A 71,577-nucleotide genomic window follows, 5' to 3' on the forward strand; every position below is an offset into this window, starting at 1 on the left:
GTAAAAACAGTTGTCCATTGTACCTGTCTGCACTGATCTCCACAGTGACTGCTCAAAGGGTTCCTGAACAGTGCATGTCTCTCGCACTTCCTCCCACTCTTCTTGGCTCAGAGCATCAACAGGTGCATTGATAATGGCCAAGGTAGAGATGATTGCATCCTTGGACTCCAGAACCCGTTTCAGCATATGAAATGTTGAATTCCACCTTCTTGTTTGGACCTCAGCTCAGGCATACCCATCTGGCGTTGAGAAGACTTCAGCTTCTCTGTGGCTCGTGTGCTCTTATGGAAGAATTCCCGCATCGCCTTCACTTTGTTCACAGTGGGCTTCATCACCTTCAGGGCATCTCTTACAACCAGGTTGATTGTGTGCACGAGACATGGGTGGTGGGTCCATTTCAAGATGTTAAAAAGCTTTGGTGATGTTAGCTGCGTTGTCAGTAACACAGCAATCCACTTTGTTTTCTACTTGCCACCCTTTTTTTGCACTCTTAGCAGTCCCTCTGCCAAGTTATCTGAAGTGTGTCTGCCACTAAACTCAAAACAGTCCAGAAGATTGGACACCATTTTTTATAATTTTCAATGAAGTGACATGTAGCAGACATGAAGGAAGTGGTGGCTCTGGATGTCCAGCAGTCAGTTGTCAGGCAAACTGCTGTAGCCTTTTTAACCCTTTCTTGCAGTGAAGCACATTGTCTGTCATACAGTCTTGGAATAGTTGTTTGGGAGAGTGTTTTCCTGCTTGGAAGAACATACATTGGATTGAGAGCATGGGTGTAGCTTCTAAATCCCTTGTCCTCCACGACTGAGAATGGTTGGAATTCCCTTGCAATAATTTTAGCCAATACCTCATCAATTGTGTTTGGTCTTGCTGGGGTCATGGCCTTTGGCATAAATTGGCTTATAGAACTATGGGTTGCAATAGGTCGCAGTACCTGATGCCTGAGGGGTGGCTGTGAGCACTGCAGCAGCAATGGTTCCAGTAATCGCACAGGTATTTTCATTTTCAGTAGCAGGCATGCTAGCTTGCCTGTTTTCTTCCAACTGCATTGATGGATTTATAATTCTAATGTGTCTGTGAAGGTTGTTAGTAGACCCTGCTTGATATGATACTTTACAATTTTTACATTCTGCCTTTGTTGTTTATATTATCAAAATGCATCCAAATGCTACTTCGTTTGTGCCTGTCACTCATCTTGTTTTCTGACCCGTAATTAAAGATGAACTTTTCGCCACACTGCTCGGCCGCACCACTCGCACTGACTGAATGTTGTGTTGAGGTGTGTGTGCTGCACCAAACGGGAGCACCGGGACAATGTCATCATACGCAGCACATCAACACAACATTCATACTTTTATTCTGTCTTGTATTCATTTATAAGAAATAAAAACATAAGAACAGACATCCTTTCTCAGACGGGACCCGGCACATTCGCGAACGACATCACTATTCTGTCCCTGTGCGCCGTGTTGATCTGGGTCCTGCTCCCAGGTCTGCCACCTCCCCTCCTGTCTGCTGAAGTCCACTTTCCAATGTGGGAGGTCTCTGCGGCTCGTATCAGACGCTCCCTCCTCTCCTCTCCCAGGGCAGGGTGATTAAGTGGGGACGCGTGTGAAGAGTGCAGGTGGACCCAGGTGAGTTGTGCGGTGGTGATTGGCTCAAAGAAACACAAATAATAAGGCACGCGTGCAAACAATCAAAATAATACTAAGTGAATAACAAATTAAACAATAAAGTGAAAGATAATCAACACACAAAATAATGGCAATATAGAACCAAACAAAATACACAAGCCATATTGCATAAAGTGAAGTGAAATATAAATATAATAAGTAATGGTGATTAAGGAGCTAATTAACACCGTCCGTGACATTTACATTGGTTGGGTGTGTGGATACCAGTAATTATTTTTGTTTTATTGAAATACAAAATAATTCTATTTTTCCGAAGTGCTGAACTTTAATACAGTCTAGAAAGATTAATATTTTTTGTCTTGGGCTATATTATTATTACCATAGTTTTTCTATTGTATAAGTATCTTGGAGTAGGGGCATCTCACCTGTCCTGTAAGATTTGGGAGGGTAGGAATAGTGTAGTTATTTTCTCTGTTTACTTGTTGTGTGCCCCATTACTGTTAGTTCAGGTAGCCACTGTGAATTTAAATCCTGAACCCTACTTTGCCAAATAAGGTCACAGCTTTACTTTGGTATGTAAAAAAAAAAAGAAATAAGAAAGAAAAGAAAACGCAGGATAGGCACATACCTCAAATTTGGCACATACCCCCTGTGGCCCCCCTAACTGGCACCGTGGACAAAACACTGTCAGCACCCCCCCCACCACTAACATCATGGACAATACACCCCCCCGATGATGGCCCCGCTACGATTACAACTGGCCCCAGCCATGCCCCCCGAGATGAAAGGGGCTAGAACCACCGCTGAATGGCTTGTTAGTGAGTTTGACTTAGGATCATGTTTTTAGTTGTTTAATATCTGCAATATGAATAGCCTACAATCATTACACATAAGTTTGATTTAAAATAACTAATTAAAGGTTAGATATACTGTATAACTTTGAATACTATTCTATACGGAGACATTATGTATTCTTACCATGGCAACTTCGATATTCTTGTTTCTATTAACTTTTGCATGTAAAGATTACATATTGTGGTTATGGGATACTTCGTTGCATTTTTTGGCATGTTGTTGTTTTCTTTTATGTGTGACTTTTAACTTTATACCCTATAGGATCCAATAACTTTAAACAGTATAACAATAATAATATTATAAGAGAAGACCAGCTAATGTATTGTTTACATGCAAAACCTTGGAAAAACATACTATAGTAAGCAAATGTAAACTATGAGGAAATATAATATTTGCACCCACAGTATAATGGACTGGGGGATAATCAGTATTTAAAAACTTTAAACTTTCAATATTTCCTTAAGTGACATTACGTGTACATCTAGATTGGTGATTGTTTCGTTACTCTGTAGTATTTCCTTCTTTGCGTCATCCTGCCGAGCTCATGAATTCTTGCCAAGGATGTTTTTCCTTGACTCCTTTGTCTCCGCAGTGAGGCTGACAGGGACGAAGTATGGCTGTGGAGATGGGGGTGTGGGGCCTGCACGGTCATGGTCTCGCAATACCAGCCCCAGTCCAAGAGGATACTGTATATTTTCTGTGACATCTTCCGAGGAACAGTGCCTTCATTGAAACTGTGGCGACATAGAAACTAAAGCAATCTTCTGTCCTGTCTCGAAGCAGTACAAGGAGAAGCTGACATGGGAGACGTCAAACAGCAGTTAGATTATTTATTATTATTTGTAAACCTAATAAACTGCCTGGCTTGAAATGTCTCTATGGTGACATAGTGAAAAAAGGTGTTACGAGTTGGACGCCATGGCGTAACAAACTGAAAAAAACAGTTTTCGGCTAGAGAACATTTGACAGTACCTGATATTATGGCAACTGCCCTGTTTTGGAAATTACAACATTTAATATCTTTGGTTTATATTTACAATAGGGCTATTTTGAAACATTAAGTCAGATTGCATGCTTCTCCTGAAACCTCCGAAGTTTTCCTGTCCTGTCTTCCTGTCATGCGATATGTTTATATTGTATATTGTTCAGCTCGGCTACTCTTTCTGATTAGCCAGCTATGTATTATATTGTATTTTTCTCATTGGGTCTGTGACCCGCTCCTATTGGATCAGGGGTCCACTGCCATGATATTGCGCGGAGGCCGCACAAGTGCTTGATTGCCTACACCAGACATTGTGCAAGTAGATTACGGCCTCGCTCCTAGCTGCACTAGTAGAGCAGCCGGCCTTGTTCTTGTAAGTGGAGGGCATAAGAGTTAACCTCTGTAGCCCTGCTTTGTATATGCAGATAGCAGACAGCTCCCGGTAGAGCGTGACTATGGTCCTCGCTCCTGGACGGCTCAGGTGCGGCCCTACGGGATCCCTGAGGTAACTGTCTGGAGTTGTGTTGCCTAGGCACCCTTGCGGTGCACCTCGTGGCAGGCTCCCTTATCAGCTCGCTGCCTCCGCCCCTGCGACGGCTTTGTTATACAGCAACCCCTCCCCCTTGGGCAGTGCTTCCGACTTGAAAGATAACGATAGGTTGCGTATGCAATACAGTACACACAAACCATTATTTGAATAGGCACACAAAGCGCCAACTAAGCATGAATGATAGTATAAATGAAAAACACTTGTGGCTTTTGCTTTTTCATGTACAGGGCATAGCAGTTTGCAATAAAGTTTATTCATACATGTAGTAAACACACATACACACAGGCATCCAAATGTGTAAAGTATGCTTCCAACAAGGCCGACTTCATCTCCGCCTTCGCCTCCCACCACTCTCTGGATTTCCTCGCTCTCACTGAGACATGGATCTCCCCGGAGAACTCATCCACCCCTGCTGCCTTATCCTCTGTGTTTGTCCTGTCCCACTCCCCCTGTCTTACTGGGTGGGGGGGGAATAGGGCTCCTGCTCTCCCCTTCTCTGCTATTCTCTGTGCCACCCCCCTCTCTCTCCTCTATCGCCTCCAACAGCTTTGAATTCCCTCTCACCTCTTTCTTCTAGTTCTCTACTGTCCTCCTGGTCCACTCACCACCTTCCTGGATGAACTCGACTTTCTTCTCTCCTCCCTCCCCTCGCTGTCCTCACCTACCATCCTCTCCAAACCCTCCCACTCTGCCGGATTTCTTCCTCTCTTTTACTCCTTTAACTTCTCTCTCTCCGTCTCCACCCACTCACAGTGCAGGCTGCCAGTTAGACCTCATCTTGTCTAGAGGCTGTTCCCCTTCGCAACTCTTCGTGACACCCCTGGACATCTCAGACTCAGAATCACCACCGAGACGGCTCTCCTGGCAGTCACTGACTCCCCCCGGTGTGCTCGGGCGGCCTCCCTCTCCTCAGTCCTCATCCTCCTTGATCTCTCTGCAGCATTTGACACTGTCGATCACTCCATCCTCCTCTCCTACCTCGCTGACCTCGGTATCTCTGGAACTGCTCTCACCTGGATCTCCTCCTACCTCAACGACTGGACCTACCAAGTGACATGGCAAGGTTCCTCATCCACCCCCCAACCTCTCCTCATAGACGTACCCCAAGGCTCCATCCTGGGCCCGCTCCTGTTCTCTCTCTACACTCGCTCCCTGGGCCCCCTCATCGCATCCCATGGTTTCTCCTACCACTTCTATGCAGATGATGCCCAGATCTTCCTGTCTTTTCCCTCTTCTGACCCTCTCATCCCTTCTCGCATCTCTTCCTGTTTGTCTGCTATCTCCGCCTGGATGCAGTCACACCACCTCAAGCTCAACCTCTCTAAATCGGATCTCCTTTTTTTCCCCCACTCTTCCTCACCTTCTGCTGATCTCCCCATCTCAATCCCCTTGGAATCCACCACACTTTCTCCTGCTTCTTCCGCTAAAAATCTAGGAGTCATTCTTGATCCTGCGCTCTCCTACACCCAGCACATCACCACACTGAAAGGCACCTGCAGATTCTTCCTGAGCAACATACGCCGAATCCGTCCCTTCCGCACCAACTTCTTGACTCAGCTGCTCATCCAGTCACTGGTCCTCTCCCGCCTGGACTACTGCAACTCCCTCCTGGCCGGCCTGCCTGCAACTACTACCCGCCACTCCAGCTCATCCAGAACTCTGCGGCTCGCCTGGTAATCTCTTTCCCTCGCACACACTACTCCACTGCTCCGCTCCCGCCACTGGCTCCCGATACCGACACAATATTATTATTTTTTTTTATTTCTTGGCAGACGCCCTTATCCAGGGCGACTTATAAAATAAGTGCAATACAAAGTGCAAGAATACAGTTAAATACAAGGCATCAAACATTACAGATTCAAATTTACATTAAACAAAGCAATTCAAGATATAATACATTTTACAACTTCCAATTTATACAGTTAAGTGCAGTAAGTGCGGACATACATCCTGGAAAGTAAAGCTAAGTGCTGTCAAGATGTAAGGTACAGTCAAGGGTTACAGGAAAGGGAGCAAGGAGGAAAATCAATCAATAATCCAAGAAGCATGACAAAATGCTATGAAGTGCTATCTAACGGGGATTAAAGGGACTAATATTACAAGTACTGTCTGAAAAGATGTCTTGAGTTAGCGCCGGAAGGATATATTAGTTGTAATATTAGTCCCTTTACTCTCCTGTAAGGTAGCACTTCACAACATTTTACCATGCTTCTTGCCTTGTATTACTAATACTTGTATTATTGATTTCCCCCTTGCTCCCTTTCCCGTAGCCCTTGACTGGGACCTAACATCTTGACAGCACTTAGCTTTCACTTTCCAGGATGTATGACTTTACTTATTGTATTTACTTGTGTAAATTGGAAGTTGTAAAATGTATTATGTTTTGAATTGCCTTGTATAATGTAAATTTGAATTTGTAATGTTTGATGCCTTGTACTGAATTGTATTCTTGCACTTTGTATTGCGCTTCTATTTTGTAAGTCGCCCTGGATAAGAGCGTCTGCCAAGAAATAAAAATAATACTAATAATGTGTATTCCCGAACATACAGTGAGGGGAAAAAAGTATTTGATCCCCTGCTGATTTTGTACGTTTGCCCACTGACAAAAAAATGATCAGTCTATAATTTTAATGGTAGGTGTATTTTAACAGTGAGAGACAGAATAACAACAAAAAAATCCAGAAAAACGCATTTCAAAAAAGTTATAAATTGATTTGCATGTTAATGAGGGAAATAAGTATTTGATCCCCTATCAATCAGCAAGATTTCTGGCTCCCAGGTGTCTTTAATACAGGTAATGAGCTGAGGTTAGGAGCACTCTCTTAAAGGGAGCACTCTCTTAAACGTACAAAATCAGCAGGGAATCAAATACTTTTTTCCCTCACTGTAACCCATTATCAATACAAATAAGGGGAATGTTTTTTTTTCTTTCTCTCAATGTTCTAACACTCCTCAAACAACAAAAATGCAGTAGAAGAAAAGACATTTGTGCTAGGAAAAAGAACAGAAAAAATTAGGCTACATCTCACCTTCTTTGTGGGTCTGGCCATAAGACTTCATCCACATCACATGCGATGTTGTCTTGAGCCAGGCAGCATGGAAAGTATCGCTTGGAGTGCCATATCCAGGCCTGGCATGACCCCTGATCGATGTCTCCACAAGCCTCCTCCATTGCCTGTAGAAGGGGTATGCGTTGGTGGGGCTGGCGATCATACACCTTCCAACGTCATACAGAGAAGAATTCTTCAATAGGATTCAAGAACGCAGATTATGGGGGCGATTGAGTTTGATGAAAAGTGGGTGACCTGTGAACCAATTGCGGACCACAGCAGCCCGGTGGAAACTAACATTGTCCCAGATGATAACGTACCTGGGCTTTTCTGGCACCCAGTCATTAGGGATTAGTCTGTTTGTGGAGGGTGTCCAGAAATGTGATGATGTGTGCAGTGTTGTATGGGCCAAGGATTGCATGATGGTGAAGGACCGCACACATTGTTACGTTGCCACCACGTTGTCCTGGGATGTTGATGATTGCACGGTGTCCGATGATATTTCTGCCGTGGCCGCTTGTTTTTGCAAGATTGAAACCTGCCTCGTCCACATATATTAGCTCACGATGCACTGAATCTGCTTCTAGCTCCATGACAAAACAATGTAGCACAGTATGAAAAGACAGGGATCAGTCAATATGATGTAGCACCGTGCACTTCCAGATCCAGTACCAATGATAGGATAGTATAGCTTACGTGCAGATATTCATATCTCAGTTGTTTTACACGGTCTGAGTTTTGTTCGAAAGGAACTCTGTATAGCTGCTTCATCCCAATTCTATTAAGTTTCAGTAGACGAGAGAGTGCCGAGAGACTCACTCTGTTGATGTTGTGGAATGTGTGTTATCTGCCATTATGTGGTCCTGCAGTTCTCTGAGTGTGATGCAGTTATTTTATATTTACAATGTGCGTTTCCTGCTCTGGGGTGAACATTCGACCAGATACTGGTTTTCTTGCAGTTCTCTAAAAACATTTCAATGGTTTTATAGTTTTTCCCAATTGCATACACACTATTATACCACAATACTCCTAAACTGTTAACACAATGCCCATAATAAAAAGTCACATCTGCTAAACACACACAGGGGAAAATTCTGGCCTAAAAACTATATACACAGCCCTCAAAATCAAAGAATTGGGTCAGAATCACACACACATACATCATATCTGTTTCTCACACTGAGCATTAAGAATACACTGTGTTTAGAAAAATAAAACTCTCTCCTCAAAATGGAAGATTCATGTAGGAAAACAAAAAGAATCCATCAACACAGACAGTAAAGAACTTTATATTATACAATGTTTGATCCTGGCCAGTCGTGGCACAGTGGTGTGTTGCCTTACAGCTCTAGGGGTCCCAGGTTCAAGACCCAGCTTGGGTTGCCTGTCTGTATGGAGTTTGCATGTTTTCCCCGGGTACATGTGGGTTTCCTCCCACCGTCCAACGACATGTGGGTTAGCTTAATTGGCCATACTAAATTGCCCTGTATGTGTGTGTGTGTGTTGCCCAGTGCTGGCCTGGCATCCTGCCCTGGGTGTGTTCCTGCCTTGCACCCTATGCGTGCTAGGATCAGCTCCAGCTTCCCTGCGACCCTAAGTGGTTTTGAAAATGGATGGATGCATGGATGATCCTGCCTACCCAAAAATTATCAATGTATTTATATATAACAAGCAACAAAATGCAATGACTGATAGCAGCCCACATGGTTATGTTTCCACCCCTTTGGCCAGGGACTTGCTTGCTGGCCAATGATGTTCCTTCCCCAGCACCGCCTCTTGAATCCTACCTCGTCCACATAGATGAACTCAATGTGGTCATCGCTGGCATCAAGCTTGAGTATTCTCTGACCATGTAGGAACAGTGATTAGAACATGGTGCATTACTGCACTTCCTGGACCTCTGTCTCTTCTAAGTGCACAATAGTACTGGAAACAGTTTCATACTCACTTGCATGTAAAAGTAGCACATCTCTTTCACACGATCAGAGTTCCTCTCAAATGGTACACGATATATTTGCTTCATGCTCATCCTGTGCCTTCTCAGCAAACGATCAATAGTGGATATTGAAACATGGTCTATGTTCTGAAACATCCCATTATCCTCTATTATACACGTTTGGATTTCTCTGAGTCTAATCGCATTATTTGCCATGTGCCGTGTGGGTTTTCTCCAGGCTCTGCAGTTTCCTCCCACTGTCCAAAGACATGCAGTTTAGGTTATGTTAAATTGCTGTGTATATGTTGCCCAGCGATGGCCTGGCATCCTGTCCTGGTTGTATTCCTGCCTTGTGCCCTATCACTGCCGGGATCGGCTCTGGCTGCCCTGCGACCCTCACAGGAATTGTGTGTTTTGAAAATGGATGGATGGGTTTGCAGACGTGAAGTGTGTTGTAGTACATTAGCACTTTGAGTTTTGTCTGATGACTCATGTATTGCACAAAAGGTACAGGTGTTTTCTCAATGACAATTGTGCCAACACATTGAGAGTTGCGAGTAATGTTTTGCAACATGAGTGAACTGGACTCACCAATTGAGTTGAAGCAAGGTGAAGGTGTGCATAGTCCTGCAGAAGTGGTTCTGGGATGTTAGCTTGAACCTCGGATCACTCTGTGCATGCTTTCGGTCACAGTGTATAAACGACTGAGAAACTGTAGTGAGAGATCCTTCTCATTATGAAAGTACAGTACATATTACTGTACCAGTAAGACTACAGCACTTACCGGTTTCCATCTCAAAATATCCCAATTATACCTGCAACAGTATAACAGCTCATATTTGATTGAACCCATTGCTCACTTGTTAAATACATTGCCTAAAAGTGTTAATTATTTCAGAGATAGTACTTCAAGAATCACTGTTAGTGTTTAAGCATTCAGAAAAACCTGAAAATTGTCACGCGTGGCAGTGAACAGTGGGTCCAGGGGTGTCGAAAATGGGAAACCCCACCATGCTCTCCCTGGCTTCACCATCAGGATTTATTTTGCCTGGGGCCCCCACATACCCTAGAATCACCTCTGACTGGGTCGCATGAAGTCTCGCTACGCCATCCCAACTGAGTTACGCGAGGTGGGGACTCGCTCCCACTCACTTATTTCCCCCTGCAGGTAAGGTCCCAGGACAGACGTCACCAGTAAATAAGAAAGGTCTTATTCTAGTCCATTAAATAAAATTCACCATGTACAATACAACAGGGGCAACTAGCAGGGCACGAAATCTGACCGTTCTCTCAATGTTTTTTTTACAATTAAAATTGCCTTTAATCACCTGGGCAAAAATAAAAATACAGAAACCTATACAAAAGCTGAAAATATAATAAACTATACTAAATTCCCAAATAAAACTAAGCCCAGACAATACCCCCTATATTCACAATCAAAAAACGTATGTATGAAACGATGGAGAATGGCGAGAGAATGGTCTCAATTACACAGTCCCAACCCGGCTCGGCCTCCGGTTCCGTCCCAGGCTAGAGATCCTCACAAACGAGCAGCTCGTCCGCACAAGCAGCCCCAATCCAGGACAAAGAGCAGTCTCAGGAGGAGGACATGCTCGCTCACTGGCAAGTGCTGCGATCACAAGCTCACAGGGATATTGAGCGCGTCCCTCTCACCCGTCCGCTATGTGCTTCTCCCTCCGGCTGCTGGTCCGGAGCCCCAAAGTGCCATCTAACGCCGAGAAGCTGGAAACCGCAGAGCCAAGAAGGCAAGTCCAGGAATACAGTCTTGTAGAAGCCAAGTCAATGTCTCTGGCCAGTAATAGTCCCTTAGATCCTCTTGTCGCTGTCGAGTCACTGCGTCCAGCGGCTAATGTTTCTCCAGGCAGCTCCCGATCTGCAGGGACCCGCTCCGACCCTGCGAGGAGTTAGTGCCTACCGGCTGGCACCCTCACAGCCGATATCCTCTCCTCTGTAACCCGTCCCGCAGTCACTGTCCCTGCTGGTGCTCCGCCGTGCCCCTTTGTTCTGGCAGGGCAGCCTTTATCTCCAGCTGAGTGTCCACAGGTGTAGTGGCCATGAGGGAAGGCGGCCGCTGCTCAGTGATGCAGGTGCGCCGCATCGGGGATCAAAGCTTCTGCCTGTTCAATAATAGTGAATATCAATTAAAGTCAATCAATCAGTGAATACAATCAATGAAAACAAACAATTTGAGAACACGACTCAATCAGTGAATAATTAAAATTAAATCAAATAAACAATAATAACAGTATAAGTGCAATAAAGAATCACATGGAGCCTTGGTACAGTCTGTGATTAATGCAACACTGTGGAGTAGTGCTTAGGGCTCTGGACTCATATTGTGGGTTTTGGGTTCAAATCCCAGGTGGGGCAGTGCTGTTGTACCCTTGAGCAAGGTACTTCACTTAGATTGCTCCAGTAAAATACCCAGTTGTATAGACCAACTCTGCCTCCTCCAGAACCGCTCCTTCTCATCCCTGGCACCTAAATGGTGGAACGACCTGCCCACCGAAGTCAAAACAGCAGAGTCCTTGACCTCATTCCGGCACTTACTCAAGACGCATCTCTTCCGACAGCACTTGTAATATTAGTCCTCTATCCCTGCTAGATAGCACTTCACAGTTGTATTATGCTTCTCGCGTTCTTGATTATTTTCCTCCTTGCTCCCTTTCCCGTAGCCCTTGACTGTGACCCTACATCTTGACAGCACTTAGCTTTCACTGTCAAGGATGTAGGATGTCACTTACTGTACTTGTGTAAATTGTAAATTGAAAATTGTAAAATGTATTATTTTGAATTGCTGTTTTAGCTAAATTTAATTTGTAATGATTGATTGCCTTGTAGGAGGAGTAGAATTAGACACACGGAAAGGAACATAGAAACTCGCTGCCTAAATCCCACTGCTATTCATAAATTCACTACCCTGTTGCCAAATGCTAGCTTTATCAAAAGAAGGATCTGCAGATGAATTATTAAATAATTTCAACAATACACTAAGCACTGCTTTAGTAGCCCCATTAAGGACACGACAAATAAAAACCAACAAAACACTCACCGTGGTTTGACGAACACACTCGCTCACTTAAAACAGAATGCCGTAGATGTGAGCGTAAATGGAGAGAATCAAAACTAGAGGTCTTCACATGGCATGGAATGACAGTATAATAAGATACAAGCAGGCCCTGTCCTCTGCTAGGTCTGCCTACTACTCCAATTTAATAGAGACGCATAAGAATAACCCGCGTTTTCTTTCTAATACAATAGCGACACTTACTAACCAGAAGGTAAAGCCTTCAGAGGTCATCCCCCCCAATTTCACCTGTAGTGACTTCATGGATCATTTCAATAGCAAAGTTAACAGCATTAGAAAACAGATAGAACAGGAAACATACACAGATACTATAGCTGACACATGCAGTCCTTCACAGCCCCTGCCTACCTTGGACTCGTTTAACGTAGTAAATCACCAGGAATTGGTCTCCTTAATTACTAAAATGAAAACAACAACCTGCGCACTAGACCCTATACGCACTAAACTGCTAAAACAATCTCTGCCATGAATTATTCACAGAATACACAATATTATCAATGTCTCTTTATTCTCAGGATCTGTTCCTGAATCATTTAAAATAGCTGTAATTAAACCACTTCTTAAGAAACCCAGTGTCGACCCTAACCAACTTAAACACTATCGACCTATCTCAAACCTTCCCTTCCTTTCTAAGGTTCTAGAGAAAGTAGTTGAAAACCAACTGCAAGCTTTTTTAACCGATAATCATCTTTATGAAGAATTTCAATCAGGCTTCCGTTCCGGCCTTAGTACAGAAACGGCCCTGTTAAAAGTATTGAATGACGTGTTTCAGTCCTCCAATGTAGGGCACACCAGTGTTATTATTTTATTAGACTTAAGTGCGGCTTTTGACACAATCGACCACAAAATCTTGATACACCGCTTAGAAAACCGTATTGGCCTATCTCGCAATGTGCTTTCATGGTTTAAATCATATCTGTCAAACAGACTCCAATATGCACAGATTAACGAGAACCACTCAAATTTAACTGAGGTTAAGTACGGAGTCCCACAGGGCTCAGTCCTCGGACCTATACTTTTTTCATTGTACATGCTCCCTTTAGGTGATATCATTCGACGACATAATATTAACTTTCACAGTTACGCAGACGACACACAATTATATCTGTCAGTAAATCCTAACAACACCATAGACCTAGAAAAACGAATCTGCTGTCTGTCTGAGATTAAAACATGGATGAGAAAAAAAATTCTTATGCTTAATTCTGACAAAACAGAAGTCATAATTTTAGGAGACAAAAATCGAACTGTTCATCATTCACTAACAAAACTGAGTAATGATAACTTTAATTTCTCCCCTAAGGGGATGGCATGAAACCTGGGTGTCATCTGTGATCATAATCTATCTTTTGAATCACACATTCAGAATGTGTCGAGATCTTCCTTCCTCCAGCTTAGAAACATTGCTAGACTAAGACAATTCCTCTCGTTACAGGACACTGAGAAATTGATACACACATTTGTTACATCTAGATTGGACTACTGTAATGCCATTCTGTCAGGCAGCACAAACAGAGCTATTTGTGCACTTCAGTCCAAAATGCTGCTGCAAGAATCCTAACAAAAACATAAAAACATGAACACATCACTCCAGTATTGGCTTCTCTTCACTGGCTGCCCGTGCACTACAGGATAGACTTTAAAGTGCTCTTATTAACATTTAAAGCACTAAAGGGACTGGCACCTCCCTACCCGTCTGATGAGGCACAACCCATCCCAGAAGCACCTCACAAAGGAGGGTCAACGGGGCATCCACACCCAAGGTTTGATGAGCCATCACAACCCAAAGCCTATTGATGGTCCAAACCCTCCACCCCCGATGGCCAGCGAGAGGCCTCCTCCACAGGGAAGACCACAGCCAGCAGCACCGATAAAGAACTTTCTGATCTCCTTGCTGCTGTAATAAGTATACTGCCTGGAGGGGAGGCAACCATTAGGCCTAGGCCCTAGGCCGTGGACCCCCAGAGATTCATTTTCTCCTACATGCCATCCTTAGGAGTTTTCTTGTTTTTCTCTCCTCCGTTCCTAAATGCTTTATTTACTTAAATGTTCACTCACTTTATTCTAGATCATGTAAAATGTTTACAGGTCTATATTTGATTTTATTGTATTTATGTTTTTTATTTTGCTGTATGTTTGTTGTATGTTTACCAGTCTGTATAGCACTCTGTGGCTACCCTGCGAAGGGCGCTATACAAATAAAAATGGATTGATTGATTGATTGTACTTCACTGTATTTTTGCAGTTATGTTGTAAGTCGCCCTGGATAAGGGCGTCTGCCAAGAAATAAAAATATTAATAATAATAATAATAATAATAATAATAATAATAATAATAATAAATGGGTACAAATGTAAGTCGCCCTGGATAAGAGCGTCTGCTAAATGACAAATAATGTAATGTAAACTCTGCCACCTACTGTTTGACATGTTAAATAGATAAATTCTGTGATCAAATTGCATTTCAACGATACAAACCAAGACCAGTTAGGGGAATTAAGAATTAAATATTTGAGACCCAAAGAAAGTAGAGATTAACTTTAAAGCTTTCCTTTTATACAAGTTAAAATGGTATTTCCACAACTCAGTCCTAAATTCCTGTCATTTCTTTGGGGATTGTGTGCTGGAAATATATCACATTGACCATTTATAATGTGCTCTTTTTAGGGGTTTTAACAACTGGTACAGAAAACATTGTCAATAATGTATAATATCCTTACAAAAATGAATTATCTATAGCTGTACTTTAAGATTTACTTGCTTATTTATTTGGTGATCCTATTTTTTAACCCAGAAACATTGTGGAAATATCTCAGGTTCATGTTTAACTTACAGTTTCTCTGCTGTTCCTATGGATGTTTTACACCATCCCCCTTAAAGTATTCTTTATTTATTAATATGCTGTAAATGCATTGTTTGCTAGGGCTGTTAAGAGGGACATGAAGTCTTTGAAAATTGATATGTTTCACTGACTATTCAAAATGTATCAACACTATTTTCCTGGAAATTACACACAATTAAAGGTGAAAAATGCACATTACTGAGACTAATGTGTTAATATATTTCTATATTGGATAATAATAATCATAGTAATGCAGTAAACTAGGTATTTTGAATAGATGAGTAATGCATTGCATGCATTTGCTGGCAGTTTGTAATAGCAGGACTTTCTTTATGTTTGTACACTTATGTCCTCATTACTGGCATATTCCACTGAGGAGCTGTTTCCAATTGTCAACGGTGACTCTTGGGGTAAAATTGCCTCCTATGTATTGTATATACCCACTGTATAACTGTTAGAAAATATAGGAAACTTTCCAGTAAGTTACTAGTTAGGAACTGTGAGTTATTCATAACTTTACTTATTATCTATGTCTTATGCACACTGCTGAAATAGCTTGCAGAACTGCTTGTAATCCAAGCAGCTGTGGCAGACACAAAACATGTTGTTCGTACAGTATGTGCTACATTTTCCCCTTCCCGAAACACAAATATATTATGGGTTACACACATCCTCGGACAATAACATTCCCACGAGGCATGACATGTGTACCTGCTTGTGGGAACACTGCAAAATCAGTACTATTATGGTGTGTAACTACATATCGGGACTGCCCCGTAACTATCACTGAAGATGTTTGTTAGACTGTATAAAGGCTGTGTGAAACTTTAAATAAACTGAAGATAAACGAACGGACTACTTCTGTGTCTGTGCATTTTTCTTCCCGAGCGCTCGTCTCCTGCTGAAAAGTCTCCCCTGTAGCTGAAACGCTGACTGGCCTGACTGCCCGATTCACTGGGATCCGAAGGGCTGCTTCAACTGAAGCGTTGTACCTTAACAGTGACCTTGACAGATTTCCCTTCAAATAACCGAGATGTTAGATAGAGTCAGAGGGACATTAGTTATAGAATCAATAGCAAACTGTGATCACAATATGGTCATCTTTGAGGCATTCTTTCTAGAAACAAGGCCCAAGTCTAAAGCAATGGTCTACAATTTTAGAAAAGCAAACCTTGAAGGTATGAGGCGACACTTGGAAGAGGTAGACTGGAGCACACTGGATCAGATTCAGTTGAAAATGGATGGGTATATTTAAGAATATACTACTTGAGGCTCAGGAGAAATTTATACCAAAACTTAGCAAATTGAGGACCAAAAAACATTGGCCAAAATGGTTTAATGGAAGTATGCAAAAAAATTTGAAGAGAGAGAAAATGTGGTATAGCGCATACAAAAGGGATAGAGACTAAACAAAATACAAAGAATATGGTGAACTGCAAATAGATCTTAAGAAAGGGATCAGGAAAGCAAAGAGGGAAATAGAAAGAAACATAGCTCTATAACGAATGCAAAGAGCTTTTTTCAATACTACAACAGCAAGAGGTCAATAAAGGATGAAGTGAAACAGATAGAGGGCAAAAATTGAAGTATTTTGGAAAATGAACAAGATATGGGGTGGGGGTGTGTGGGGTTTCGGCCCAGGGTTGTGTCCTTGAGGACCTTTGCGAAGATCCTCACACCCGTCTTGTTGAGGTGGACGTGGTCATACAGGTGATGTGGCTGGATGTCTCAGTGGTGTGCCAGGTGTACGTTGGGGAGGAGGGCACATCTTCGGGACACTTCTGCGTTGATGGCCTGGATGATGTGCAGGGGCACGTCTGTGCGGGGCAGCAGTGTGGAGATGGTGATTTTGGCAGTTGGGAATTCCTCTGTGGCTTTCGTTGCCACCTGTCTCAGGGCTGAGGCCACATCGCCCCTGCGGGCACTCAGGTCGTTAGTGCCGGTGTGGATGAGGATGTGTTTGACCTGGCACAGCCTCCTCTTGGAGAGCAGCTCCAGGGCTCTCTGTGCTGTCGGGCACCAAAGCTTTTCCACTTTTCGCCCAGGGAAGAGGCACCTCTCATCCAGGAACTTCCCATTGGAGTCGCTCAGAATGACCACCTCTGTGTTGACCTGCCACTCCGGGTTTGCGTCGGGAGTGGTGGGGGCAGCGGGTGTGTTTTGAGGGAGTGGCGTTTCAGGGGTTTGTGTATTAGTGGCAGGTCTGGTGATAGTGGGGGTGTCAGGAGTGGTGGGGAGTGTGGGTGGATCAGTGGGTGCGTCAGGGGTTGGAGGTGTTGTGGGGTCAGTGCAGTGCAGTCTCTGTGCTCCAGTGATGTGTAGCTCCTCTCTTAGCTCCTCCAGCTGGCTCTGCAGGCTCCTCAGCTAGCTGTGCTGGGGTGTCCAGGTCAGCTCCTCCCTCGCTCTGCGCAGCTCCGTCCTCAGGGTTTGGCTCTGCTCCTCCAGGTCTCTCACTGCTGCTCTCAGCTCATGGATCTCAGCCTTGTGCTGCATCTTTAGTCTGTGCATCTCATCCCGGAGCTGATCACACAAGGAGGTCTGGGCCAGGGTGCTCAAGGTCTGCTCCCTGAACTCCGCAAACTCCAGCTCCAGCACTGATAGGCATTCCTTTAGTGTTTTAATGTTGCTGGAGAGTTTTGGGGAGACAGGGGGGCAGTCTGTGGGAGATGGGGCACTGTCTGGCTCCGTGTGGCTGGGGGCAGACTGCAGGGTGGCCGGCTCTGGCTCTTGTTTCTCTACCTCAGTCTGCTGCTTTGAGGTGTGGAAGCCGAGAGCTAATTGGTCCAGGCTGCTCTCGCTGCCCTGCACCATGATGGTCCCGTTGTGGTATACATTAAAAGTGAGCATCACACTGTCTGTGTCTTTCTCTACCAGCACTGAGATCTGCCTGCCTCTGCTAATGCCCCTCTTGTTGTTATTGGGGTATGTCTGGCACAGGGTTTTGTGAAAGGCGGTGTAGAACAGTAGATTGTTCTTGACCCTGTTTTCTCCTTTACCGGTGTAGTCTAGGATGAGGGTCTCAGGAGATGCTCTCATCACAGCTTGTTTGTAGTCCTTCTTAGCCTGTGCAGAGCGAATGTCTTCAGGGTATCGGATTTCAAAAGGCAGCTCTGCAGTCAGACTGCTGTTCGATAGATTTCTATCAGTCTCAGTGGCAGTTGGGCTCTCTCCTACTGTCACTCTATTCAAATCGGAGCTCTGCATTTTCATTGGCTGAGTCAACTACTGAGAATGCTTATTTATTTTATTAATACATATTTTTTTGTTTAATTATTTGTCTCTTACCTCCAATTCTTGTCTTCAGCTTTTCTTTTCTGACTTTTCTTCCTGAACTGTCTCTCTGCTTTCTTCTTTTTGTGTTTCTCTTAAAATTATTATTTTTTGAATACTTTTTCTTCTGAATTTCTATTCCATGTCTTCTGTGTATGTTTATAGTGCTATATATTCATTTGTAAATCACAAATTAAATCCGCTTATGTATAAAAACAAATGTTTTTAAGGAGCTCATATTCCTCTCTCTCTCTCTCTCTCTCTCTCTCTCTCAATTCATTTCATTTGTATTGTCAAAGCAATTGGACATACATACACATACATACATATACACTCACCTAAAGGATTATTAGGAACACCTGTTCAATTTCTCATTAATGCAATTATCTAATCAACCAATCACATGGCAGTTGCTTCAATGCATTTAGGGGTGTGGTCCTGGTCAAGACAATCTCCTGAACTCCAAACTGAATGTCTGAATGGCAATGAAAGGTGATTTAAGCAATTTTGAGCGTGGCATGGTTGTTGGTGCCAGACGGGCCGGTCTGAGTATTTCACAATCTGCTCAGTTACTGGGATTTTCACGCACAACCATTTCTAGGGTTTACAAAGAATGGTGTGAAAAGGGAAAAACATCCAGTATGCGGCAGTCCTGTGGGCGAAAATGCCTTGTTGATGCTAGAGGTCAGAGGAGAATGGGCCGACTGATTCAAGCTGATAGAAGAGCAACTTTGACTGAAATAACCACTCGTTACAAACAAGGTATGCAGCAAAGCATTTGTGAAGCCACAACACGTACAACCTTGAGGCAGATGGGCTACAACAGCAGAAGACCCCACCGGGTACCACTCATCTCCACTACAAATAGGAAAAAGAGGTGAGACATTCAGATGGTAGAGTCAGAATTTGGCGTAAACAGAATGAGAACATGGATCCATCATGTCTTGTTACCACTGTGCAGGCTGGTGGTGGTGGTGTAATGGTGTGGGGGATGTCTTCTTGGCACACTTTAGGCCCCTTAGTGCCAATTGGGCATCGTTTAAATGCTACGGCCTACCTGAGCATTGTTTCTGACCATGTCCATCCCTTTTTGACCACCATGTACCCATCCTCTGATGGCTACTTCCAGCAGGATAATGCACCATGTCACAAAGGTCGAATAATTTCAAATTGGTTTCTTGAACATGACAATGAGTTCACTGTACTAAACTGGCCCCCACAGTCACCAGATCTCAACCCAATAGAGCATCTTTGGGATGTGGTGGAACGGGAGCTTCGTGCCCTGGATGTGCATCCCACAAATCTCCATCAACTGCAAGATGCTATCCTATCAATATGGGCCAACATTTCTAAAGAATGCTTTCAGCACCTTGTTGAAGCAATGCCACGTAGAATTAAAGCAGTTCTGAAGGGGAAAGGGGGTCAAACACAGTATTAGAATGGTGTTCCTAATAATCCTTTAGGTGAGTTCATCGTAGCTCTTAATACTCTCTTTCTGTCTGGAGGAGATATAATTGAAGTATTGTACACATACCCGGCTACTTTCAACACCCATTGCTGCACTGATATTTTTCCCTCCATTTTTCTTTATCCATTTTTTTTTTGCTGGAAGTTCCGTCAATACCCGCCAGCCTTTAAGAGACATCATGCAGCCCGGCCTCTTGGCTTGCGGCCACACCGTCCTGAACACGCCCGATCTCGTTAGATCTCGGAAGCTAAACGGGGCAGGGCCTCATCAGTACTTGGATGGGAGACCTCCTGGAAATACCTGGTGCTGCAAGCTTTTTACGTCTCCTGGGAAACTTCATCGTAGCTCTTAATACTCTCTATCTGTCTGGAGGAGATATAATTGAAGAATTGTACACGTACCCGGCTACTTTCATCAGCCTTTGCTGCACTGGTATATTTCCCTCTATTTTTCTTTTTTTTTTTTGCTGGCAGTTCCGTCAATACCCGCCAGCCTTTAAGAGACATCATGCAGCCAGACATCTCGGCTTGCGGCCACACCGTCCTGAACGCGCCCGATCTCGTCAGATCTCGGAAGCTAAACGGGGCAGGACCTGGTCAGTACATGAATGTGAGACCTCCTGGAAATACCTGGTGCTGCAAGCTTTTACGTCTCCTGGGTAACTTTATCGTAGCTCTTAATACTCTCTATCTGTCTGGAGGAGATATAATTGAAGAATTGTACACGTACCCGGCTACCTTCAACACGCTATGCTGCACTGATATTTTTCCCTCCATTTTTCTTTTTTCTTTTGTTTTTTGCTGGAAGTTCCATCAATACCCTCCAGCCTTTAAGAGACATCATGCAGCCAGGCCTCTTGGCTTGAGGCCACACCGTCCTGAAGACGCAAGATCTCGTCAGATCTCGGAAGAAAAACTGGGCAGGGCCTGGTCAGTAATTGGATGGGTGACCTCCTGGAAATACCAGGTGCTGAAGGCTTTTTACATCTCCTGGGTAACTTCAGCGTAGCTCTTAATACTCTCATTCAGTCTGGAGGAGATATAATTGAAGAATTGTACATGTACACGGCTACTTTCAACACCCTGTCCTACACTGATATTTTTCCCTCCATTTTTCTATTTATTTATTTTTTATTTTTTGCTGGAAGTTCCGTCAATACCCGCCAGCCTTTAAGAGACATCATGCAGCCCGGCCTCTTGGCTTGCGGCCACACCGTCCTGAACACGCCCGATCTCGTTAGATCTCGGAAGCTAAACGGGGCAGGGCCTCATCAGTACTTGGATGGGAGACCTCCTGGAAATACCTGGTGCTGCAAGCTTTTTACGTCTCCTGGGAAACTTCATCGTAGCTCTTAATACTCTCTATCTGTCTGGAGGAGATATAATTGAAGAATTGTACACGTACCCGGCTACTTTCAACAGCCTTTGCTGCACTGATATTTTTCCTTCCATTTTTCTTTTTTTTTTTTTTTTTTTTTGCTGGAAGTTCCGTCAATACCCGCCAGCCTTTAAGAGACATCATGCTGCCAGGCCTCTTGGCTTGCGGCCACACCGTCCTGAACGCGCCCGATCTCATCAGATCTCGGAAGCTAACGGGGCAGGGCCTGGTCAGTACTTGGATGGGTGACCTCCTGGAAATACCAGGTGCTGCAAGCTTTTTACGTCTCCTGGGTAACTTCATCATAGCTCTTAATACTCTCTTTCAGTCTGTAGGAGATATTATTGAAGAATTGTACACGTACCCGGCTACTTTCAAAACCCTTTGCTGCACTGATATTTTTCCCTCCATTTTTCTTTTTTCTTTTTTTTTTTGCTGGAAGTTCCATCAATACCCGCCAGCCTTAAAGAGACATCATGCAGCCGGGCCTCTCGGCTTTCGGGCACACCGTCCTGAACGCGCATGATATCGTCAGATCTCGGAAACTAAACGGGGCAGGACCTGGTCAGTACTTGAATGTGAGACCTCCTGGAAATACCAGGTGCTGCAAGCTTTTACGTCTCCTGGGTAACTTTATCGTAGCTCTTAATACTCTCTCTCTGTCTGGAGGAGATATAATTGAAGTATTGTACACGTATCCAGCTACTGTCAACACCCTTTGCTGCACTGATATTTTTCCATCCATTTTTCTTTTTTTTTTTCGCTGGCATTTCCGTCAATACCCGCCAGCCTTTAAGAGACATCATGCAGCCAGGCATCTTGGCTTGCGGCCACACCATCCTGAACGCGCCCGATCTCGTCAGATCTCGGAAGCTAAACGGGGCAGGGCCTGGTCAGTACTTGGATGGGAGAACTCCTAGAAATACCAGGTGCTGCAAGCTTTTTACGTCTCCTGGTAACTTCATCGTAGCTCTTAATACTCTCTTTCTGTCTCCAGGAGATATAATTGAAGAATTGTACACGTACCCGGCTACTTTCAACACCCTTTCCTGCACTGATATTTTTCCCTCCATTTTTCTTTTTTTTTTTTTTTTTTTTTTGCTAAAAATTCCGTCAATACCCGCCAGCCTTTAAGAGACATCATGCAGCCAGGACTCATGGCTTGTGGCCACACCGTACTGAATGCGCCCGATCTCGTCAGATCTCGGAAACTAAACGGGGCAGGGCCTAGTCAGTACTTGTATGGGAGACCTCCTGGAAATACCTGGTGCTGCAAGCTTTTTACGTCTCCTGGGTAACTTCATCGTAGCTCTTAATACTCTCTATCTGTCTGGAGGTGTTATAATTGAGGAATTGTACACGTACCCGGCTATTTTCAACACCCTTTGCTGCACTGATATTTTTCCCTCCATTTTTCTTTTTTCTTTTGTTCTTTGCTGAAAGTTCCGTCAATACCCTCCAGCCTTTAAGAGACATCATGCAGCCAGGACTCTCGGCTTGCGGCCACACCGTTCTGAACGCGCCCGATCTCATCAGATCTCGGAAGCTAAACGGGGCAGGGCCTGGTCAGTACTTGGATGGGAGACCTCCAGGAAATACCTGGTGCTGCAAGCTTTTTACGTCTCCTGGGTAACTTCATCGTAGCTCTTAATACTCTCTTTCTGTCTGGAGGAGATATAATTGAAGTATTGTACACGTACTCAGCTACTGTCAACACCCTTTGCTACACTGATATTTTTCCATCCACTTTTCTTTTTTTTTTTTTTTTTTGCTGGCAGTTCCGTCAATACCCGCCAACCTTTAAGAGACATCATGCAGCCAGGCCTCTCGGCTTGCGGCCTCACCGTCCTGAACGCGCCCGATCTCGTCAGATCTCGGAAGCTAAACGGGGCAGGACCTGGTCAGTACTTGAATGTGAGACCTCCTGGAAATACCTGGTGCTGCCAGCTTTTACGTCACCTGGGTAATTTTATCGTAGCTCTTAATACTCTCTTTCTGTCTGGAGGAGATATAATTGAAGTATTGTACACGTACCCAGTTACTTTCAACACCCTTTGCTGCACTGATATTTTTCCCTCCATTTTTCTATTTTTTTTTTTTTTTTTTTCTTGCTGGAAGTTCCATCAATTCCCTCCAGCGTTTAAGAGACATCATGGAGCCAGGCCTCTTGGCTTTGCAACCACACCGTCCTGAACGCGCCCCATCTCGTCAGATCTCGGAAGCTAAATGGGGCAGGGCCTGGTCATTACTTGAATGTGGGACCTCCTGGAAATACCTGGTGCTGCAAGCTTTTTACGTCTCCTGGGTAACTTTATCGTAGCTCTTAACACTCTCTTTCTGTCTGGAGGAGATATAATTGAAGAATTGTACACGTACCCAGCTACTTTCAACACCATTTGCTGCACTGATATTTTTCCTTCCATTTTTCTTTTTTCTATTGATTTTTGCAGGAAGTTCCATTAATACCCTCCAGCCTTTAAGAGACATCATGCAGCCAGGCCTCTTGGCTTGCGGCCACACCGTCCTGAACGCGTCCGATCTCGTCAGCTCTCGGAAGCTAAACTGGGCAGGGCCTGGTCAGTACTTGGATGGGAGACCTCCTGGAAATACCAGATGCTGCAAGCTTTTTACTTCTCCTGGGTAACTTCATCGCCGCTCTTAATATTCTCTTTCTGTCTGGAGGAGATATAATTGAAATATTGTACACGTATCCGGCTACTTTCAAAACCCTTTGCTGCACTGATTTGTTTCTCTCCATTTTTCTTTTTTCTTATTTTTTTTGCTGGAAGTTCCATCAATACCCGCCAGCCTTTAAGAGACATCATGCAGCCAGGCCTCTTTGTTTGCGGCCACACCGTCCTGAACGTGCCCGATTTCGTCAGATCTCGGAACCTAAACGGGGCAGGGCCTGGTCTGTACTTGGATGGGAGACCTCCTGGAAATACCAGGTGTTGCAAGCTTTTTACGTCTCCTGGGGAACTTCATCGTAGCTCTTAATACTCTCTTTCTGTCTGGAGGAGATATAATTGAAGAATTGTACACGTACCCGGCTACTTTCAACACCCTTTCCTGCACTGATATTTTTCCCTCCATTTTTCTATTTTTTTTATTATTTTTTTTTGCTTGAAGTTCCGTCAATACCCGCCAGCCTTTAAGAGACATCATGCAGCCAGGCCTCTTGGCTTGAGGCCACACCGTCCTGAATACGAAAGATCTCGTCAGATCTCGGAAGAAAAACTGGGCAGGGCCTGGTCAGTAATTGGATGGGTGACCTCCTGGAAATACCAGGTGCTGCAAGCTTTTTACGTCTCCTGGGTAACTTCATCGTAGCTCTTAATACTCTCTTTCAGTCTGGAGGAGATATAATTGAAGAATTGTACACGTACCCGGCTACTTTCAACACCCTTTGCTGCACTGATATTTTTCCCTCAATTTTTCTATTTTGTTTTTATTTTTTTTTTGCTGGAAGTTCCGTCAATACCCTCAAGCCTTTAAGAGACATCATGCAGTCAGGCCTCTTGCTTGCGACCACACCGTCCTAAACGCCCCCAATCTCGTCAGATCTCGGAAGCTAAACGGGGCAGGGCCTGGTCAGTACTTGGATTGTTGACATCCTGGAAATACCAGGTGCTGCAAGCTTTTTACGTCTCCTGGGTAACTTCATCGTAGCTCTTAATACTCTCTTTCAGTCTGGAGGAGATTTAATTGAAGAATTGTACACGTACCCGGCTACTTTCAACACCCTTTGCTGCACTGATATTTTTGCCTCCGTTTTTCTTTTTTTTTTTTTTTTTTTTTTTTTTGCTAGAAGTTCCGTCAATACCCGCCAGCCTTTAAGAGACATCATGCAGCCAGGCCTCTCGGCTTGCGGCCACACCGTCCTAAACGCCCCCAATCTCGTCAGATCTCGGAAACTAAACGGGGCAGGACCTGGTCAGTACTTGGATGGGAGACCTCCTGGAAGTACCAGGTGCTGCAAGCTGTTTACGTCACCTGGGGAACTTCGTCGTTGCTTTTAATACTCTCTTTCTGTCTGGAGGAGATTTAATTGAAGAATTGTACACGTACCCGGCTACTTTCAACACCCTTTGCCGCACTGATATTTTTCCCTCAATTTTTCTATTTTGTTTTTATTTATTTTTTGCTGGAAGTTCCGTCAATACCCTCAAGCCTTTAAGAGACATCATGCAGTCAGGCCTCTTGCTTGCGACCACACCGTCCTAAACGCCCCCAATCTCGTCAGATCTCGGAAGCTAAACGGGGCAGGGCCTGGTCAGTACTTGGATTGTTGACATCCTGGAAATACCAGGTGCTGCAAGCTTTTTACGTCTCCTGGGTAACTTCATCGTAGCTCTTAATACTCTCTTTCAGTCTGGAGGAGATTTAATTGAAGAATTGTACACGTACCCGGCTACTTTCAACACCCTTTGCTGCACTGATATTTTTGCCTCCGTTTTTCTTTTTTTTTTTTTTTTTTTTTTTTTTGCTAGAAGTTCCGTCAATACCCGCCAGCCTTTAAGAGACATCATGCAGCCAGGCCTCTCGGCTTGCGGCCACACCGTCCTAAACGCCCCCAATCTCGTCAGATCTCGGAAACTAAACGGGGCAGGACCTGGTCAGTACTTGGATGGGAGACCTCCTGGAAGTACCAGGTGCTGCAAGCTGTTTACGTCACCTGGGGAACTTCGTCGTTGCTTTTAATACTCTCTTTCTGTCTGGAGGAGATTTAATTGAAGAATTGTACACGTACCCGGCTACTTTCAACACCCTTTACTGCACAGATATTTTTCCCTCCATTTTTCTTTTTTCATTTTTTTTTGCTGGAAGTTCTGTCAATACCCTCCAGCCATTTAGAGACATCATGCAGCCAGGCCTCTTGGCTTGCGGCCACACCGTCCTGAACGCGCCCGATCTCGTCAGACCTTGGAAACTAAACGGGCCAGGGCCTGGTTAGTACTTGGATGGGTGACCTCCTGGAAATACCAGGTGATGCAAGCTTTTTACGTCTCCTGGGGAACTTCATCGTAGCTCTTAATACTCTCTTTCTGTCTGGAGGAGATATAATTGAAGAATTGTACACGTACCCGGCTACTTTCAACACCCTTTGCTGCACTGGTATTTTTCCCTCCATTTTTAATTTTTTTGTTTGCTGGCAGTTCCGTCAATACCCGCCAGCCTTTAAGAGACATTATGCAGCCAGGCCTCTTGGCTTGCGGCCACACCGTCCTTAACGCGCCCGATCTCGTCAGATCTCGGAAGCTAAACGGGGCAGGGCCTGGTCAGTACTTGGATGGGAGACCTCCTAGAAATACCAGGTGCTGCAAGCTCTTTACGTCTCCTGGGTAACTTCATCGTAGCTCTTAATACTCTCTTTCAGTCTGCAGGAGATATAATTGAAGAATTGTACACGTACCCGGCTACTTTCAACACCCTTTCCTACACTGATATTTTTCCCTCCATTTTTCTTTTTTTTTTTTTTTTTTGCTGGAAATTCCGTCAATACCCGCCAGCCTTTAAGAGACATCATGCAGCCAGACATCTCGGCTTGCGGCCACACCATCCTGAACACGCCCGATCTCGTCAGATCTCGGAAGCTAAACGGGGCAAGGCCTGGTCAGTACTTGGATAGGTGACCTCCTGGAAATACCAGGTGCTGCAAGCTTTTTACGTCTCCTGGGTAACTTCATTGTAGCTCTTAATACTCTCATTCAGTCTGGAGGAAATATAATTGAAGAATTGTACACGTACCCGGCTACTTTCAACATCCTTTGCTGCACTGATATTTTTCCCTCCATTTTTCTTTTTTCTTTTTTATTTTGCTGGAAGTTCCGTCAATACCCTCCAGCCTTTAAGAGACATCATGCAGCCAGGCCTCTTGCTTGCGACCACACCGTCCTGAGCGCGACCGATCTCATCAGATCCCGGAAGCTAAACGGGGCAGGACCTGGTCAGTACTTGAATGTGAGACCTCCTGGAAATACCTAGTGCTGCAAGCTTTTACGTCTCCTGGATAACTTTATCGTAGGTCTTAATACTCTCTATCTGTCTGGAGGAGATATAATTGAAGTATTGTACACGTACCCAGCTACTGTCAACATCCTTTGCTGCACTGATATTTTTCCCTCCGTTTTTATTTTTTTTTTATTTTGCTGGAAGTTCCGTCAATACCCGCCAACCATTAAGAGACATCATGCAGCCAGGCCTCTCGGCTTGTGTCCACACCGTCCTGAACGCGCTCGATCTCGTCAGATCGCGTAAGCTGAACGGGGCAGGTCCTGGTCAGTACTTGGATGGGTGACCTCCTGGAAATACCAGGTGCTGCAAGCTTTATACGTCTCCTGGGTAACGTCATCGTAGCTCGTAATACTCTCTTTCAGTCTGGAGGAGATATAATTGAAGAATTGTACACGTACCCGGCTACTTTCAACACCCTTTGCTGCACTGATATTTTTCCCTCCATTTTTCTTTTTTCTTTTTTTTTTTGCCGGAAGTTCCGTCAATACCCTCCAGCCTTTAAGAGACATCATGCAGCCAGCTCTCTAGGCTTGCAGCCACACTGACCTGAACGTGCCTGATCTTGTCAGATCTCGGAAGCTAAACGGGGCAGGGCCTGGTCAGTACTTGGATGGGAGACCTCCTGGAAATACCTGGTGCTGCAAGCTTTTTAGTCTCCTGGGTAACTTCATCGTAGCTCGTAATACTCTCTTTCTGTCTGGAGGTGTTATAATTGAGGATTTGTACACGTACCCGGCTACTTTCAACACCATTTGCTGCACTGGTATTTTTCCCTCCATTTTTCTTTTTTTTGCTGGAAGTTCCGTCAATACCCGCCAGCCTTTAAGAGACATCATGCAGCCAGGCTTTTTGGCTTGCGGCCACACCGTCCTGAACGCGCCCGATCTTGTCAGATCTAGGAAGCAAAACGCGGCAGGACCTGGTCAGTATTTGGATTGGTGACCTCCTGGAAAAACTAGGTACTGCAAGCTTTTTACGTCTCCTGGGTAACTTCATCGTAGCTCTTAATACTCTCTTTCTGTCAGGAGAAGATACAATTGAAGAAATGTACACGTACCCGGCAACTTTCAACACCCTTTGCTGCACTGATATTTTTCCCTCCAGTTTTCTTTTTTCTTTTTTTTTTTGCTGGAAGGTCCGTCAAAACCCGCCCGCCTTTAAGAGACATCATGCTGCCAGGCGTCTCGGCTTGCGGCCACGCCGTCCTGAACGCGACCGATCTCATCAGATCTCGGAAGCTAAACAGGGCAGGGCCTGGTCAGTACTTGGATGGGTGACCTCCTGGAAATACCAGGTGCTGCAAGCTTTATACGTCTCCTGGGTAACATCATCGTAGATGTTAATACTCTCTTTCTGTCTGGAGGAGATATAATTGAAGAATTGTACACGTTCCCGGCTACTTTCAACACCCTTTCCTGCACTGTTATTTTTCCCTCCATTTTTTTATTTTTTTATTTTTTATTTTTTGCTGGAAATTCCGTCAATACCCGCCAGCCTTTAAGAGACATCATGCAGCCTGGCATCTCGGCTTGCGGCCACACCGTCCTGAACGTGCCCGATCTCGTCAGACCTTGGAAACTAAACGGGCCAGGGCCTGGTTAGTACTTGGATGGGTGACCTCCAGGAAATACCAGGTGATGCAAGCTTTTTACGTCTCCTGGGTAACTTCATCGTAGCTCTTAATACTCTTTATCTGTCTGGAGGAGATATAATTGAAGTATTGTACACTTTGTCTTAGGGACAGTCTGGCTAGCAGTGACTGAGTGGTTGACAGACGACAAGCAACGGAATGTACGTGCTCTGTGATGTCATAGCAGTCAGCTGAGAGAGGCTCGTGATGTCATCGCTGAGCTGTCTGTCTGTCTGTCTGTCTCTCTCTCTCTCTTTCTCTCTCTCTCTCTCTCTCTCTCTCTCTCTTCCTCTCAATTCAATTCATTTGTATTGTCAAAGCAATTGGACATACATACATACATATATATATATATATATATATATACATACATACATACATCCATACATGCTAGAAAGTCATTACTATGTTATCTTAAAGGCTAACTTAGCAGAACATATATCATTATAGAACAGAGTTCATAGGTCAACACATGGTTTTAGGGAACAGGCACGTAGGTCATACCGTTTGACAATGTCTCCAAGGTTCTCATCGTAAATAACAAACAGAAATCAAACTATCTTCTGGGCTGACCTTCTAGCTTGACCGTATCTTTCTTAAGTATACAAGAGAGAAAAACATGTGTAAGAAAATAATTTCTAATTTTCCTTCTACACATATATACATACATACATACATATGTAGCGTTATGTTGGGTGTATTTGGATAAGAGCATTTGGGCTCTGAGCTGAAGCACTGATCTAAAGAAGACCTCTCCCCCCCCAAAGTTATCAGATTTCCTTAGCTCATCAGCTTGGAACTGGTTTGCATCAAAGTGACAGTTTTGGGGAGGATGGCACCGAGAAGAGGCCAAATAGTTTGGAATTCTGCTATGAGATGTCTGGAGAAAGGGGCCTGTAGGTGATAAAAACTCTTTGAAGTGGATGAGAGCCGAAATCCCGACATAGAGCTACGAACCCAGGCCAACCGTCATTTCCAAAAGATGGCATGGATTGACATCAGTCATAAATAAAGCCTCCCTCCAATAGGACACTGGGGGCTGAAACTGAAATCCAATCTCAAGAACTCAGGGACCAATCACCTACTGATCTGACAGACTATAAGGAACAGCGGACAGTCTTTCTCTCTCTCTCTCTCTCACCTGAACCAGAAACTCGCTGCCACAGCTCAACCTGTAGCTCTGTTGCCAGAACCGGAATCAGAAACCAACCAAGTCTTTGCCGGCAACAGAAGAGTTAAACTGGGAGAAGGAGATTGAGCCGTACGAAGAATTCTTTTAAAGGACTTTATTAAATAAATAACTTCACAGACCCACCTGATCAGTGGAGTTTTACAGCTGGACAATTGACTAAGTCGACTGAATACGAAAGTGTCAGTCACTTAAATAGCTATTTGAGTCTTAAGAAACTTGACCCTTGGAACAAACAGGGCCCTGCTTTCCTCAAAGACTTCGTCTTCAAGTAACTACGGTGGAACCATGCTTACAAAGAAGATTTTGTGCACAACCTTGGAGCCTTCAAACCAATGGAAAATCTGTTTGGAAAAGACTCTACATTCGCGAAACCCCAACTTCCAGGTGCATCGACTGAGTGGAAGTTCTTGGACAAAGCCGAACCGGACTGCCTTTGTTCCAAACCACACGGACCTCGTGCCGTGTGCTGTTATCTGAGCCCGAAGCCAGACAGGCCTCTCTGCGACGAAGTTCACATAAGTTTAACAGTTTGGAGTTTGTGATTCATGACATTTGAGAAATCAATTAGAAATGTTAATCTGTGATTCATAACTCTAGAATGTGTAATATCATTTAGTTTTCTTAAATATAAATGTGAGTTGCATTAAACTGTTTTGTTGATAATTTTAGAAATAAAATCTGTCAACGCCGAGAAATATCTTCTCATTCCTGTTTAACTGTTTAGTCTGAAATTGACACAATTTAATAGACATTAGATTATTGGTGGCCCTGCCTATCCTTAATCATTAAATAATAATCAGTTAAGGGAAATTGTGGTAACAAATAGGATCTTTCTCGGCACCTAAACGTAAATGAGACTGATATATATATAACGAGAAGTTACCTGACATAAATACTAACCTGCGTAGTTATTTAATGTCTGACTAATAATACTAACGAGAGACTCACCTTCGTCTTACTAACCGGTATTGTAGTCAATGTGTTTATAACCTTTTTTGTTTAACGATTTGTTAAACGGAATGTACGTGCTCTGTGTTGTCATAGCAGTAAGCTGAGAGAGGCTCGTCATGTCATCGCTGAGCTGGCTGGCTGGCTCTCTGTGTGTGTGTGTGTGTGTGTGTGTGTGTGTGTGTGTCTCTGTCTGTCTGTCTGTCTGTCTCTCTCTCTCTCTCTTACTCTCTCTCTCTCCCTCTCAATTCAATTCATTTGTATTGTCAAAGCAATTGGACATGCATACATACATACATACATATATATGGAAAATAAACAATATGTGTACATCTCTTTCTGCATTAGTGGTGCCCTCACAGATGTGCAAGTTACATGACAGACAGACAGACAGACACACACACACTTTCACACACAGACAGACAGACACAGACACACACAGACACACACACACATACTTTGACAGACAGACAGACAGACACACGCATATTATGGGTCTTTGTTGGGTAGTGAAATGGGTAGCATCAGTTGCAGTGTGGGTAATGTCAGGGAGCCAATCATAGTCCCCGTTATTTGCATATCGCAAAGCATTCTGGGAAAAGCAACTAAACACGTTTAGTCATGTATTTGTCCATAGTTTACACATGAGATGAAAGAGACAGTATGACGTATTGAGCACCTGGGATTCCTCATGTGTATGTGAGGGGCAGAGGAACCGGATCCCAAGTGTGCGTCCCAGGTGCTATAGGTTTCAAAGCATGCAGGGGAATAGGCACCCCACCCTGACACCTATAGAAGACTGGATAGGGAGATATAAATAGCAATGGGGAGACTCTTGTACTTGGTGTGGCTCTATCCATATAGTGGGGCCAGCAGCCACTTAGCAGGTGTAGCAATAGAAGCTCAGCCTGGGGAGACTGGATTTAGCATTTCCTCTCCATTTTGATAACTATCCATAATCATTTCTGCAAAATACTTCTATGATACCTATGTATGTTTTTTACTTGTACTATATTATACTATCAAGTATCAGTGTACACATACAATGTGACCTGTTACATTAATACAGAGGCCACGGAAGGCCAGATCACTAATAGCCACTGTCCCCTGATATTACACTTTTTTACAATCACTTTGGCACTCATTTCAGAACCTTGATGTCATTTTTCAAAACTCTAGACACTAAACTCACACCCGATGATCAAAATGCACATTTTTCAAAACTCTAACACTTTTTTACAATTGCTTGGATACAATACACATCAACCTCAGATCATTTGTTCATTGAACTAAAATGACACAACTTAACATCAAAGTATTACCATTTCAAAATGCAATTCACACATTACATCTGAGATCACTGTCTATTCATTTCATTACAAAGATCTAACTATCAATTGATACAGCTGCTCAAAATGATAAGTGACTGTTGCATTACTCTTAATGCATAATTTTATGGAAACTGACAAACAATATTCCATGTTTCGATCATGAAAGTTTCAGGATAATGAGATCCATTGACATCAATAAACGAGGAGCATGAACCAGTTGGACTACATTATCTATGGATGTAATATTTCATCATCATTCATCATCATGTAGCACTTTTCCACACCATGTTTGCAGTGTGGAAGGAAAGTTAGAAATTTTTTCTCTAATACCTGTTTTTCTCTCTTGTATACTTAAGAAAGATAAGGTCAAGCTAGAAGGTCAGGCCAGAAGGTAGTTTGATTTCTGTTTGTTATTTACGATGAGAATCTAGGAGACAATGTCAAACAGTATGATTGAAATGCCTGCTCCCTAATCCATGTGTTGATCTATGAACTCTGTCCTATAATGATATAAATTCTGCTTAGCTAACTTTTAAGATAACATAGTAATGACTTTCTGATTATAACCAGCTCTTTGATTTTTGTGTATAAAAGCTCTGACTGTTAAAATGAAGGCAGAGCGACTTTGGGATCTACTTGAGTCACTGTTCCTCTCCACGCTGCGTGTATTAAAGGCATTGCAACTAACGCTCCAACGTGGTTGAAGATGATTGTTCTTCCACATCAGATTTGACATTACTGTATGTATGCAGGCCCTTGTAATTGCTTTTCCAATACTGCCAACTGGTTATTGATGATTGATTTCACATTGTGGTACGAGTATCGAGTGAAATGAGTGCTATCCACCCCAGCAACACAGTGATAACATGGAGCCGGCAAGTCATCCAGGTCACAATAGAGGTCAAGCAGTGGGAGGAGGAAGACGTGGTGGTCAAAGGAATGGAAGGGGACATGCACCCCTTCTGAGAGGTGGTCGTGGGCCTCGTCATAGAGGAGGGCTTAGGCCTCACCAGAGAGGCAGCCATGGGCCTCATTTGAGAGGTGTTGGGGGAACGTGGTAGAGGACAAGGCCACGGACCAGACAGCGGCAGCAACAGCAAATAGTGTCCAGTGAAATCCGAGAAATAGTTGTAGAGCATGTTGTAAATCATGGCATGACCATGACTGAGGCAGCTACAATGATTCAATCAAACCTCAGAATCAACTCAGGATCAACTGTGGCCTCAATCATCAGAAATTTCCGTACTGAGAAGCGGCAAGTCTTCAGCATGCACTAAACATTAGGCTACTCTCAATTGTCAAATGACTGTATACTGCATACCAATGTGTAGCACAGAGTATAGTGTGCCTTTTGAAAGAAATGCAGACAGAGTGAAGCAGCTGATGACTGAGTATGTTCAGGTATGTTCAGTTTCAAGATGCCTCTTGTGAAAAATGGTTGTGAGAACCTGAACCTGAACACAGGGCTGATGGAAATTCAGAAGTACAGTAATCAATCCTTTGTTTTACACTAAGCCAGGTGAGGAACACTGCAGTTGACATTTTACTGTAGTTTTGTTCTTTTTTGTAGCTAATTATTGTTGCATGGCTTCAAAGAAACCTATGGTGTGATTTGATTGTATTGCATCAATACATTTCAGATTTTGTTCAATGATTCCACTGTGTCTGTAGTATTCTCTCTACTAGTCCTTTTACAGTGATGTATTTATGTGTAGTACCATAATGAAACATGTATCACATATTTTGTACTACAATATTTAATGATTGTACGAACAACTACACAGTGAAACTATCGGTATCTTCTGTGTGGGTGATCTAAATAAATGTTACTATGGTATTTCATGATAAATGAATTATTTGAACCAACAAGTCTGCAAGTGCAAGGTTTCTTTAAAGATATGAATGCACAATGCAATGTTTTGAACATTGGACAGCCTGTGTTACAAGTGATGACCGTTTTGAGTTTTGTGTCTAGAGTTTTGAAAAATGACATCAAGGTTCTGAAATTAGTGACAAAGTGATTGTAAAAAACTGTATATTCATCCTATTTAATGTGCTCTTTTAAAATGTACTTTTCTTTTTTATGTTGCCATTTCTGTTCTACCAATGTTTCAGTTGTTAGCCAAAGATTGACAGAGTACATCTCATACACACAGGCCAGACAGCAAGGATTTCTTTTTGAAATTCAATTACAAATGCTGCATGAACTCATCAATACGATTAGAGCTCCTGAAAGCAATATAACTAACTCACTCTACAGCATCTCATTAGCAGTGAAAAGAAACCAAGAAAGTTGGGACAGTCGACTGTTTACCACTATGTAACATCACCTTTTCTTTTAATAACACTTATTAAGCACTTGGGCACTGAAGACACCACTTGGTTAAGTTTAGCAAGTGGGATTTCCCCCCATTCATCCATTATGCATTTCCTCAGCTGCGCAACTGCACAGGGCCTTCGTTGTCTTAATTTGCACTTCATAGTGCGCCACACATTCTCAATTCGGAGACAGGTCAGGACTGCAGGCAGGCCATGCTAGCACCCGCACTCTCTGCCTACGCAACCATGTGCTTGTAATCTGGGCAGAATGTGGTTTGGCGTTATCCTGCTGAAAAATGCAGGGATGTCCCTGGAAAAGACGATGTCTGGATGGCAGCATATGTTGCTCCAAAATGTGTACATCTCTTTCTGCAAAAATGGTGCCCTCACAGATGTGCGAGTTACATGACAGACAGACACTCATACACACTGTCACACCCACACACACACACACACTTTCACAGACAGACACACGCACACACACTCACTTTCACACAGAGACAGACACACAAACACAGAGACAGACACACACACACTCACTTTCACACAGAGACACACAAACACATACACTTTCACACAGACACACACACACATACATACATACATACATACATATATAAGGAAAAGAAACAATACATTTAAAAATCACAAAAAGATGTAATAAAGTACAGAAAATCTAAATGTAATAAAATGTGATCTTTAATACACACAAATATGTATGGCTGGTCGGATGCGTCTTGGACTCGGGTTCCTCTTCATTACGTATAATGCTTTTGCCTTTTGCTATAGCTTTCCGTGGAGGGGATCGTGGGTGAGTTTGTACCATTCTTGGGAGGCTCTGCCTTGTTGGGGCGGAGCTGTGATCCAGGTGAACAGCAGATCGGACATAGGTGGGCATGTGGGCGGAGGAGGAAGGCCGGTCAAGCAAATAAGCTTGCTAAGGTACGCAGCAGCAGCAAGCAGCCCCACCATCCAGTCAGCCAGCCAGTCTGGCTGGCAGTGACTGAGTGGTTGACAGACGGCAAGCAACGGAATGTACGTGCTCTGTGATGTCATAGGAGTCACCTGAGAGAGATGTTTGTGATGTCATCGCTGAGCTGGCTGGCTCTGTGTGTCTTGCTGGCTGTGTGTGTGTGTGTGAGAGAGAGAGAGACTTTTTGACTTTTATCAGACTTCATTGCCTGTTTGCAACACGCAATAATTCATACAAAAGAAAATAAATAAATAAATAAAAAATAGTGTTCCCCTTTGTTTGTCTCCCCCCAACAAGCATTAACTCCGCCACTGATCTGTACACTTTTAAAGAAAGCAACCCAATACACACAACAAAACAACCATCAAATACTAAACCCTATAAATGAATTACATAATAAAAACCAACTCCCCGTCATACAATTCACAAAGGGCATCATTAATACACCAGACCTGTTCAAAACTCTCCAAATCATTCATCAGCCTGTAATAGTTAAACTCTAGTCTGACTCTGCACTTGACCAGCATGGCAAACACTATAACTGCATCCTCAACTGCCCTCCCCACACACTCTGTTCTTCCTAGTCTTATAGACGGCCATTTTAGCCTGGCCCAGCAAGAAGTTTACCAGCTGGTCCACATGTTTGGTCTTTCTGGTGTATCGCGCCCCTAAAATAAAAACCTTTGTGTTAAAAATCAGGTTAAGATCAGTAAAAAGACGAGTTAAAAGACTAAAAATGGGTGACAACCGAGAGCAAGTGCTGAAACAGTGAAACACGGTCTCTCTCTGAGCACAGAATGGGCAGGCGTCGGACACAGCAGGGTTAAGAACAGTAATAAAAGAATTGACAGCAATAATGGTGTGTAACACCCTCCACTGCAGATTGCCAGCTCTCTTATTGAGGGGGGCTTGTACAGGCTTCTCCAGGCGGGCGCAGTGTCTTCCCCCAGCCCCAGCCTGTAAAGTAATTTTAGGAATCACAAAGAAACAGTTGAAAGTGCTAAATAAGTATTTTGATGCACCATATTAATTTAGGAAATTTACATGTTGTTTTTCATCAGCTTCTGTATCTGATGGCTCCACATCACTGGCTGGATTGACAGCAACGACACTCTAAAAAAAGAAGTGTTAAGTTTGAGCATTCAGGACTTGTTTTGAAGATCCTGAATATCACTGGTCCACAATTTATCTGTGAAACTATGGGTTAATCTCCATATACAAAATACTTTTCACACACACTTTAAATTTACAACTAAATTTACATGTTGATGTCTTTCGTCAGCTTCTGTATTTGATGGCTCAATATAACTGGTTGCATTAACAGCAACGGCACACTACAAGAAAATAACATTATATTTAAACATTCAGGACTGGTTTAGCATCACCTCGAATATCCCTAGCCCTTGAGGTCGATTGTTATTGTGGTATTCAAGACCAGTGCTTCTCAACCTTAGTCCTGGAGGAGGCCCACTGTCTGCTGATTTTCATTACAACAACATTGTAGGTTATATCAGTGACTGTACCCCTATGCCTGCTGTTTTTTTTCCAGTTGAGCTCTTAATTACCTAATTGGCTTAACTGAAGCCATTTAACCCTTTTCCCAGGTCTTTGGTTGTTGATGAGTTACAAAGAGCTGGATTGTGGCCCGCCATGACTGGAAGTGAAGAACACTCACTCTAGGCCTTTAACTTAATGTTCATATGTAGGGGCCTATCCATCTGATTTGTTTTTGCACATTTATTAAAAGAAAAATTGATGGTACGTGAAATCATCTGAGCTGAAAAATATAATGTTCCACCAATAATAAAATAAATGTATTAATTAAAATTATAGAGATAATAGAATGTTCACAGATTATTAGTTCAGAAAATAAAATATTTTTTTATATCTTAAATAGAATTAACACTCAAATCAGTTGTAGGGTAAACAAGGTCTATTTTTTGGATTGATTTTATAATTATACATGTATGGCTGCATGAAGCTTACCTGAGAATCTGATATTTTAGTAACTTTGTTGCTTCTTGTTGGGTAGTCCACGTTTGCCGCCGTTCTTTTTCTGTAAATGTAAATCAAAAGGCAATAATTACATACTGTAATTAAAATACAAAAAGTATAAACATTGTATTATTATTTTTGTATCCTGTTTCACCATCTCGATGCTGTTCTTTTTGGAATTGCATATCTAGGTTTACTTAAATACTGTTTATAAGATTGTAAACTCATCATCCAAATTTCTTCATTTGCCAAACTTTATGTAGTGCGCTTGCAGTTTCAGAAGAAGAAAAAAAACTGTAACAGATGGGATATGTAGTACATTATACTCGAGTGGTCTATGCGATTACACCCTGTTGGTGTTATTAAGAACGCCAAGTACCAGAATGCAGAGCGGGACTGTTTTTTGTGCCGTGACTTGTCGGGGGAAAAAGGCGCAGAAAAAACGGACGAGAAGGTGAAGGTAGTATGGCGGTGATGCACGCGTTGGTGAAGTGGGAAAGCGGGGTCGACAAAGACTCTTACAGCGTGATTCCCACTGCTTGCTTTCGCAATTTTGATTTATTCAGCATTGCTGATGATGACGAAGAGACGACTCGAAACTTCAGAGCAGAGTGGAGAGACACGAACAAACCTCCAAAAGGTGGATGGCCTGTCCATGAAGCGCAGATCATTATGACTGGTAACAATGTTTATTTAAAAAAAAAAACATTAAAGTCTTTACATGCTATTTGATATATACAATCACAGTATATTTGAAATGAATGTTTAAGTTATTAATGTGTTGTACGTCTAACATACTCTTATAACATGGTAGGTGGTGGTGAGGGCGCTAAAACTCGTCATACTTGACTGGCATTTGTAAGAACGATTTATTGTGTGTTGTGCTTTACAATAAAATCCCCCAAATCACAAAATAAATTAAACCAGATATAATTTAACTTCAGTTTTGATTCAGTGTTGGCTGTTCATCTTAATTTGTATGGTCAAAGCACAGTATTTTTATGACAAATAAATATAATCCCCAAATATCTGTGGACATAATGCAGGGTTTTATTTATTTTATTTTTATTTTAGGAAAAGAAGGCGAACTAAGAAGAAAACTTAATGACCTAACAAAAATGCCCTGTCCTAAAATGAAGAGAGTACCTAAACCAAACAAAAAACTTCAAATTTCAGATGATAGTGACCTTGATGAACCACAGTTACCGGTGAGATAATTACTGCAAATATTAAATAAATGTATTGCAGGATTGTTTTTTTTTAATCATATTCATATATATATATATATATATATATATATATTTTCATTTTAAACTCTTTTCCTCTCTGAATACAGCACAAAATAAGAAAGAAAACCGATGGAGCTTCAAGAATTAGATCCCGTCATATTCTACAGACATTTAAAGAGTCCAGTGAAGTTGAGCTACAGCAAAACGTTAAGCAGCTCGAAAAGGAAAACACAAGACTTAAAAATGAAAACCAATGTCTTCGAAACCGTATGGTTGATGGTAAGTTTTTTTATTTATAGCAAATAATTCCTTACCTTGATAAATGTTATTCTTCAGTAATTTAGATTCCAGAGTAATGTATTATAGTTGATCATACTGAAGTAATCTAGAACCACAATACAGACTCTTAATGTGCACTGTCTAATAGTTTAATAATACTGATTATTAAATAAAGTTTTTCAACATAACTTCATAATCCTACATTAATGACTATATGCATTACATTAGACCTGGAAATTCTTGTATTTTATCTTTTTTATTTTTTTCGTAGCTAATGTTAATGACCCACAAAAAGGTCAGTTTGCCAATAACATAGAGCAAGTCTCTCAAGTATAATTGCAGGCATTGATGGTTTTGTTTTCACTTTGCATTAAATATATTACTAGAAATGATTATCATTTAATACTAAGGTTTTTTTCTCCAGAGATTCCAGACCTTTTGGACAATCTGAAAAAAATTGTAACAAAAGCCACATTTATCAGCAATGAAGACAAAAGTGTGTCACCATCAAGTGGTTCTGACAGCCCCACAGCAAATTGTTCTGAATCTGACAAAGAATCACCAAAACAGGTATAACACTCTTGGTCTACAATATTACAAAGACAAGGTAAAAATATATATATTGAAAACAAATATTGGTTGTAAACAATCTAATGATGCTACATTATCAGTTATATTCATAGTTATAGTTGATAATAAGAATGTAATTGAATTATGGGTGTCACAGATTCACTGACTTTATTATGTCTGTAAATTAATAAACTTAGAATTGAGACATACTGTGGTCTTTAATAACACATTTCTGTAACAAAATCACAGCCTTACTGATAATGTATTCCACTTAACATAATATAAGAATAGTTTGGGGATAAACTTGTTTTTTATTTACCATTGTCTTTTAGGTGGAAAAGTTCCCAGGCACTGGAGTTTACATTGACAAACTGTCCTGGATCCTTGCAGAGAGGTGCAGCACGAATACGTCATATGCAAGAACCCTGACGGTTGCTGTCTTTGACTTTCCAACATTACTAAAGAGCAATCTTCGTGGTGGTGGCAGCAAGAGAGATCCAACTTCGGAGACAATAAGATCCTCATTGATGTTATTGAGGATCATATACAGCTGCCTTCGGAAGGACACGACGTGTTTCAGTTGCGGGGCTTTGCAGCCCAGCGGGACCCTCTTAATGCCGGACATCAGCTGCCCGAGCCGGTGCGGATGAACGGAGGGACGTTAGACAGCGTTACCTTCCGGGCAGGAGCAGCGAGCGGCAACACCGGGGTGAAAGTGTCGTCTAACACTGTGCCATTAGCCACTAGCTGATTGACCAGATCAGTGGTTTTTAAGAAGATAACAATGGCAGCAGACTTGATATTTTCACACCCTGCTACCTCCCCAACCGCTAACACACACTGCTCTAGGGGGCAGAACTGCACCGGAGCGATCTTGACTCCATGGCGTCGGGTCAGTTTTTCAAAAGACGCATTCAGGGGGTCCGACCCCCCGACCCGGGAAGAACTACCGGTACTCCCCCCTCCCCTCCCCTGTTCCCCCACAATAAGAAAAGCACTGAAAACAGAAGACAAAATAAACAAACTGAAAAAAGTAAAGCAACAAAAAAACGCAGCCAAAGGACAGAGCTCTCAGCAGCACTCCCGCTCACTGCAGACCCCTCCCACACACTCCCAGCTGAGAGAGAGAGAGAGTTAGTGTCTGTCTGTCTCTCTCTCTCTGTAGATGCATCATAGGGAACATATGTAACAATCTCTCTTTTTGTTTACCAAAAATGAGAATGAACGTATTTCAAGTGGGTGTTGCCTTGGTTGGAAACGTTTTAAGATTATTTATGAAGTGTAAAGTGGATTTGTCTCAGTTCTCCGTAGTTTTCAATGTATGTGCCATTCAGTAGCGTTCATGTTACAGATGTGCCCTATGCAGTGGTAGGGTCAATAAAATGTCAGTAAAACTTTATTTTAGCAATTATGGAGGGGAAGAACTGCAAATAGCGGGTCCCCACTAATTATCTAACTTACCAACAACGTTTAAAATTAGGTCTTGCGAAGCTGCCAAATAATGCTGTATAATCGTATGTGTCTTCATACACCGGCTGCTATAGTCTGATAGCTTTGATTATATATACATATTTTCTCGTGAACCACAAATGCTATTTGCTTGATTTTTACAGAGTATGTTATAAATACCATTGTTATGAAGCCTGACAAATTGTATGCTGTAATTATGAATATTTTCAAATCATTTGTTTGTTTTTCCTAACATGTTACAAATGTTCCCTATGTGAAAGATGCATTATATCTTAATAACGTCTAAACAATTAAAGATATACAGATTATTATTTTCGGTAAAGTTATAACACATTGCTATTAACTATGTGTGTCAGTAAAAGTTTAAAAAATCCTAATAATTTTTTATTGATCCTGCAAAATAGGTGTTTAGGGAACATTTGTAACATTAGGGTTACGATTTGCCATAGACGCGGAATGAGTTTGATTGTGATGTTAAATGGGGTTTAAAGACGCAGTCGCCTCGGTGCTGATTACTATTGCTGTGTTTCTCCACTTCTACTCCATGCTTGGGAACGCCCACATCCAGTGACGTCAAAACCGGTGGAAAAGCGGGCCGGTTCAAAAAAGATCAGCTGGATCCCAGGCCGAGCAGCAGCTCCGGCTCCAGCACCGGCACCATGTCGCTGGAAAAGCGCTAAGTGAGCTCACAGTGAGCTCAGTGTAATGTCTGCTCTGGTGAGCTCACAGTGTGACCTAGTCGTTAGTTCACGTCTTCACTGGGTAGTCCATGACAACTTAATTGACTCAATTCTTGGGCTTAATTGGTCAAAATGACCATTGGTTGAAGGTACTCAGGGACTGATGTGTAGAGAGACTTATTAAACCTGCAGGATTGTGGTTTTCCCAGAACAGAATTAACCAGTGTAGCGTTATGTTGGGTGTATTCTGATAAGAGCATTTTAGCTCTGAGCTGAAGCACTGATCTAAAGAAGACCTCTCCCCCCCAAATTTATCAGATTTCCTTAACTCATCAGCATGTGAACTGGTTTACATCAAAGTGACAGTCTTGGGAGGATGGCACCAAGAATGGGCCAAATAGCTTGGAATCCCTGCTGTGAGATGTCTGGGGAAGGGGGCCTGTAGGAAATAAAAACTCTTTGAAATGGACGAGAGCCGAAATCCCGACACAGAGCTACGAACCCGTGCCAACCGGCATTTCCAAAAGATGGCATGGATTGACATCAGTCATACATCAAGCCCCCCTCCAATAGGACACTGGGGGCTGAAGCCGAAATCCAATCTCACAAACTAAAGAACCAATCACCTATTGATCTGACAGGCGTATAAAGGGTAACGCACGGCATCTCTCTCTCTCTCTCACCTAAACCAGTAACTCGCTGCCACAGCTCAACTTGTATCTCTGTTGCCAGAACCGGAACCAGAAACCAACTAAGTCTTTACCAGCAACAGAAGGGTTAAACTGGGAGAAGGAGATTGAGCCGTACGAAGAATTCTTTTAAAGGACTTTATTAAATAAAGAACTTTACAGACTGCGCTGCCCGCCTGTGCCCAGCCATCCAGCTGGACAATTGACTAAGTCGACTGAATACGAAAGTCATTTAAATAGCTATTTGAGTCTTAAGAAACTTGACCCTTGGAACGAACAGGGCCCTGCTTTCCTCAAAGACTTTGTCTTCAAGTAACTACGGTGGAACCCTGCTTACAAAGAAGATTTTGTGCACAACCTTGGAGCCTTCAAACCAGTGGAAAATCTGTTTGGAAAAGACTCTACATTCGCGAAACCCCAACTTCCAGGTGCATCGACTGAGTGGAAGTTCTTGGACAAAGCCGAACCGGACTGCCTTTGTTCCAAACCACACGGACCTCGTGCCGTGTGCTGTTATCTGAGCCCGAAGCCAGAGAGGCCTCTCTGCGACGAAGTTCACATAAGTTTAACAGTTTGGAGTTTGTGATTCATGACATTTGAGAAATCAATTAGAAATGTTAATCTGTGATTCATAACTCTAGAATGTGTAATATCATTTAGTTTTCTTAAATATAAATGTGTGTTGCATTCAACTGTTTTGTTGATAATTTTAGAAATAAAATCTGTCAACGCCGAGAAATATCTTCTCATTCCTGTTTAACTGTTTAGTCTGAAATTGACACAAGTTAATAGACACCAGATTATAGGTGGCCCTGGCTATCCTTAATCATTGAATAATAATCAGTTAAGGGAAATTGTGGTAACAAGTAATGATAGGATCTTTCTCTCCACCTAAACGTTAATGAGACTGATATATATATAACGAGAAGTTACCTGACATAAATACTAACCTGCATAGTTATTGAATGTCTGACTAACAATACTAATGAGAGACTCACCTTCGTCTTACTAACCGGTATTGTAGTCAATGTGTTTATAACCTTTTTTGTTTAATGATTTGTGTGTTATCATATGCGATCCCATGGTCTTTGATTTGGTCACGGAAGTGATTTGTCTTTGATTTGTTGATCTAGAGTTGAATTTTAATTAGTTTTTCCCTTTTGTATAATTAGTGTAGTGCTACATTTAGTCTTTGTTTTTGAATAAATTTGACAATTTATATCTTTGGAATTGGTGTCTGCGTCCAATTATTACAGAAATTGAGTTCTACAAGATTCCAGGATTCGTGATAAGGTGATACTATAAATTCACTTCTTTAATTGAATTTTATAAGTGTACCTTACGCTACACCTTTGACCACCACGTCTTCCTCCTCCCACTGCTTGACCTCTATTGTGACCTGGATCACCTGCCGGCTCCATGTTATCGCTGTGTTGTTGAGGTGGATAGCACTCATTTCACTCGATACTCGTACCACAATGTGAAATCAATCATCAATAACCAGTTGGCAGTATTGGAAAAGCAATTACAAGGGCCTGCATACATACAGTAATGTCAAATCTGATGTGGAAGAACAATTCCTTTATCCCTCTGTTCTCCACCAGGGTTGTGCTGTTCGCCTCGATTGGCAAGTTTGCAGTGTGAGGAGTGGATCCATGTCGTCGTTCCTAGGCACTTCACAGCTGTGTGGGTGGTCAGGAGCACCTGGTAGGGCCCTGTCCACCTGGGCTGTTGGGAGGACTTTCTCTTGTGTGCTTTGATATACACAGTCATCTTGCTGGAAGGGGTGGTAAACCTGCTGGGATGGTTCAGTCTGGGCGGCTTTCATCTGTGAATGGACAGCTTCGAAAGCACGTGTTAGTCCCATACAAAAAGACAACATAGCATCATCCATCAAGTGGATGTCCATTTCCCTTACAGACAATGGAGGAGTGATGGAGAGTCTCATAAGTCATCCCATAATAATCTCACACGGAGAAAGACCTGTTTTTCTCAATTTGCTGACGATTTCATTGTCATTAGGACTATAGGAAGGGGATCTGGACGTTTGAATCCTGTTTGTTTGCATATATTAGACAGCTTATTCTTTAATATCCCATTTTGTTTCTCCACTGCTCCAGCTGACTGAGCCTGATGGGGCAGTGAAAATGTTGTTTACCTCGCAGGGCTTTGCATAGTTCCTGCACTATTGTCCCAGTGAAGTGAGTGTTCCTATCACTGGAAATTTCCCTGGAATGCGAAATCTACATATAACATCCCTTAACTGTATTTTTGCTACTTTTACTACTTCAGCCTTCCTACGGGATAGGCTTCAACCCATTTAGAACACCTATATATTATTACAAGTATATATTCATATCCACAACATTTAAGCTTTTGAACACAATCTATTTGCATATTGCAGGATTATGAGCTTGACAAATGTGGCAAGTTCTACAATATTGCTAAGCTGTTACTATAAAACCTGGGGCAAACCAATTTAAAAGACTGATGCACACATCCCCCCTTTGCCCGTGTGGCCAACACCATGCGCCACATGGGCAAACCAGGGAAAGAGTGCCTGTGAGGCAACCAATGCATTAGCAAATGTTTGAGCTCTCTTATGGAAGGTGCAGTGGCCAGTTGCAATTTCCTGGAGCTTTTACAGTGCATCTCAAATTAAATTTCATCCAGCCCCAGGTCATAAAAGTCAAACCCTAGTTACGACGTACATAACACATACATTTTGTTGCTTCAAAGAGAATACAAAAGTCAGCAAAACATTCTTTTTTACAAATTCAGTTTGTAAACTGTATTGTACATATATTTGTTGCGTTTTGATTTATAAACATTATACATTGTACAAATCTTAAGTGAAGGGCAATGGACTGATTCTGACTTCATGGCTGTCATTCTATTCATTTGAATAATGTGACATCTCCACTAATAGTACATTATAAATTAAACTATCAATAGAAGAATATGTGCTACTGTGGACGTCATCTGAGCAGTTTCACAATATATTGTAGATTCCTATAATCTGGAAAACCTTTAATTATAGTATTTTAACTTATTTCTCCACTGAGTCAAGCATCACTTCAGCGTAGTGGACCTCAGCATTGGTCTGTTCAAGTTGCTGTGAGGCTGTCTTTAAAGCCGCGCCCTCGGCCTACTGTGTCTCAACAAGAACACCAGCATCTTCTCCATATGGGTCAGACATCGGTTCCTTCAGGACACGATTCATAATATGCATATCTGCCATGTGGAATAAATCAGTCTGAAGACACAATGTGTGGTTCACACAACATCAGAGATCGTCCTTATAAAAGGCATCTCTATCACATTAGTTGACATTCGCACAATCTAAAAGGTTTCTAGTAAAGGGACAATTCAAAATAATAATAATCTTGATTCCAATTTATCTCATTTATCAAATTATTTCAGTACAGCACTCAGCTGTCGTCAGCAGCATCATATCTCCTGTGTTTATTGAATCAGCTTTACTTCCTAGTGTAGATACTCTTTTTGTGTGGAGTTGTCAAAGTTTCAAAACAATGTGCTTATCTTTGTCCTTTTATCTAACTTAAATACCTGAGAACATTACAATAACTATTACAGCAGCTCCTTCAACACCATAGTTAATAGTAGTTGGGTAAATGATGGCAGTTATTAATCTTTGTTTCTCAATTCATTTTTTACCAATAAACCATAATTTGAAATTATTTCCATACTCCTATTATTCCTATTTTCATTATTATTAGTTTTATGCGGTTGTCATCTAGTATGTGATGTATTCGTCTGTATCAACATCAATATTATTATCATTATTAATACAAGCAGTGTAAATTACCATTCATTACACTCTTGCTCTGTTTGTAATAAGTTATGAACCCTTACACGTACTTACAGTCTCGGCCTTGTCTCTGACTTCTCTCTCTCTCTCTCTCTCTCTCTCTCTCTCTCTCTCATCTCAGGCTGCTTGTCTGCTCAGGCGAACAGGGGGAGCAGAGGAGCACATACGGCCCTTGCCCCCTGCCCCCCTCTTCCTAATTGATAGGGTATTTCTGTTTGTGAAAGGACTATTTCCAAACAGTTTTATAACTTGCCATGACTATGTTTCATTAAATTAGTTATGTTACACCTTTAGTTATACCTGTAGTAACTTCATTATTTTCCCTCATATTCCAGTCAATCACCATCAGAGTCTCTCGTGGCAGTACATTTGTCTCACACAGAACAAACTCTCCTTTCTCAACCGCTTTCAATTTTGGATAACATCGCACTGCATCCCAACAGCTGTTCTTTCTCCTATTCCTAATTTCTTACAAGAAAATGCAAGTTATATTTGATCGATTTGTATTATTACTATTTATATACATTTCACTACATTATTGTAGTTAATGAATGTATTTAATCTTTGGAAAATAAGCCTTTTCATTGATCTCAATAATGATGTCCAGGTACTTCAGGAAAGCACATTTTCAAAAAATGTGTCCAGTCAATGATTTCCCCAACTAAGAACCTGCGTGGGCACTAAGACTGTCCTCCTGCGCGGCTCATGTCTTTATTGTGTCACTTCCTCCTATTGAAGTCCAATCTACACCAGTACAGGTTCAGAAGAACTGTTCCCGAATCCAGATTGAACTGATCAATAGTTAATTTCTTACCTACACATTGTATTTAGGGATCTATTTCTAGGGATTTAAAAACTCTTCATTGTGGAACTCATAGCTTCCAAATGAGCACATCGTTAATTTCCTGGAGTATCTGGTTATCTATTTATCAATATTTGGCTCTAATTCCATTTCTAACATGTTACTTTTAACTTCTGTATTCGTAAGACCTATTTAAATAACTTAATTTTGTATTATTATTTCTGTTTGCAATAGCATTCTGTGTACAGTTAAATGCTGACTTTCTTGTAGGTCTGTTATTACAACATATTTAACTGGCGTTTTTTAGCTATCATTCTGTAACTATTTGTGACTTATGACTCTCTTAGTCATATTCTGGACTATACAGTACATGAAAAAGTCAAAATATGGACATTTACCTTGCGCAAACTGAAAACGTACAAACATACAAAGAGACACATATTAATTTATATCCATAGTAAATTCAGATACCATGGTTTTGGTTGGCATGTTATATTGACCTGCAGTGTCTCAAACTACCCTTATTTATTACTTATCTAGTAATTTTCCTTCAGTATCTTGAGGACTGTCATTTATACTGAAAAACATATATATATATATATTTTTAATTTGTCTTCGGGGCATTCAGATTGAATTATGCCTGTTGTCTTTTCTTTCTTTTCTCTAACAAATGTTTTAAGATAGCTAGCTTTGGTTTCTCATTTCTTAATGCTTTGTATTCCTATTTTGCAAAACCGTTTTTAGGTGCTCAAGTCTATCTGAATCAAAAGTCCCATCTTCTGGAAACCTTAATTTTCTGTCACCTATTGTCCAGTCAAACGCACCGCTTCACTCCATAGTTATCATACATGTACCTTACATGTGTACCTTTAAGTGGCGGGTCGCCCGTCTTACTAGAGCTGTTCCCACACAGTAACACGTTTTCCCATTTTCTATGTATCGTTTTGTACACAACAACCAAGGCGTGCAAGCCCGCAAAATAACAATAAACGACAGGGGAGAAAACATAGCAAAAAACAAGAAAACACAAATAATACTAAATCCTATATAGGAATAACAACAAACATGCTTTTCAATGTTTGCATTTATAGAACTTGTATATAACTTAATGACTTTTCTTCATTTACCATAAACACTATAAACTTCTATAAACTATAAACACGTTATTTTATATTATCACCGGCGTATCAGATATTGAACAATTAATTAGCGCTCCTTTTTTTTTTTTTTTCTAATAGTAGGTCAAACCTACGCTGCAGTTTACAAACACACTTAAGCCTGCGGGAACCCAGACAGGAAAACACAGTCCTGTTCCTTCACAAACAAGAAGACACAGTCAAGTCTATGGTAACCCTAAGAAACCATGCTCCTCGGTTATTGGTGTCAATGGATCTCATTATCCTGAAACTTTCATGATCGAAACATGGAATACTGTTTGTCAGTTTCCATAAAACTATGCATTAAGAGTAATGCAACAGTCACTTATCATTTTGAGCAGCTGTATCAATTGATAGTTAGATCTTTGTAATGAAATGAATAGACAGTGATCTCAGATGTAATGTGTGAATTGCATTTTGAAATGGTAATACTTTGATGTTAAGTTGTGTCATTTTAGTTCAATGAACAAATGATCTGAGGTTGATGTGTATTGTATCCAAGCAATTGTAAAAAAGTGTTAGAGTTTTGAAAAATGTGCATTTTGATCATCGGGTGTGAGTTTAGTGTCTAGAGTTTTGAAAAATGACATCAAGGTTCTGAAATGAGTGCCAAAGTGATTGTAAAAAAGTGTAATATCAGGGGACAGTGGCTATTAGTGATCTGGCCTTCCGTGGCCTCTGTATTAATGTAACAGGTCACATTGTATGTGTACACTGATACTTGATAGTATAATATAGTACAAGTAAAAAACATACATAGGTATCATAGAAGTATTTTGCAGAAATGATTATGGATAGTTATCAAAATGGAGAGGAAATGCTAAATCCAGTCTCCCCAGGCTGAGCTTCTATTGCTACACCTGCTAAGTGGCTGCTGGCCCCACTATATGGATAGAGCCACACCAAGTACAAGAGTCTCCCCATTGCTATTTATATCTCCCTATCCAGTCTTCTATAGGTGTCAGGGTGGGGTGCCTATTCCCCTGCATGCTTTGAAACCTATAGCACCTGGGACGCACACTTGGGATCCGGTTCCTCTGCCCCTCACATACACATGAGGAATCCCAGGTGCTCAATACGTCATACTGTCTCTTTCATCTCATGTGTAAACTATGGACAAATACATGACTAAACGTGTTTAGTTGCTTTTCCCAGAATGCTTTGCGATATGCAAATAACGGGGACTATGATTGGCTCCCTGACATTACCCACACTGCGACTGATGCTACCCATTTCACTACCCAACAAAGACCCATCATATGCGTGTGTCTGTCTGTCTGTCTGTCTGTCAAAGTATGTGTGTGTGTGTCTGTGTGTGTCTGTGTCTGTCTGTCTGTCTGTGTGTGAAAGTGTGTGTGTGTCTGTCTGTCTGTCTGTCATGTAACTTGCACATCTGTGAGGGCACCACTAATGCCGAAAGAGATGTACACATATTGTTTATTTTCCATATATATGTATGTATGTATGTATGCATGTCCAATTGCTTTGACAATACAAATGAATTGAATTGAGAGGGAGAGAGAGAGAGAGAGAGACAGACAGACAGACAGACAGAGAGACACACATACACACACACACACACACAGAGAGCCAGCCAGCCAGCCAGCCAGCTCAGTGATGACATGACGAGCCTCTCTCAGCTTACTGCTATGACAGCACAGAGCACGTACATTCCGTTTAACAAATCGTTAAACAAAAAAGGTTATAAACACATTGACTACAATACCGGTTAGTAAGACGAAGGTGAGTCTCTCGTTAGTATTATTAGTCAGACATTAAATAACTACGCAGGTTAGTATTTATGTCAGGTAACTTCTCGTTATATATATATCAGTCTCATTTACGTTTAGGTGCCGAGAAAGATCCTATCATTACTTGTTACCACAATTTCCATTAACTGATTATTATTCAATGATTAAGGATAGGCAGGGCCACCTATAATCTGGTGTCTATTAACTTGTGTCAATTTCAGACTAAACAGTTAAACAGGAATGAGAAGATATTTCTCGGCGTTGACAGATTTTATTTCTAAAATTATCAACAAAACAGTTTAATGCAACACACATTTATATTTAAGAAAACTAAATGATATTACACATTCTAGAGTTATGAATCACAGATTAACATTTCTAATTGATTTCTCAAATGTCATGAATCATGAACTCCAAACTGTTAAACTTATCTGAACTTCGTCACAGAGAGGCCTCTCTGCCTTCGGGCTCAGATAACAGCACACGGCACGAGGTCCGTGTGGTTTGGAACAAAGGCAGTCCGGTTCGGCTTTGTCCAAGAACTTCCACTCAGTCGATGCACCTGGAAGTTGGGGTTTCGCGAAAGTAGAGTCGTTTCCAAACAGATTTTCCACTGGTTTGAAGGCTCCAAGGTTGTGCACAAAATCTTCTTTGTAAGCAGGTTTCCACCGTAGTTACTTGAAGACAAAGTCTTTGAGGAAAGCAGGGCCCTGTTTGTTCCAAGGGTCAAGTTTCTTAAAACTCAAATAGCTATTTAAATGACTGACACTTTCGTATTCAGTCGACTTAGTCATTTGTCCAGCTGTAAAACTCCACTGATCAGGTGGGCACAGGCGGGCAGCGCAGTCTGTAAAGTTCTTTATTTAATAAAGTCCTTTAAAAGAATTCTTTGTACGGCTCAATCTCCTTCTCCCAGTTTAACTCTTCTGTTGCCGGCAAAGACTTGGTTGGTTTCTGGTTCCGGTTCGGGCAACAGAGCTACAGGTTGAGCTGTGGCAGCGAGTTACTGGTTCAGGTGAGAGAGAGAGAGAAAGAAAGGCCGTGTTTGTCCTTTATAGTCTGTCAGATCAATAGGTGATTGGTTCCTGAGTTCTTGAGATTGGATTTCGGTTTCAGCCCCCAGTGTCCTATTGGAGGGGGGCTTGATTTATGACTGATGTCAATCCATGCCATCTTTTGGAAATGCCGGTTGGCCTGGGTTCGTAGCTCTATGTCGGGATTTCGGCTCTCATCCACTTCAAAGAGTTTTTATCACCTACAGGCCCCTTTCTCCAGACATCTCATAGCAGAATAACAAACTATTTGGCCTCTTCTCGGTGCCATCCTCCCCAAAACTGTCACTTTGATGCAAACCAGTTCCAAGCTGATGAGCTAAGGAAATCTGATAACTTTGGGGGGGAGAGGTCTTCTTTAGATCCGTGCTTCAGCTCAGAGCCCAAATACTCTTATCCAAATACACCCAACATAACGCTACATACCCCCTTTCTTGAATGGGACTGAGGTCGACTAGGACGTTATCCCCTTCAAGACAAAATAAGACGTTAAGCATTTATCTCAAAGTTATGTAACAGAATTCAACAGTGGACTTCACCATTCATGACCCCGAGAAATCAAAGAAAACAAACTAATAGTTCATTATTTAAGCAGAATGTATTCCAATCAAATTGACAATCCTATACTAGCACATATACAGGTTACATATTATAACACAAGTACATTAAAACAAAAAAACAATTGGTATTACTCAGTATTGAGTATGGTTACTGACAGTAACCAATAGGTGGAAGTTGATTAACAGAGGGAGGTGACTGGGAATTCAGGTGTTATTCAGGCACCTGACCTTCACTATGTCTATAATAGTTGGTAGGGACCTGGGTTCGAATGGTTGGCTTACATGGTAAGCCGGTGCCCCCTTTAGGGACATGCACAAAAAATGGTCTCATTGGGAAGTTGTACCTTGGTGGCTGTATCATATCTGTCATTCAATTCCACCGGCTTTGGTGATTCAACTTGAGCCCACAACCTGTTCAATAGATCCTGACCAATGATCAACTTCTCTGTTTCAAATTTGGAAATATAAACTGGATGAACCAACTTAATCTTCCCAAAGGTGAACTCTAACAATGCCTTTTGAGTGAGCTGTGCCTTAGTCTCTGTGTAACTTGTAATGTTCACACTACAAGCTTCCACTTTCAGTCATTGGTCTGAGGTTTCCATAATTTGTTTCAGGTTGCCCATTGTGGTGGCAGACATTAAACAAATTTCAGCCCCAGTGTCCAACAAGGCTCCTCACTCCCACACATTCTCAATGGTCACTTCTATGTAAACTTGCTTGGCTCTGCCTCTCTGTGTCAGATCACCCAGTAACATCACCAAAGGTTCAGCTTGCCTGCAGGCAACTTCCCCCACTGGGAGGTCCCAGTGGGCTGATGTGTCAGAGAAACCCCCCTGCTGTTCCTCACATCCAATCAAAAACACAGAGGCGGGGACAGGGGGTGGTTCCAGAGCTAGTCATTCCTTAGGTGGCGAGTCCGGCCCTTTACCCTGGCTACTAACTTCCAGTTTGGGAAGAGGGGGCAAAGGGAGCAGAGCTAAGCGTAGCAGTAGCTCAGAAACTGCAACATTGCTCAGAGACTGAGTTAACCCACCTAGGCTAGGAGCAGATTTCTTTTTTTTATTGTAAGCCTGGGTGTCTTGGATTCCATCCTTGGGAGGTTCTTTCCTTCTTTGAATCTCTGTCCCCTCTAACTCCAGTGGAGAAATAGGGCTCTCAGAGCGCCTTGCCAGTACTTGGGTGCTTGAATCTTTACGATCAGAAGTGCTATTGTACTTGCTTTCCCAAGCTTTCTGTGCCATTTTTTCGAATTTCAGCTATGTTCATATACATTGCGTCTGCATGTAATATGATCATTTCCTTAATCGCTGGGAACAAATTAGCAACAAACAACCCTTTAAAGCTCACCTCTTCCTCGGCCCCGGGTCGATCTTGACCCGCAAAATAGGTTTTCCTAAGCTTTTCATAGTAATCACGGGGGGACTCATGCTTACCCTGTTTGATCTGCTGTGCGGCAGTCACTGCTGCCACTGGATCAATGAACCTGGAATAGTCCCTAACTAATGCTCTGCACAAGCGTTGAAACCTATCGCAGACCATGGACCCTTGCCTCTCCATCCAAGAATGGACTTGGCGAGAGGTAGTTTTGCGGATTAGGAGAACCTTTTCCTTCTCCGTAGCCTCAGGATAGAAACTCAAAGCATACTTAATGTCCTTAATATACGCTTCCACATTTCCTTCCTTGTCTGCTGGGTTAAAGGTTTCACAATCTTTAGCCAGTTCTCTCAACTGGCGCATGTTAACCTTTCGGTCTGGACTCTCGGGAGAGGAAGTTCGTCTGTGCGACGAGCTTCTTACCCTGGGTGGAGAAAGACTACAGGGAGGGGTACGATCAGGACGAGGCAACCCGGGGCCTAAATGTGGAGACGGTGTGCGACTCCGTGCATTGGCCGGTTCCGGCTGTTCCTTTATGCTGTCAGGTGTCAGCTTTGCAGCCCACCAAGAGGCAGCTTTCAGGGCCCCTATTTGTTGCTTGAGACGCTCATTTTCAACTTCAGTTGATTTGAGTTCTCCCCTAAGCACCTGATTTACTCTCCTCATTTCTTCACTGTCCCTTTTTAAATGTATGACCTCGCCTTCGAGTATCTCCATTTGTACAGTGCCCAAATCTTTCTCCCTGACTGTTTTGCAAAGACGCATTTCCAAAACATCCCGGTCTTTCAAAACTATTCTTTAATTTTCAACCGCTTTACATCTGTCATTTTGCAGACCTTTTACTTGGATCAGAGTTGTTTCCAATTCAACTTGACATTGTCTTAAATCATTTCCTAATTGCTCTCTCTGTTCAATTAAGTCCTCTTTTTCAGCATTCAACACAATGACTTGTTTTCCACAAGTATCTAGCTTTCCTTCAAATTCTAAAACCATTCCATGCCGTTTGGCTCTTTCTTCTTTCGCTTTAGCATACTTTTCTCCTAGCTTTTTCAGTTTTTCAAACTTGCTTATGATCCAGTTCACTACCCTTGAGCTCGCAAGTGCTAAGCTAGCCATAACTTTCATCACCTCTATCGACTCTTTTTCGAGTTGCGTCGTAGTGTCGTTTACCAACTGAGTTCGACGCGACTCTACTTCAAAGTCCAAACTGCCTAGGCGTCCAAGGAATTCAGGAATCTCTGTTCCTGGTACCTTAACAATCAATGCTTCACATGGGGACATTTGGGTAATCATTGTTTTGGCTATTCAGTAACAACCCAACAGAACAGTACTCGATTAATCACCTAATGACTCTAATGCCAACGCTTAGGATATCAACAATTTATCACAAGTAACTAAAACAGACTTAATCTTTTGTGACTTTGGATTTATGACTGATGTCAATCCATGCCATCTTTTGGAAATGCCGGTTGGCCTGGGTTCGTAGCTCTATGTCGGGATTTCGGCTCTCATCCACTTCAAAGAGTTTTTATCACCCACAGGCCCCTTTCTCCAGACATCTCATAGCAGAATAACAAACTATTTGGCCTCTTCTCGGTGCCATCCTCCCCAAAACTGTCACTTTGATGCAAACCAGTTCCAAGCTGATGAGCTAAGGAAATCTGATAACTTTGGGGGGGAGAGGTCTTTAGATCCGTGCTTCAGCTCAGAGCCCAAATACTCTTATCCAAATACACCCAACATAACGTTACACACCACATCCCAAAGATGCTCTATTGGGTTGAGATCTGGTGACTGTGGGGGCCAGTTTAGTACAGTGAACTCATTGTCATGTTCAAGAAACCAATTTGAAATGATTCGACCTTTGTGACATGGTGCATTATCCTGCTGGAAGTAGCCATCAGAGGATGGGTACATGGTGGTCATAAAGGGATGGACATGGTCAGAAACAACGGGCCGTGGCATTTAAACGATGCCCAATTGGCACTAAGGGGCCTAAAGTGTGCCAAGAAAACATCCCCCACACCATTACACCACCACCACCAGCCTGCACAGTGGTAACAAGGCATGATGGATCCATGTTCTCATTCTGTTTACGCCAAATTCTGACTCTGAAATCGAGACTCATCAGACCAGGCAACATTTTTCCAGTCTTCAACTGTCCAATTTTGGTGAGCTTGTGCAAATTGTAGCCTCTTTTTCCTATTTGTAGTGGAGATGAGTGGTACCCAGTGGGGTCTTCTGCTGTTGTAGCCCATCCGCCTCAAGGTTGTACGTGTTGTGGCATCACAAATGCCTTGCTGCATACCTCGGTTGTAGCGAGTGGTTATTTCAGTCAAAGTTGCTCTTCTATCAGCTTGAATCGAGTCGGCCCATTCTCCTCTGAGCTCTAGCATCAACAAGGCATTTTCGCCCACAGGACTGCCGCATACTGGATGTTTTTCCCTTTTCACACCATTCTTTGTAAACCCTAGAAATGGTTGTGCGTGAAAATCCCAGTAATTGAGCAGATTGTGAAATACTCAGACCGGCCCGTCTGGCACCAACAACCATGCCACGCTCAAAATTGCTTAAATCACCTTTCATTCCCATTCAGACATTCAGTTTGGAGTTCAGGAGATTGTCTTGACCAGGACCACACCCCTAAATGCATTGAAGCAACTGCCATGTGATTGGTTGGTTAGATAATTGCATTAATGAGAAATTGAACAGGTGTTCCTAATAATCCTTTAGGTGAGTGTATGTATGCATGTCCAATTGCTTTGACAATTCAAATGCACTGAATTGAGAGAGAGAGAGAGAGAGTTGTAGTCCAGACCACTGCAAAATTCCTGCTGAAGTGATCTGGATCACCACACAATGGCCCAAGGACCACTGCAAACTTGGATTTCAATGTATTTGTGTAATCTGTGTTGCAATAGCACCTACCATGTTCCTTTGTGGTGATCTGGTTAATTCTGATCTGGGAAAACCACAATCCTGCAGGTTTAATAAGTCTCTCTACACATCAGTCCCTGAGTACCTTCAACCAATGGTCATTTTGACCAATTAAGCCCAAGATTTGAGTCAATTAAGTTGTCAAGGACTACCCAGTGAAGACGTGAACTCACGACTAGGTCACACTGTGAGCTCACCAGAGCAGACATTACACTGAGCTCACTGTGAGCTCACTTAGCGCTTTTCCAGCGACATGGTGACGGTGCTGGAGCCGGAGCCGCTGCCCTTAGCCGGTGGCTAACCCACCTCTATGTTACAAATGTTCCCTAAACACTTATTTTGCAAGATCAATAAAAATCCTTTAGGAAATTTAAACTTTTACTGACACACATAGTTAATAGCAATGTATTATAACTTTACCAAAAATAATAATCTGTATATCTTTAATTGTTTAGACGTCATTAAGATATAATGCATCTTTCACATAGGGAACATTTGTAACATGTTAGGAAAAACAAACAAATGATTTGAAAATATTCATAATTACAGCATACAATTTGTCAGGCTTCATAACAATGGTATTTATAACATACTCTGTAAAAATCAAGCAAATAGCATTTGTGGTTCACGAGAAAATATGTATATATAATCAAAGCTATCAGACTATAGCAGCCGGTGTATGAAGACACATACGATTATACAGCATTATTTGGCAGCTTCGCAAGACCTAATTTTAAACGTTGTTGGTAAGTTAGATAATTAGTGGGGACCCGCTATTTGCAGTTCTTCCCCTCCATAATTGCTAAAATAAAGTTTTACTGACATTTTATTGACCCTACCACTGCATAGGGCACATCTGTAACATGAACGCTACTGAATGGCACATACATTGAAAACTACGGAGAACTGAGACAAATCCACTTTACACTTCATAAATAATCTTAAAACGTTTCCAACCAAGGCAACACCCACTTGAAATACGTTCATTCTCATTTTTGGTAAACAAAAAGAGAGATTGTTACATATGTTCCCTATGATGCATCTACAGAGAGAGAGAGACAGACAGACACTAACTCTCTCTCTCTCTCAGCTGGGAGTGTGTGGGAGGGGTCTGCAGTGAGCGGGAGTGCTGCTGAGAGCTCTGTCCTTTGGCTGCGTTTTTTTGTTGCTTTACTTTTTTCAGTTTGTTTATTTTGTCTTCTGTTTTCAGTGCTTTTCTTATTGTGGGGGAACAGGGGAGGGGAGGGGGGAGTACCGGTAGTTCTTCCCGGGTCGGGGGGTCGGACCCCCTGAATGCGTCTTTTGAAAAACTGACCCGACGCCATGGAGTCAAGATCGCTCCGGTGCAGTTCTGCCCCCTAGAGCAGTGTGTGTTAGCGGTTGGGGAGGTAGCAGGGTGTGAAAATATCAAGTCTGCTGCCATTGTTATCTTCTTAAAAACCACTGATCTGCTCAATCAGCTAGTGGCTAATGGCACAGTGTTAGACGACACTTTCACCCCGGTGTTGCCGCTCGCTGCTCCTGCCCGGAAGGTAACGCTGTCTAACGTCCCTCCGTTCATCCGCACCGGCTCGGGCAGCTGATGTCCGGCATTAAGAGGGTCCCGCTGGGCTGCAAAGCCCCGCAACTGAAACACGTCGTGTCCTTCCGAAGGCAGCTGTATATGATCCTCAATAACATCAATGAGGATCTTAATGTCTCCGAAGTTGGATCTCTCTTGCTGCCACCACCACGAAGATTGCTCTTTAGTAATGTTGGAAAGTCAAAGACAGCAACCGTCAGGGTTCTTGCATATGACGTATTCGTGCTGCACCTCTCTGCAAGGATCCAGGACAGTTTGTCAATGTAAACTCCAGTGCCTGGGAACTTTTCCACCTAAAAGACAATGGTAAATAAAAAACAAGTTTATCCCCAAACTATTCTTATATTATGTTAAGTGGAATACATTATCAGTAAGGCTGTGATTTTGTTACAGAAATGTGTTATTAAAGACCACAGTATGTCTCAATTCTAAGTTTATTAATTTACAGACATAATAAAGTCAGTGAATCTGTGACACCCATAATTCAATTACATTCTTATTATCAACTATAACTATGAATATAACTGATAATGTAGCATCATTAGATTGTTTACAACCAATATTTGTTTTCAATATATATATTTTTACCTTGTCTTTGTAATATTGTAGACCAAGAGTGTTATACCTGTTTTGGTGATTCTTTGTCAGATTCAGAACAATTTGCTGTGGGGCTGTCAGAACCACTTGATGGTGACACACTTTTGTCTTCATTGCTGATAAATGTGGCTTTTGTTACAATTTTTTTCAGATTGTCCAAAAGGTCTGGAATCTCTGGAGAAAAAAACCTTAGTATTAAATGATAATCATTTCTAGTAATATATTTAATACAAAGTGAAAACAAAACCATCAATGCCTGCAATTATACTTGAGAGACTTGCTCTATGTTATTGGCAAACTGACCTTTTTGTGGGTCATTAACATTAGCTACGAAAAAAATAGAAGAGATAAAATACAAGAATTACCAGGTCTAATGTAATGCATATAGTCATTAATGTAGGATTATGAAGTTATGTTGAAAAACTTTATTTAATAATCAGTATTATTAAACTATTAGACAGTGCACATTAAGAGTCTGTATTGTGGTTCTAGATTACTTCAGTATGATCAACTATAATACATTACTCTGGAATCTAAATTACTGAAGAATAACATTTATCAAGGTAAGGAATTATTTGCTATAAATAAAAAAACTTACCATCAACCATACGGTTTCGAAGACATTGGTTTTCATTTTTAAGTCTTGTGTTTTCCTTTTCGAGCTGCTTAACGTTTTGCTGTAGCTCAACTTCACTGGACTCTTTAAATGTCTGTAGAATATGACGGGATCTAATTCTTGAAGCTCCATCGGTTTTCTTTCTTATTTTGTGCTGTATTCAGAGAGGAAAAGAGTTTAAAATGAAAATATATATATATATATATATATATGAATATGATTAAAAAAAAACAATCCTGCAATACATTTATTTAATATTTGCAGTAATTATCTCACCGGTAACTGTGGTTCATCAAGGTCACTATCATCTGAAATTTGAAGTTTTTTGTTTGGTTTAGGTACTCTCTTCATTTTAGGACAGGGCATTTTTGTTAGGTCATTAAGTTTTCTTCTTAGTTCGCCTTCTTTTCCTAAAATAAAAATAAAATAAATAAAACCCTGCATTATGTCCACAGATATTTGGGGATTATATTTATTTGTCATAAAAATACTGTGCTTTGACCATACAAATTAAGATGAACAGCCAACACTGAATCAAAACTGAAGTTAAATTATATCTGGTTTAATTTATTTTGTGATTTGGGGGATTTTATTGTAAAGCACAACACACAATAAATCGTTCTTACAAATGCCAGTCAAGTATGACGAGTTTTAGCGCCCTCACCACCATCTACCATGTTATAAGAGTATGTTAGAAGTACAACACATTAATAACTTAAACATTCATTTCAAATATACTGTGATTGTATATATCAAATAGCATGTAAAGACTTTAATGTTTTTTTTTTTTAAATAAACATTGTTACCAGTCATAATGATCTGCGCTTCATGGACAGGCCATCCACCTTTTGGAGGTTTGTTCGTGTCTCTCCACTCTGCTCTGAAGTTTCGAGTCGTCTCTTCGTCATCATCAGCAATGCTGAATAAATCAAAATTGCGAAAGCAAGCAGTGGGAATCACGCTGTAAGAGTCTTTGTCGACCCCGCTTTCCCACTTCACCAACGCGTGCATCACCGCCATACTACCTTCACCTTCTCGTCCGTTTTTTCTGCGCCTTTTTCCCCCAACAAGTCACGGCACAAAAAACAGTCCCGCTCTGCATTCTGGTACTTGGCGTTCTTAATAACACCAACAGGGTGTAATCGCATAGACCATTCGAGTATAAAGTACTACATATCCCATCTGTTACAGTTTTTTTTCATCTTCTGAAACTGCAATTTAGCACTTTCAACTGTTTCTTAGTCATTCCTAGAATTACTAACCGGTATTGTAGTCAATGTGTTTATAACCTTTTTTGTTTAACGATTTGTGTGTCATCCTATGTGATCCCATGGTCTTTGATTTGGTCACGGAAGTGATTTGTCTTTGATTTGTTGATCTAGAGTTGAATTTTAATTAGTTTTTCCCTTTTGTATAGTTAGTGTAGTGCTACATTTAGTCTTTGTTTTTAAATAAATTTGACAATTTATATCTTTGGAATTGGTGTCTGCGTCCAATGATTACAGAAATTGAGTTCTACAAGACTCCAGGATTCGTGATAAGGTGATACTATGAATTCACTTCTTTAATTGAAATTTAAAAGTGTACCTTACGCTACATACATATATATATATATATATATATATATGTATGTATGTATGTATGTCCAATTGCTTTGACAATACAAATGAATAGAATTGAGAGGGAGAGAGAGAGAGAGAGAGACAGACAGACAGACTGACAAACAGAAAAACAGACAGACATAGACACACACACACACACACACACACACACACAGAGCCAGCCAGCCAGCCAGCTCAGCGATGACATCACGAGCCTCTCTCAGCTGACTGCTATGACATCACAGAGCACGTACATTCCGTTGCTTGCCGTCTGACAACCACTCAGTCACTGCCAGCCAGACTGGCTGGCTGGCTGGATGGGGGGGCTGCTTGCTGCTGCTGCGTACCTTAGCAAGCTTATTTGCTTGACCGGCCTTCCTACTCCTCTGTCCACATGCCCACCTATGCCCGATCTGCTGTTCACCTGGATCACAGCTCCGCCCCAACAAGGCAGATCCTCCCAAAAATGGTACAAACTCACCCACGATCCCCTCCACGGAAAGCTTTAGCAAAAGGCAAAAGCGTTATACGTAATGAAGAGGAACCCGAGTCCAAGACGCATCCGACCAGCCATACATATTTGTGTGTATTAAAGATCACATTTTCTTACATTTAGTTTTTCTGTACTTTATTACATCTTATTGTGATTTATAAATGTATTGTTTCTTTTCCATATGTATGTATGTATGTATGTGTGTGTGTGTGTGCCTGTCTCTGTGTGAAAGTGAGTGTGTGTGTGTGTGTGTGTATGTCTGTCTGTGAAAGTGTGTGTGTGTGGGTGTGAGTGTCTGTCTGTCTGTCTGTCATGTAACTCGCACATCTGTGAGGGCACCATTTTTGCAGAAGAGATGTACACATTTTGGAGCAACACATGCTGCCATCCAGACATCATCTTTTCCAGTGACGTCCCTGCATTTTCAAAAAGATCACATTTTATTACATTTTGTTTATCTGTACTTTATTACATCTTATTGTGATTTATACTTGTAATGTTTCTTTTCCATATATATGTATGTACAGTGGGGGAAAAAAGTATTTGATCCCCTGCTGATTTTGTACGTTTGCCCACTGACAAAGAAATGATCAGTCTATAATTTTAATGGTAGGTGTATTTTAACAGTGAGAGACAGAATAACAGCCACAAAATCCAGAAAAATGCATTTCAAAAAAGTTATAAATTGATTTGCATGTTAATGAGGGAAATAAGTATTTGACCCATTTTCAATGCCCTGGCTTAGGGAAGGAGGTTCTCACCCATGATTTGACGGTACATGGCCCCGTCCATCGTCCCTTTGATGCGGTGCAGTTGTCCTGTCCCCTTAGCAGAAAAACAGCCCCAAAGCATAATGTTTCCACCTCCTTGTTTGATGGTGGGAATGGTGTTCTTGGGGTCATTCCTCCTCCTCCAAACACGGCGAGTTGAGTTGATGGCAAAGAGCTTGATTTTGGTCTCATCTGAGACCACTTTCACCCAGTTCTCCTCTGAATCATTCAGATGTTCATTGGCAAACTTCAGACGGGCCTGTACATGTGCTTTCTTGAGCAGGGGGACCTTGCGGGCGCTGCAGGATTTCAGTCCTTCATGGCGTAGTGTGTTACCAATTGTTTTCTTGGTGACTATGGTCCCAGCTACCTTGAGATCATTAACAAGATCCTCCCATGTAGTTCTGGGCTGATTCCTCACCGTTCTCATGATCATTGAAACTCCACGAGGTGAGATCTTGCATGGAGCCCCAGACTGAGGGAGACTGAAAGTTATTTTGTGTTTCTTCCATTTGCGAATAATCGCACCAACTGTTGTCACCTTCTCACCAAGCTGCTTGGTGATGGTCTTGTAGCCCATTCCAGCCTTGTGTAGGTCTACAATCTTGTCCCTGACATCCTTGGACAGCTCTTTGGTCTTGGCCATGGTGGAGAGTTTGGAATCTGATTGATTGATTGCTTCTGTGGACAGGTGTCTTTTATACAGGTAACGAGCTGAGATTAGGAGCACTCCCTTTAAGAGAGTGCACCTAATCTCAGCTCGTTACCTGTAAGAAAGACACCTGGGAGCCAGAAATCTTGCTGATTGATAGGGGATCAAATACTTATTTCCCTCATTAACATGCAAATCAATTTATAACTTTTTTGAAATGCGTTTTTCTGGATTTTTTGGCTGTTATTCTGTCTCTCACTGTTAAAATACACCTACCATTAAAATTATAGACTGATCATTTCTTTGTGAGTGGGCAAACGCACAAAATCAGCAGGGGATCAAATACTTTTTTCCCTCACTGTATGTATGTATGTATGTATGTATGTAAGTGTGTGTGTGTCTGTCTCTGTGTGAAAGTGTGTGTGTGTGTGTGTGTGTCTGTGAAAGTGTGTGTGTGTGTGTGTGTGTGTGTGCGTGTGTCTGTCTGTGAAAGTGTGTGTGTGTGTGTGGGTGTGACAGTGTGTATGAGTGTCTGTCTGTCATGTAACTCGCACATCTGTGAGGGCACCATTTTTGCAGAAAGAGATGTACACATTTTGGAGCAACATATGCTGCCATCCAGACATCATCTTTTCCAGGGACGTCCCTGCATTTTTCAGCAGGATAACGCCAAACCACATTCTGCCCAGATTACAAGCGCATGGTTGCGTAGGCAGAGAGTGCGGGTGCTAGCATGGCCTGCCTGCAGTCCTGACCTGTCTCCGAATTGAGAATGTGTGGCGCACTATGAAGTGCAAATTAAGACAACGAAGGCCCTGTGCAGTTGCGCAGCTGAGGAAATGCATAATGGATGAATGGGGGGAAATCCCACTTGCTAAACTTAACCAAGTGGTGTCTTCAGTGCCCAAGTGCTTAATAAGTGTTATTAAAAGAAAAGGTGATGTTACATAGTGGTAAACAGTCGACTGTCCCAACTTTCTTGGTTTCTTTTCACTGCTAATGAGATGCTGTAGAGTGAGTTTTCAGGAGCTCTAATCGTATTGATGAGTTCATGCAGCATTTGTAATTGAATTTCAAAAAGAAATCCTTGCTGTCTGGCCTGTGTGTATGAGATGTACTCTGTCAATCTTTGGCTAACAACTGAAACATTGGTAGAACAGAAATGGCAACATAAAAAAGAAAAGTACATTTTAAAAGAGCACATTAAATAGGATGAATATACAGTTTTTTACAATCACTTTGTCACTAATTTCAGAACCTTGATGTCATTTTTCAAAACTAGACACAAAACTCAAAACGGTCATCACTTGTAACACTGCACAATACAATGTTTTGAACATTGAACAGCCTTTCATATCTTTAAAGAAACCTTGCACTTGCAGTCTTGTTGGTTCAAATAACTCATTTATCATGAAATACCATAGTAACATAGTAACACAGAAGATACCGATAGTTTCACTGTGTAGTTGTTCGTACAATCATTAAATATTGTAGTACAAAATATGTGATACATGTTTCATTATGGTACTACACATAAATACATCACTGTAAAAGGACTAGTAGAGAGAATACTACAGACACAGTGGAATCATTGAACAAAATCTGAAATGTATTGATGCAATACAATCAAATCACACCATAGGTTTCTTTGAATCCATGCAACAATAATTAGCTACAAAAACGAACAAAACTACAGTAAAATGTCAACTGCAGTGTTCCTCACCTGGCTTAGTGTAAAAAGCAAAACAAAGGATTGATTACTGTACTTCTAAATTTCCATCAGCCCTGTGTTCAGGTTCAGGTTCTCACAACCATTTTTCACAAGAGGCATCTTGAAACTGAACATACCTGAAAATACTCAGTCATCAGCTGCTTCACTCTGTCTGCATTTCTTTCAAAAGGCACACTATACTCTGTGCTACACATTGGTATGCAGTATACAGTCATTTGACAATTGAGAGTAGCCTAATGTTTAGTGCATGCTGAAGACTTGCCGCTTCTCAGTACGGAAATTTCTGATGATTGAGGCCACAGTTGATCCTGAGTTGATTCTGAGGTTTGATTGAATCATTGTAGCTGCCTCAGTCATGGTCATGCCATGATTTACAACATGCTCTACAACTATTTCTCGGATTTCACTGGACACTATTTGCTGTTGCTGCCGCTGTCTGGTCCGTGGCCTTGTCCTCTACCACGTTCCCCCAACACCTCTCAAATGAGGCCCATGGCTGCCTCTCTGGTGAGGCCTAAGCCCTCCTCTATGACGAGGCCCACGACCACCTCTCAGAAGGGGTGCATGTCCCCTTCCATTCCTTTGACCACCACGTCTTCCTCCTCCCACTGCTTGACCTCTATTGTGACCTGGATGACTTGCCGGCTCCATGTTATCACTGTGTTGCTGGGGTGGATAGCACTCATTTCACTCGATACTCGTACCACAATGTGAAATCAATCATCAATAACCAGTTGGCAGTATTGGAAAAGCAATTACAAGGGCCTGCATACATACAGTAATGTCAAATCTGATGTGGAAGAACAATCATCTTCAACCAGGTTGGAGCGTTAGTTGCAATGCCTTTAATACACGCAGCGTGGAGAGGAACAGTGACTCAAGTAGATCCCAAAGTCGCTCTGCCTTCATTTTAACAGTCAGAGCTTTTATACACAAAAATCAAAGAGCTGGTTATAATCAGAAAGTCATTACTATGTTATCTTAAAAGTTAGCTAAGCAGAATTTATATCATTATAGGACAGAGTTCATAGATCAACACATGGATTAGGGAGCAGGCACTTCAATCATACTGTTTGACATTGTCTCCAAGATTCTCATCGTAAATAACAAACAGAAATCAAACTACCTTCTGGCCTGACCTTCTAGCTTGACCTTATCTTTCTTAAGTATACAAGAGAGAAAAACAGGTATTAGAGAAAGAATTTCTAACTTTCCTTCCACACTGAAAACATGGTGTGGAAAAGTGCTACATGATGATGAATGATGATGAAATATTACATCCATAGATAATGTAGTCCAACTGGTTCATGCTCCTCGGTTATTGGTGTCAATGGATCTCATTATCCTGAAACTTTCATGATCGAAACATGGAATATTGTTTGTCAGTTTCCATAAAATTATGCATTAAGAGTAATGCAACAGTCACTTATCATTTTGAGCAGCTGTATCAATTGATAGTTAGATCTTTGTAATGAAATGAATAGACAGTGATCTCAGATGTAATGTGTGAATTGCATTTTGAAATGGTAATACTTTGATGTAAGTTGTGTCATTTTAGTTCAATGAACAAATGATCTGAGGTTGATGTGTATTGTATCCAAGCAATTGTAAAAAAGTGTTAGAGTTTTGAAAAATGTGCATTTTGATCATCGGGTGTGAGTTTAGTGTCTAGAGTTTTGAAAAATGACATCAAGGTTCTGAAATGAGTGCCAAAGTGATTGTAAAAAAGTGTAATATCAGGGGACAGTGGCTATTAGTGATCTGGCCTTCCGTGGCCTCTGTATTAATGTAACAGGTCACATTGTATGTGTACACTGATACTTGATAGTATAATATAGTACAAGTAAAAAACATACATAGGTATCATAGAAGTATTTTGCAGAAATGATTATGGATAGTTATCAAAATGGAGAGGAAATGCTAAATCCAGTCTCCCCAGGCTGAGCTTCTATTGCTGCACCTGCTAAGTGGCTGCTGGCCCCACTATATGGATAGAGCCACACCAAGTACAAGAGTCTCCCCATTGCTATTTATATCTCCCTATCCAGTCTTCTATAGGTGTCAGGGTGGGGTGCCTATTCCCCTGCATGCTTTGAAACCTATAGCACCTGGGACGCACACTTGGGATCCGGTTCCTCTGCCCCTCACATACACATGAGGAATCCCAGGTGCTCAATACGTCATACTGTCTCTTTCATCTCATGTGTAAACTATGGACAAATACATGACTAAACGTGTTTAGTTGCTTTTCCCAGAATGCTTTGTGATATGCAAATAACGGGGACTATGATTGGCTCCCTGACATTACCCACACTGCGACTGATGCTACCCATTTCACTACCCAACAAAGACCCATAATATGCGTGTGTCTGTCTGTCTGTCTGTCAAAGTATGTGTGTGTGTTTCTGTGTGTGTCTGTGTCTGTCTGTCTGTGTGTGTGTGTCTGTCTGTCTGTCTGTCATGTAACTTGCACATCTGTGAGGGCACCACTAATGCAGAAAGAGATGTACACATATTGTTAATTTTCCATATATATGTATGTATGTATGTATGCATGTCCAATTGCTTTGACAATACAAATGAATTGAATTGAGAGGGAGAGAGAGAGAGAGAGAGACAGACAGACAGACAGACAGAGAGACACACATACACACACACACACACACACACACACAGAGAGCCAGCCAGCCAGCCAGCCAGCTCAGTGATGACATGACGAGCCTCTCTCAGCTTACTGCTATGACAGCACAGAGCACGTACATTCCGTTTAACAAATCGTTAAACAAAAAAGGTTATAAACACATTGACTACAATACCAGTTAGTAAGACGAAGGTGAGTCTCTCGTTAGTATTATTAGTCAGACATTAAATAACTACGCAGGTTAGTATTTATGTCAGGTAACTTCTCGTTATATATATATCAGTCTCATTTACGTTTAGGTGCCGAGAAAGATCCTATCATAACTTGTTACCACAATTTCCATTAACTGATTATTATTCAATGATTAAGGATAGGCAGGGCCACCTATAATCTGGTGTCTATTAACTTGTGTCAATTTCAGACTAAACAGTTAAACAGGAATGAGAAGATATTTCTCGGCGTTGACAGATTTTATTTCTAAAATTATCAACAAAACAGTTTAATGCAACACACATTTATATTTAAGAAAACTAAATGATATTACACATTCTAGAGTTATGAATCACAGATTAACATTTCTAATTGATTTCTCAAATGTCATGAATCACAAACTCCAAACTGTTAAACTTATGTGAACTTCGTCGCAGAGAGGCCTCTCTGGCTTCGGGCTCAGATAACAGCACACGGCACGAGGTCTGTGTGGTTTGGTACAAAGGCAGTCCGGTTCGGCTTTGTCCAAGAACTTCCACTCAGTCGATGCACCTGGAAGTTGGGGTTTCGGGAATGTAGAGTCTTTTCCAAACAGATTTTCCACTGGTTTGAAGGCTCCAAGGTTGTGCACAAAATCTTCTTTGTAAGCAGGGTTCCACTGTAGTTACTTGAAGACGAAGTCTTTGAGGAAAGCAGGGCCCTGTTTGTTCCAAGGGTCAAGTTTCTTAAGACTCAAATAGCTATTTAAGTGACTGACACTTTCGTATTCAGTCGACTTAGTCAATTGTCCAGCTGTAAAACTCCACTGATCAGGTGGGTCTGTAAAGTTATTTATTTAATAAAGTCCTTTAAAAGAATTCTTCGTACGGCTCAATCTCCTTCTCCCAGTTTAACTCTTCTGTTGCCGGCAAAGACTTGGTTGGTTTCTGATTCCGGTTCTGGCAACAGAGCTACAGGTTGAGCTGTGGCAGCGAGTTTCTGGTTCAGGTGAGAGAAAGAGAGAGAGAAAGACTGTCCGCTGTTCCTTAAAGTCTGTCAGATCAGTAGGTGATTGGTCCCTGAGTTCTTGAGATTGGATTTCGGTTTCAGCCCCCAGTGTCCTATTGGAGGGGGGCTTGATTTATGACTGATGTCAATCCATGCCATCTTTTGGAAATGCCGGTTGGCCCGGGTTCGTAGCTCTATGTCGGGATTTCGGCTCTCATCCACTTCAAAGAGTTTTTATCACCTACAGGCCCCTTTCTCCAGACATCTCATAGCAGAATTCCAAACTATTTGGCCTCTTCTCGGTGCCATCCTCCCCAAAACTGTCACTTTGATGCAAGCCAGTTCCAAGCTGATGAGCTAAGGAAATCTGATAACTTTGGGGGGGGGAGAGGTCTTCTTTAGATCCGTGCTTCAGCTCAGAGCCCAAATGCTCTTATCCAAATACACCCAACATAACGCTACATATGTATGTATGTATGTATATATGTGTAGAAGGAAAATTAGAAATTATTTTCTTACACCTGTTTTTCTCTCTTGTATACTTAAGAAAGATACGGTCAAACTAGAAGGTCAGCCCAGAAGATAGTTTGATTTCTGTTTGTTATTTACGATGAGAACCTTGGAGACAATGTCAAACGGTATGACCTACGAGCCTGTTCCCTAAAACCATGTGTTGACCTATGAACTCTGTTCTATAATGATATATGTTCTGCTTAGTTAGCCTTTAAGATAACATAGACTTACTAGCATGTATGGATGTATGTATGTATGTATATATATATATATATATATATATATATATGTATGTATGTATGTATGTCCAATTGCTTTGACAATACAAATGAATTGAATTGAGAGGAAGAGAGAGAGAGAGAGAGAGAGAGAGAGAGAGAGAGAGAGAGAGACAGACAGACAGACAGACAGACAGCTCAGCGATGACATCACGAGCCTCTCTCAGCTGACTGCAATGACATCACAGAGCACGTACATTCCGTTGCTTGCCGTCTGTCAACCACTCAGTCACTGCTAGCCAGACTGGCTGGCTGGCTGGATGGGGGGGCTGCTTGCTGCTGCTGCGTACCTTAGCAAGCTTATTTGCTTGACCGGCCTTCCTACTCCTCTGCCCACATGCCCACCTATGCCCGATCTGCTGTTCACCTGGATCACAGCTCCGCCCCAACAAGGCAGATCTTCCCAAAAATGGTACAAACTGATCCAAGTTCCCCTCCACGGAAAGCTTTAGCCCAAAATAAGGGACACATTCTGTAACAACATAATGGATGCCCACCCAACCTGTGACAAAACTTAGAAAAAAGAAAAACGGTCAGTCCTCCTGGGGGAGGGACACACAGCCACCCTGGCTGCCCAATATGTCAGCGCCTACCACAGCCTGAGGGACACAGTGACACACGAGCACCGGCTGTAAATATAATGTAAATACTCATTTGTAATGCATGTCATTGTATTTCAAAAAAGGAATCTGGAAATAGTAAACCAATTTTCTTTATTTGTATGTATTTAAGATCACATTTTATTACATTTTCTTTTTCTGTACTTGATAACATCTTATTGTGATTCAAAATTCTATTATTTATTTTCCGTATGTATGTATGTATGTATGTATGTATGTATGTATGTGTGGAAGGAAAGTTAGAAATTCTTTTCTCACACCTGTTAATCTCTCTTGTATACTTAAGAAAGATAAGGTCAAGCTAGAAGGTCAGGCCAGAAGGTAGTTTGATTTCTGTTTGTTATTTACGATGAGAACCTTGGAGACTGTCACGGTCTCCCCTGCTTCTACCTTAGTTCACCACCAGAGGTCTCCCTCTCCCAAATACTAGTTTAGTGCTTCTCTTGTCCTTTGTCCAGTCAAACCAGTCTTTCCACATTCTTCCCTACCAGGTGCACCTGTTCTGTCCTCCTCTCCTATCATTGGTCAATCCTTCATTCACCTCGTTCAATCCCTCTCTCCTTCACAGTACACAGTACCCCTCTGTTTCCTAGATTCATCGCGAAGTCTTGCATTCTCTCCTGAATCAATTCTAAGCCTTGTTTCTTGATTGCCTTCCCGTGTATTTTTGACCTCTTGCTTCCTTCTCTCGTTTACCCCTTTCGGATCTCTCTACTAGCCTGTTCGCTTGATCGTTTGACCTGGACTGTCCCTGTTTATGCTCTCTCGTTTTGCCCTTATTGGATTATCTGCTTCAACTCTAAAGCCTGCACTTGGATCCTTTCCTTTTCCTAAAAAAACCTGTGATTCTTATATGTTCAAACCGAATATTGTAAGGGACATATATGCTGCAAAAAACACATATATAAATTGCATAATATTAATGTATTTTTAATCATATATGTCCTACATACAACTAAAGGCATATAGTTTTTGATGAAGTAAAAACATAGGAAAATAGTGCAAATTTAATATGAATGTCCAGCATATGAAGACATGTATAAAACACAGTGCAGTTTAGCAGTATAAGGCTGTACTTAACTCATGCTCTTGCCTTGTCCTAAGTGGAGCCCTATGCCTATAATCAAACATGGTCATATACTGTATAATCAACCTTAGATCAACTGCTCTTTCAAATCCTGTAGGAAAATGAACAGTCCGCATAAAGGTCAGTGATATTTTGACAGCAGATCCTCGAACCAGTTTCTGCACTGTACAATTTCCAAATTTGCCAACTGCATATAAGTGATATTGGTCATCACTGACACAGAGAAAGTGTGAAACCGTGAAAATACTGCCATCTTTCAATATCACAACCGAGTTGTTCCTTTTCTTTGTCTTTGTGTATGTTTGGCTTTGAATGACCTCTCCGTTGATAACTATTCTGTTGTAGTACCTGCCAATAGAGGTCCCAGGTACATCTAGCAATGCATGCAATGCATTCATATTATTTTCAGACACTGGCCTAATCTTTGGCACTCCAAGTGCAAGTCATATCTAGTATAATTCTTTACATGACGTTTACCAGAGGTCATTTCTGTGTAGAATGATTTAATTTCAGGTGAAACATCATTGGATGAGCAGGCCTTAGCTATGCGTGGCAATGCCCAAGACCATGCTACTCTTTTGCAAAGCTGCTGAGGCACTGCATTACTGCTTTTGACTTGCTTGAGCAAGTAGCCATTATAGCTCTCAAACATGAAAGCAGACTGGGCCCAGAGAGGACCCAAATTCTCAACACTCTTAGTCAAATGCAGAAGTGAATGCATATTGTAGGTCACCTGATCTTCGCCATACAAAGACTGAACTGATTTAACATAAAGCTCAAGAGCCTCATGAGCATGGTCAATATCCTCTTGGCTAATGTCTGAACCTAGCAAAATGCTCACACCCTCCACAAGTAGAGCCCAGTGGCAAAGATACCTGTTTGGAAGTATCCCCTCCAGGACTGGCAAACTGTAATATAAAAGCCAGTTCTGTCATTCGTGAGCTTTCCAAAACCTTAGCTCAACAATAGACCGTGGGATTCTGGAAAAAATGCTTAGAGGCTTGATTGCTAAAAGATTTACATCCACTGTTACAGTGTTCAAACCAACATACCATGGTTTACTATAGCTTTTGGAATCAAACCATAAAGTGGCTATTTGCCGGCAAACCCCCAGCAACACACAATGCATGTAATCAGGGACCATGCCATTGATCAGGTCAAAATCTGGCAAGTCCACAATTGGAGATGGCCCTTTTATGCCCAAAATGCTCTGTTCATTATTTTTGGCAATCTCACCTATTTGCACAGTTGTGTCATGATCTCTAAGGAACACCTGGATGAAGACAGTGCCCACACCCATACTCTCCATTAAACTGCTTGAAATTTTGCAGTAAAGGT

General features: G+C 41.9%; 8 non-coding genes and 19 pseudogenes across 8 annotated transcripts; 26 read left to right on the forward strand and 1 right to left on the reverse strand.

The window, feature by feature from the left end:
- Positions 1–19,891: 19,891 nt before the first annotated feature.
- On the forward strand, positions 19,892–20,010 carry LOC136760766 (uncharacterized; annotated as a pseudogene).
- A 210-nt stretch (positions 20,011–20,220) lies between these two features.
- Positions 20,221–20,339, forward strand: LOC136761241 (uncharacterized; annotated as a pseudogene).
- A 215-nt stretch (positions 20,340–20,554) lies between these two features.
- Positions 20,555–20,673, forward strand: LOC136762187 (uncharacterized; annotated as a pseudogene).
- Positions 20,674–20,894: 221 nt separating this feature from the next.
- LOC136760767 (uncharacterized) lies at positions 20,895–21,013 on the forward strand (annotated as a pseudogene).
- A 219-nt stretch (positions 21,014–21,232) lies between these two features.
- LOC136762376 (5S ribosomal RNA) lies at positions 21,233–21,350 on the forward strand. Its single transcript, XR_010820577.1, has one exon. It is a non-coding gene; the product is annotated as a 5S ribosomal RNA (ribosomal RNA).
- A 544-nt stretch (positions 21,351–21,894) lies between these two features.
- LOC136760617 (5S ribosomal RNA) lies at positions 21,895–22,013 on the forward strand. Its single transcript, XR_010820237.1, has one exon. It is a non-coding gene; the product is annotated as a 5S ribosomal RNA (ribosomal RNA).
- A 219-nt stretch (positions 22,014–22,232) lies between these two features.
- LOC136761483 (uncharacterized) lies at positions 22,233–22,351 on the forward strand (annotated as a pseudogene).
- A 216-nt stretch (positions 22,352–22,567) lies between these two features.
- On the forward strand, positions 22,568–22,686 carry LOC136761519 (5S ribosomal RNA). The gene has a single exon (XR_010820364.1). It is a non-coding gene; the product is annotated as a 5S ribosomal RNA (ribosomal RNA).
- Positions 22,687–22,902: 216 nt separating this feature from the next.
- On the forward strand, positions 22,903–23,021 carry LOC136761464 (uncharacterized; annotated as a pseudogene).
- Positions 23,022–23,578: 557 nt separating this feature from the next.
- LOC136761256 (uncharacterized) lies at positions 23,579–23,697 on the forward strand (annotated as a pseudogene).
- Positions 23,698–23,913: 216 nt separating this feature from the next.
- LOC136761280 (uncharacterized) lies at positions 23,914–24,032 on the forward strand (annotated as a pseudogene).
- Positions 24,033–24,253: 221 nt separating this feature from the next.
- LOC136762026 (uncharacterized) lies at positions 24,254–24,372 on the forward strand (annotated as a pseudogene).
- A 220-nt stretch (positions 24,373–24,592) lies between these two features.
- On the forward strand, positions 24,593–24,711 carry LOC136761636 (uncharacterized; annotated as a pseudogene).
- A 224-nt stretch (positions 24,712–24,935) lies between these two features.
- Positions 24,936–25,054, forward strand: LOC136761614 (uncharacterized; annotated as a pseudogene).
- A 220-nt stretch (positions 25,055–25,274) lies between these two features.
- Positions 25,275–25,393, forward strand: LOC136761637 (uncharacterized; annotated as a pseudogene).
- Positions 25,394–25,617: 224 nt separating this feature from the next.
- On the forward strand, positions 25,618–25,736 carry LOC136761615 (uncharacterized; annotated as a pseudogene).
- A 215-nt stretch (positions 25,737–25,951) lies between these two features.
- Positions 25,952–26,070, forward strand: LOC136761143 (uncharacterized; annotated as a pseudogene).
- A 210-nt stretch (positions 26,071–26,280) lies between these two features.
- LOC136762424 (5S ribosomal RNA) lies at positions 26,281–26,399 on the forward strand. Its single transcript, XR_010820623.1, has one exon. It is a non-coding gene; the product is annotated as a 5S ribosomal RNA (ribosomal RNA).
- Positions 26,400–26,615: 216 nt separating this feature from the next.
- Positions 26,616–26,734, forward strand: LOC136760614 (5S ribosomal RNA). The gene has a single exon (XR_010820234.1). It is a non-coding gene; the product is annotated as a 5S ribosomal RNA (ribosomal RNA).
- Positions 26,735–26,949: 215 nt separating this feature from the next.
- Positions 26,950–27,068, forward strand: LOC136762135 (uncharacterized; annotated as a pseudogene).
- A 212-nt stretch (positions 27,069–27,280) lies between these two features.
- LOC136761942 (uncharacterized) lies at positions 27,281–27,399 on the forward strand (annotated as a pseudogene).
- A 216-nt stretch (positions 27,400–27,615) lies between these two features.
- Positions 27,616–27,734, forward strand: LOC136761234 (uncharacterized; annotated as a pseudogene).
- A 205-nt stretch (positions 27,735–27,939) lies between these two features.
- LOC136762121 (uncharacterized) lies at positions 27,940–28,058 on the forward strand (annotated as a pseudogene).
- A 216-nt stretch (positions 28,059–28,274) lies between these two features.
- On the forward strand, positions 28,275–28,393 carry LOC136761679 (5S ribosomal RNA). Its single transcript, XR_010820381.1, has one exon. It is a non-coding gene; the product is annotated as a 5S ribosomal RNA (ribosomal RNA).
- A 221-nt stretch (positions 28,394–28,614) lies between these two features.
- Positions 28,615–28,733, forward strand: LOC136761080 (uncharacterized; annotated as a pseudogene).
- A 6,513-nt stretch (positions 28,734–35,246) lies between these two features.
- Positions 35,247–35,361, forward strand: LOC136762312 (U5 spliceosomal RNA). The gene has a single exon (XR_010820516.1). It is a non-coding gene; the product is annotated as a U5 spliceosomal RNA (small nuclear RNA).
- Positions 35,362–60,694: 25,333 nt separating this feature from the next.
- On the reverse strand, positions 60,695–60,809 carry LOC136762284 (U5 spliceosomal RNA). Its single transcript, XR_010820490.1, has one exon. It is a non-coding gene; the product is annotated as a U5 spliceosomal RNA (small nuclear RNA).
- Between the last annotated feature and the right edge of the window lie 10,768 nt (positions 60,810–71,577).

The sequence above is a fragment of the Amia ocellicauda genome, chromosome 10, assembly GCF_036373705.1.
Source record: "Amia ocellicauda isolate fAmiCal2 chromosome 10, fAmiCal2.hap1, whole genome shotgun sequence".
Lineage (NCBI taxonomy): Eukaryota > Metazoa > Chordata > Actinopteri > Amiiformes > Amiidae > Amia > Amia ocellicauda.